Source organism: Melopsittacus undulatus, chromosome 3 (genome assembly GCF_012275295.1).
Source record: "Melopsittacus undulatus isolate bMelUnd1 chromosome 3, bMelUnd1.mat.Z, whole genome shotgun sequence".
NCBI lineage: Eukaryota > Metazoa > Chordata > Aves > Psittaciformes > Psittaculidae > Melopsittacus > Melopsittacus undulatus.
The window spans coordinates 68,394,849-68,453,387 of record NC_047529.1 but is presented as its reverse complement, the minus strand read 5'-3'; the positions used below and the strand labels follow the sequence as shown (position 1 = coordinate 68,453,387).

Below are 58,539 nucleotides of genomic sequence, written 5' to 3'. Positions count from 1 at the left end.
GGCCATTGCTCAGCTCCAAAAAGGGGACAAGGCCTTGGAGCAGGATCTGCTGAGAGCTGTTTCACTCAGATTTCTAACTCAGTACTGAGGTTTTCCAGGAACAAATGCAGGGGTGAATCTTACTGGAAAAAAAATCTCTCCTTTGTGAACCCAAGAAGAAAAATAAGAGGCAAGCCTGCCTATAGCAATATTTCTGTTTATACTGGGGGTGGTGTTATAAGGGAATAAATCCTTCTGTTGCATAAAGATAATGCCACGTGGGACTAGAATATGTAATACTATTACAGGATTAACAATACAAAACTGAAAATATTTATTCAGAGTGCAAAGATTTTGTTTTTCTAAATGTATGATTAGTTGAACTCTTCTACATGTTCAATCATAATATTTAGTCAATGAAACCAACTTCAGGACATTTGTATTGACAGCTCGGTTGAAAAACAGCTTTAATAAAGGTGGGGAAGATATATTTCCAGATACATCTTTCAGCCATGCTAGAAATACCTAAAACTGAGTCATCTTATGTATATGTATTAAGAAGGACATAGTAATAAAGACAGGCTTGTATTTGCATATTTCTTTGAATATGCAAGTGATCTGCATTGAAACAAGCATTTTATTTCCCTCTATCTGGCACCTGGTGTGGCAGCATATGTTCTTCCAAGGAGGGAAACCAATAGCCAGGAGAAGGGTAGAGACGGCAGGGTTCTGTGTGACAGTGATGTTTTAAGCCAGCCATAAATTCACATAAAATTGCAGCTAAGGATTACTCCCTTGTGATGCTGGGGCAGTTTGCAGCTGACTCAAGTGCTTCAGTCCAGAGTGTGTGCAAGAGATTGGCACATACTGGAGAGGCAGCATGTAGAAGCACGTCTGCTGGTAAGGACTTACACTTGGGCTGATAGGTAAAACTGATGTAAGTGAACCCGGGGAGCCTGAGTCTCTCGATATGGAAGCATAGATAGGGCATTAATGCTTCTCCTCCTGACAGCATCATCAGGGAAAGCAAATGGGGCTGGAGGTTAGCAAGCTGCTACTTCACTCTAGGCTGTATTGCCCTGGCAGCAGTGCATATCCCAGTTTGAGCTACCTGTGGACATTCTTCTGGGATGGTGGACAAATAACTGTCTTTAATTACAGTGGCTTGAATAGAAATACTGTGCTTGTTTTTTAGCAATGCAGGCTACAGGTTCAGGAAACCAAAGATAATATTAACCTGCTCGTGTGGTATTTAACAACCAGGGAAGCTGGCATGCATCTGCATCTTCTGCTGCAAAACTGCTTTAAATTTAGACTGCATTTTCAGTGCCAGAAGTCACAACTAGATGTTGCATTGAGCAGAAGGCACCACGGCTCAGGCCGCTCAGCTGCGGGCCCCGAGTCTGCCCGAAGCTCGCACGGGCTGTTTACTCTTTAATCGCCTTTGCTTCTCCTCGGGCCTTCCTCGGTACCCGGTGCTCCCCAGGGCAGGGGAGCTGCAGGCCTGCCTCAGAGGCCTCGCCCCGCCCTGCCCCGGGGCTGAGCCGGACCCCGGCATCCCGGCCCGGCCTGGCGCGGCCGCAGTTCCCGGAGGGGCTGCTTTCCCCGCTGCACAGCCGGCGACGGGAAGGGGAATAGTGGGGCCAGGTCAGTGCCCAGCTGTGGGCCTCCGCTTGCCTCCGGCCAGCTGGGGGCCTGCGGCGCTCGGGGGCTGCCCCTGGCGGCCCGCCGGGTGAAGGGATGAGGGTCTGTGTCGAGCGGCCGTGGTTGCTGCAGTGGCTCGGGACCTCTGCAGGGCCTCGAGCTGGCAGTGGCGAAAGGGGAGGAGCAGGATCTGGCCGAGAAGTGGGCGGGCGGGAGGGAGGAGTGGTGGGGCGAGAATCCTTCAGTGCCGCTGGGTGCCTGGGTCGAAGGCGGGGCGGTCTCGCCGGTGCTGCTTCTGCCTGAAAATGTTAGGCCCTGCGACCTCCCGTCACTTGCTCGGCTTCAGCCCTGAGACCTCGGGTCTTATGTTGGGAGCAGCCACTTATCCCTGCCTTGGGCCCTTCTCAGTGTGGAGCCCATCCATGCCGGTTGATATGTATATGTGTGTGTGTGTATATATGTATCTCCACACACACACACACATATATATATATATATATTTTTTTTAACAGACCATGCCAGAAATGCTTGCCTAGGTAAGACCAGGTGCTACAGTGTACTTCTCATGATTTTGGCATTGCACAAGGTCAGCAGGAAGAAGCCTCTGCTGGGGACTCATAGAATCATGGAACACCAGGTTGGAAGGGACCTCAGGGGTCGTCTGGTCCAACCTTTATACACAGAGCATGACCTGCACTACATGTCCTAGCACCTTGTCCATTTGAGTCTTAGTGCTGGGGGATCCATCACTTCCCTAGGGAGATTATTCCAATGGCTGACTGTTCTCATTGTGAAAAATTTTCCTCTGGTGTTCAGTCAGAATCTCCTCAGGAGTAACTTGTGCCTGTTTCCCCATATCTTTTCCATATGACTCCTTGTAAAAAGGGAGTCCTCATATTCTTTGTAGCCATCCTTTAAATACTGAAAGGATTTTCACCCCCTCTCCCCCCCAAGGTTTTGCATTATTCCCAAAGTGACACTATTCAGGATGCCTTTGTTTCCTGAAATTTAGTGTGTAGAACTGAGAATCAAGTGACATGCTGACATGGTGTGCTTCTGTTAGTTGCCAGTGCTGTACAGGGGAGCAGGAGGTGTGCTCCTGAGAATCATGTGGCCAGTTCTGTTACCAGAATGCAATTTTGTTGATGCTTTCATCAGGAGCATTTACTGGTGCTGGTAAGGAGAACAATAGTAAAAGGGTACTAAAATTCAGAGCACTGCTCAGCTACAGAACTTTTACAGTCTTCAAGGCAAATCAATTCTTGGGAAAGCATCAGTATTTGCAATTACATCTAGAATGAATTCATCCTTATGGTTTTTGGGATTTGGAGACTAAAAAGCAAATGGGGAGTTGATTGTGGTAGTTTCCATTCCTGTTATGTAGCACATCAGTTCATTTTAAAGGTGTCTGAAATACACCTACTGGGCAGTGAACTTCATGTGAAAGTGTTTTCTGTCACTGTTGCAGAGGATCCTTTCCTGACAGAGGCAGAGAAACTCTTTAGATCAAAGCATTGAAAAATAAAGGTCTTGTGTGCTTCCTGCAAAAGATTCTTATTCTCACCCTCTGCTGTGAAACTCAAGGAACTCGAGATCTTGTTTTCACCACGTAACCACAATCAGAAGTGGTGTTGTGTATTTATGGAAAGACTTCCTTTGTCAGCTGTTTTACATACTTGAATGCTGTTATTTTTCACTGGACTTGGGTGTGGTTTTGTGTGATGTTTTCACTAGGTCTTCAACATAATTAAAATGTGTTTAAAAGAGAACATAATTGGCTGGAACAGAGAGACAACTCACATCTTAACCTTAGCGTGTAGGGACCATTAAAAGATACAAAACTTAACAAAGAACAAATAATTTGGAAAACACATAGCTTGCTACACACAGAATTGACATGCTCAGAAATAAGGAGAAAAACAAAGGAGAAGAAGAGAGAGAGAAAAGCACAAAAGAGATGTAAAGTGTAAGCCAGCTTAAAACTGGAACTCCAGATGAGAGATTTTTTGACTTATAATGTTAAAAGGATTTTTTTACACTATTTTAATTTCACATGTGCATGATTTGAAGCCATTTCAATTAGTCAGTTTGGATATCTTCTCACTTCTTGTTCTCTCAGCATCTGGACAGGTAATCATTGTTTCTAATGATGACATAGAGAAAATAGGAGGCACAAACAGTAACAGAGGCTAAAAACCTGTCCTTTATAATACCAGCTACTTCTAAAACTGTTTTTAGATGAGTTACAAAGTCCTTTAAGTATCTTAATGCTGAATTAGAAGGACTATTGTTCCTACTTAATTTTTCCCCAGTGCAGGTACCAGAAACAATGTACTAAAAATTTGAACAGGATTCAGAAGTTTGAAAGCCACAGCATCTTGAGAAAGGCATAAGCCTGAGGCAGTTCCTCTTGAACTTGGTACAAGTTCCTGCTTTGTGTAGTTATGCCGTAGAGGATGTGCATTTTCTGTCTGGACTAGGCAGGATTTTCCAAGCTTTGATTAGTTTCTGTATTTGTAAGTTACCGTTTGTCAGCAGGTTTTATGCTTATGATCCCTTATCATGCTTAAGATCTGCTCACTGCTTTCTTCCAACTGAAGGAAAGCCAGTTGGAGAGGTGATTGCTTTTATATTGCTTCAGCTGGTAATTATTAGAGTAGGAAGAACCTGTCAGATAAGACGTTTAAGTCAACCTAAGCCACAAGTAACTGAAGGGAAGAAAAGTAGATGAGCTAGATGAAGGGTTCTGTAATCTTCAGGTGAGGGGTGGTGACAAGCAGCCTGTTCAGCCAGTGCTGGAGAGGAACCCTGCAGCTGAGGCCTCCCTCCTACACCTTTCTTATGTCTGAAGACAGGGTCCAGTGACTCCTCATCGCTATGAGTTCTGTGGTTTTGATTTACATCCAGGCCAGTCCTCTTTGATCTTCCTGTTTCTGAATTCTTTCTATGTTGAGCACTGCCATTTATTCCTCCTCTCCCCATCATCCACAAGCCCACTGTCCCAGGTTTCAGCCAGTTGGTGTTAATGGTTTTCACTAATTTTGAAATTTTTATTTTTTTTGGGATGTGTGTGTGCATAGATGGACTATTTTCATGTTTCAGTTATATTTCTCCTTCACTGCTCTTTCACTTGTTTTCGTGTTACGGGGTCAGTAGTGCCAGTTCTCTACACTGGATCACCACTTGCTTTCCATTTATTAGTAAGTCACTGCAGGAACCTGATGAAGTCACAGTGACTGTCACTGCTTTCTAGTACAGATGAATGCCTCCTACAGTGACTGCTAGGATACCCACACAGATCTGAACTGTGAATCATCATTGTCAGTTCATGTCTTCTATCCCTTTCTCCATACCCCATCTTCACAATTCTGTGCTTGTGACTGGAATTGCAGCTGCTGGAGGTCTTTCTCAGATCAAGTTCTCTTGCGCTTCTTGACTTGTCAGCTGCCCTTGATGCCTTTGCCAGTGTCACAGAAATGGCTTTCTAATTGCTTTTTTTTGTTGTGGTTATGTCATTTCATTATTTTTCTGCTTCCTGAGATTTCTTTTGTGGATTTAGTATGTTGGATCCCTTTATTTCTGCTATGCTTTATGTCAGCATACCTTAATCCAAACATCAGTAATTCAGTCGATTTATTATTTTGTGTGTGCTGGTGACTCACAATCTGCACATCACACCTTTCACTTCCTGTCATGTGTGAAAGGGTACTCTTATTTTCCTGATGTATTGGAAACACATACCTGCATTTTTTCTCCCCATTTTCTTTTTCCCCTCACTGGTGTCAATAATTCAGGTACTGTCTTTGATTTGGAATTTTCACTGCTCATATATTTTAACTTGCTGATTATTTCTGTGTAGCTGTTCAGTAGTGCAGCATTTCTTGTTTGTGCGTGCAGCTCAAATGCTCATTTGGGCGCCCAGTGTCCAGTTCTCTGGTTTGACTTTGTTTTTCTACCCATCCGGGAAGTGGCAACCTACATTCCTTACATTTTGCTCTGGCCAGCTATCTTAATGTTTTTCTCCTAGTTGCAACTGGCAACACTGCTGGGGTTGCTGTTTGATACAGTGTGTTTTAAGAGTAAAAGCTGGGGTTGCAACAAAGTAGTGGTGAATGACAAGAGCAAATACCCATGTTCAAGAGTTGGGGCTTAATAGTTTCTCAGAGAATCTGCTCAGGGAATATTGCTGCTGGTGTTATCCCTACTAGTAATTAATTATGTTATCCTCAATAAGAACAAATATTAATTATTAGTAATTAATATTATTAATAAGAAATATAATAATTATTATTTTATTAACATTGTGAGAGGTGAAGTTTAACGGCAGTCACCAGAGGCCTTCGGAAGGACTGATACATACACAAAAATACATATATTGTGTGTGAGTGTTTGCATGTAGATACATATAGTACTCTTGCATAATGTGTGTCATTCTTTTGATACTGAAGTGTTGACATGTGATATGTGTTCATATTAACTGAAGCGTTGACATGTGATATGTGCTCATATTAACTCACAGTCTGCTAGCCCACAGGCATGGGTGTTATAAAATCACTTGAGTGCCAAATGGGATTTAAAACTTTGTTTTATGTAAGAGATACAATAATTGTGGAGTGGAAGGCTACTGGTGTCCATACTATCAGCCTATCTCTTGGTTGTCACCAGTGACATGTAAAGCTTTAGCACTGAAAGATGTTAATTGCCCACAGTGTTTGTTATTCCAAAGCTATTCCTATGCTGATTTTTTTTCACTATAAAAAATGTGCATAAACTGTGATACAGATGTTAACAGGTATGGCATGTCTGACTTTTTAAAATTAGACTAAAACTTAATTTCTGTAAGTGTATCTAAATAGATATCATTATGTTAAAAGTGAAAATCTGAAAGCTTTAGTGTAGTAAGTAATCTCTTAGCTTATTCTACAAGATTATGTGTGTTACTGTAACAGCCCTCTCTTGCACTACTTTCACTTAAAGTACAAAACATCAGTCTCAGTCATGCTGTGGATTGTGAGTGCTCCATACTGATTAGAATTTAGGATGTTGTTTGCCAGAGATCAGCAGAAATCCCTTTAGTTTGTAATAGCTGTAGCTAAAATATCATGCTTTTCCTGAGTGGTTAATTTTCTCTGACTGAGCTGTTTAAATTCTTGGTTTTATTTTAAAATGTACTGGGTACTGACTGGTACTGTAAGAGATGGGTTTAAGAAAATAATTCGATGATAATACTTTGAATGAGTCATTAATCATGAGTCATGATCAGCAAGCAGTGGTATCCAATTTGTTTTCTAATCCTGCAGTTGCTGCTGCTCTTTATTACCATAGTGATAATATTAAAGAGCTGTTAATGCGTATAACCATGCAGCTGAAAATGACAGACACTTTTTTTCAGTGGAATAAAATTTCCATATCTTAAGTTTGGTTTGCTCTGTACTTTTTTTTTTTTTTTTTTTTGACATGGGAAATCTGGTAGTATAAAAGTGATTAAACAAGTATAATTTGGTAAGGAGGTTAACAGAACAGACTTTCCGCCCCCTCCCTTGGTTTTCAAGCCAATTGCTGTGCCTTCCTAGAGAATTAAATCCAGTCTGTCTTTCTATAAGGACTGGGGAGGCTTTGTATTCATTAAAACTTGGGAGCTAATTCTTCAAGCTATGCTTTGCACAGTTTTATTGCATGAATGTATGTTAGGGAATGACTGCTGAGGTTTAGAGAAGATGGAAAGCAGTTTCTCTTCTGAGAGCCTGAATATAAAAAGAATCATTTAACTGAGAAATGAGCTTTGGAAACCTGTTTTCACTCTTAAAAAAAAAAAACCCAACAAGATAAGTGATTTTAAAGCTCTGAAAGGTGATGGTTGAAGTGTTGCAGACAATATTAGAATGTGCATAGGTTGTGAGTGTTAGGCTGATATTCTCTACAAAGCAATGAATCTTGTATTAAATTAGATTTTAATGTGATTAAATTTTAATTAGTTGTATTAATTTGCACTTTAGAGTAGAAAAGTTGATTCAGACAGATTAAAGCCTTGAATTTAGTAAGGAACTCCAAAGTCCCTTCAAAGTATCTGAGCAGATAGGTAAAGAGATCAATTTTTACCATTCCAGTGTATATGACCTTATAATGTATAGATTCATACAGGCCTTACTAGTTCCTTTTTGTTGAACTTGTGCCATCATGCTGGTGGATGCAAAGTGGTGGGACAGGTATGAATCTACTGGCATAGGTGGTTCTTTGAAATTGGCTGGTGCAATGTGTACTCCTCTACATCCCGTAATGTGGTTGCTGTGGAAATTCCTGCTATATTTCAATGAGGATTATACCTGCCCCGACAGAGGCATTTTCCATTTCAGTGTAGGATGGTACAGCCAACGACGAGATAAATGTTCACCTAACAGGTTTGTTCACTTCTTTCATTATGAACTAATTATATGTGGAGTTTTTTTCATGTATGTGTGCTCTTTTTCATGTATATGTAATAATTGGTTTAAGATTTCTAAGTCAAGATGCCCTGAACACAGCACAAAATATAGCTGTCACTAAATTCTGGCTCACTGAATATGTTTGTGTTCTGGGTTCACCTTAGGAAAACTTTCCACAAGCTTCTTGCCAATTTCTAGAGTCTTGTTTCTGCCAAATACAGTTGTGAAGTAAAAGTGGTCCTTTCCCAGTTCTCAAAAAAAAAATTAACATCTACCATATCTTTTGGTCTGCTGTATCCATTAAAAAGGTGGTAGCGGCAAAGCTAGGACTGCTCTAGCAAATCGCAAGATTTATATATAAAAAACCTCTTTCCATGTCCTTTGGGGGTTCTTTTGATTCCCACTCCAAGAGGCTTCTACGATTACTTCTTTTTCAGACCAGCTGTCTCTGGTGCAGGCTTTACCCCATTTCTTTCAAATCACTTGTAAGCTACTTTCTTTAATACACCTCTTTCCAAAGTAAATAAAATAAGGCTGAGCCACAGATCAAGAATAATATTTGATGACTTTTGTGATTTTTTGCTGATACACATTTATACAATGTAGAGTGGAAATAGCCATGGTTGTACTGGTACATAGAAATAGTTTTCCAGTATTATGTACTTATATAAAAGACCTGTGATGCTAGATACATAATACTGTTGTATGCTTTTCCTCCTTTGCAGTAGTATACAGGTTCTGGTTCTCTGTGTCCAAGAAAGGCCACTTCAAAGTGCTACTGAAATGACTCAGAAAAGCATACAGCTATCTGGGGCTATTCAGACTAACTAGATTTAAGATGAAGTGTGATAAATGTGTTAATGGAATTAGGTGACAGGGAATGAACCTCAGTGTAAGAATGGTCTTCAGTTCTTAATTTGTGTGTTCCTCAAGTATTTTTCTCGGGAAGGTTTTGCTGTAATAGTGGCTAACCAACAAACAGGAGATCCTGATCCTGAAAACTAGGAGTTTTGATATAATTATTCCTCCAGTATAGGTGTGAGTTTGGAAGTTTGGGTGGTTTGGGTTTTTTTTTTTGGGGGGGGGGAGGGGTGAGAGAGTTTTTAGAAGATTAGTACAAAGTTGGTCTAATGGAATACATAAGAGTCTTACTACAGTTCTTGAGCCTTTTGAGTTCTGCACACAAATACTTTTGGGTAATTTTTACAGTAAAATATTCTAAATAGTATAATTAAATAATTTTTATGAGAAAATATTTTAAAATATACTAATTTCTGGCTAAACTACTAAAATCACTTCATAAATCTCCTCCTTTGTGGAGTAATTCAAACTAAGAATTTTGCAAATACAGTCTGCACTGATTTCTGTAGGCTTCTATGATTGCATCACCTTTACGTTAACTTCTGCTGTCCTCCTTCCCTCTCTGTCAGAGGACTGAGGTGGATTTCAAATATTTAACCCCTCCTTGTTTCCAGAAATGGTCATTTTTATATGGAAGAACTTACTTCAAACAACAAAGGAAAGGATACTCCAGCAGAGAAGGATGTCAGTGTATAGTCAGGCTCATGGTTATGAGGAAGAACTGATAAAGAAGAAACTTCAGCAGTTTGCTGGTGGATCCATCAACCTTACCAAAGAAGACAATGGCATTGGAATACTTACTTTGAACAACCCAAAGTCAATGAATGCATTTACAGGTAATAATTAGTTAATGGGGTTGCTGGTTTGGTTTGTGGTTTTTTTTTTTTTGGCTTTCAGTTACCCATTGTAGCATTTTGCCTAAACAAAATGAAAAGCTGTGCATTACCATTCCTTAACTGAAAGAAGAAATGTTTAAGTTTTATTTGGATGTGCAGCAAATGCCCACTGCTCTGCATTGTAGCTTTGCCATAAGAATATAAGAAATTCTCAACAATACAGGGACAGTCTGGTCCTGTTTTACATTTTTTTCAGTCAGTACAGTTCTGCTACTGTGCTCTTTCTTGTATCTCATTCTGTTGCTACTGCTTTGGAAATGTACAAGGGTATTTTTAAGGGGGTGAGAAAATGCCATCTTTGTTTTGTAGGTGGTGTAGAAAGGCTGACTTTACTTCTTTGCTCTTTACCTAAAGCCTTTCCTATAAACTTCAGCTTCTGTAATTTGGTCTTTTCCAATTGCTCAGACTGGTTTCCATTTTTTTCTTCATTTGTTTTATGTCTGAAATACCAATGACTAGTTAATTAAGATCAGATGAGCTGGCTATTCTCAGCTGCTGAGATCATATTTAGTATGATTTTATACTGGACAATGCTTAACTATCAAAAACAAGTGTCCTGTTTTATTAATCTGGTATTATGAGAGGACTTGGACCTCCAAGATATTTGCCATCTCTCCTTAACTGTTTAGAATATTTGAACTTATGCCGTTCTCTTCAGATGTAAGTGCACAGGTCTGCATCTACCTGAGCTGGAGCTGTGCATAAGCCTTTACTGGAAGAATTCCCTTATCTCTTAATATTTTGAAATGGATAATTTGTGTCATCTTGTTTATTTCATTTTATCCTCTTTTATTTTCCTGCCCAGTTCTCACAGTTCCTTTGCTGTCAGCAAGTATGTTTGCAACCCTCTAACAAAGCATAGAGATGTTTACATGAAGAATGTCAATCTACTTCCAATAATGATTGTTAGCTTAAAGGAAGAAAACCTAACAGAACAACAGAATGAGTGTCAATGCATCTAGATGTGTCTACATTTTCTCTTTTGTTTCCCTGTAAAAGCTTGTGTATAAAATAATTTTCTAACTTGAGAAGTTATAGCTAAAAGGTGTTAGCATGGGGATTCTCCTTCTGCAAGCCTCCTGGTCAGCATGCATGATGTTATATAATCATAGTTACATTGTTATTACCTCTAACACCTTGGGTTTTATCTTTCAGTTGAAACGGAGCTGCGCAATGTACAGCTTTTAGACTGTGTGCTCTTAGCTTATTTTGTTGTGGAAGCCCAGTGTGTTATTCAGATCAAATGTAACACAAGTCAAATTGCTTAAACTAAACTTCTACAGAAAATTACAGCTATGTACTCTGTTTTCTCAGTGCTTGGCAGAAGGAGCTCAACTGATTTGTAGAAGTGCTGAGCAGTTACCACTGCTATTTAGGCTGCTGGTACCTGTGCTTTGACTATGTTAAGAGCTATATAATGTTAATGTACTGAAATCATATCACACATCTCATGTTGGGTACCCAAGCTAGCAAATATTTTTTCTATATCTTAGAGGTCTGTAAAATAATTCCATTTCTCCTTATAGGACTGCTGTGAAACTAACATACTGGTGTATGTGAATTAGATGCTCTGGTAGCAAAGAAGAGCTATATAAAACTGTGAGGAAATTAATAATTCTTTCTCTGGTGCAGACCCTGATTAGCATGTAGCAAATGAACCATGGCATCAGGCAGTTATGTTTTACAGTAGTATGTAGAGCCCTGTAGAGAGCAGTACTCCATTTTGCTAGGTAATAGACACAAAAATTAGCTGTGAAAAATCTTGCTATAGCAGTTCAAGAGATTACTGCTTCTTTCTAAAATGCACCTCTGCAACCTCTTTTGTTGCTACAGGAGAGTAGATGCAAAATCATGTTGGCCACTTGGCCACTGGGGTGGAAGTATGAAAAAGGATGGGATGTGCAACCCCTGAATTGCCCCAGCAGAACTTCATCAGCCAGAGCCTGTAGATTACCCCCTCAAATAAATTCTGTTCTGTTAATTCTGTGTTTCAAAGCTTCTGGATAGTGGCAGATGTGAATGTATATATAAATGTACGCTTCCTTTAGAAAGCTGCAAAACATCATTAAGCTGTTGAGAGAAATCCTATTTGCAAGGTATTTACTTTACACAGCAGCTTTTTATATTGAAGGAATTATGTTTATTCTAAGCTTGAGCAACTCACAGAACCAAAAGCAGAACAAAATTGTTGGCAAATTGCTAATGGGCAATGTGGAGGTTGTTATGCCTTGTTGTTATGCCTTTTTTCTCTTCTTAATTAGAATCTGATAGCCACCTGTTTGAAATGGTCTCTTTGGAAACAAATGCTAATCAGGTCAGTTTAAGCCTGGTGGAACCAATTTCAGCAGCCCAGCCTTTTGCTTAGCTAAAGTTGAACTTAATTTAAAAAAGAAGGAAGCTAGCCTGCAGGAATTAGGTAATAATGGTGATAATTTTATTTTCCAGACTTGACTTTAACACATTTATTCTCAGATTATATAAGATGCAAACAAATTCCAAGTAGGTTTAGTGCTGTGAAGAGCACAAACTTACTGGTATTAAATACTGAAGGACCAAGACTGTCAGAATGAGGATTTGCTGTAGTATTGTGTCCTCCTCATTACATCAAACATGATGGACTGTTGGATCTATTGGCAAAATAATAGTTCAGCATTGTCTGTAAATGGAAGGGATCCTTTCCCAGGAGGGTGGGACAGGTCCTCTTATCTCTTGTCTCCTGCTGTTGCATGTAACTGCCTCATATGGTACCTTTTTATGAACTCAATTTTTCAGTTGACTAGATTTTTGGTTCATAATACTCTGTGGAAAGACTCTTCAGTACCTCACTGCTTTGACTGTTAAAAGCGTCACCAACAGTGGTTGTGCTGTATCTTGATTTTGGCAAATCTTGGGTGCCAGCTCAAATACCTTTCTTGTAAGAAAGAAAACCTGGGAAATATGCAATCCACAGGGTTCTTGCACACCTTTTTAAACAGCAGCATTTGCAGAAAAGTTATTGTTGAGTATACTGTCAGGCTGGGAAAGTGCATCAATTGAAGACCCACAAAAACCTTTTCTAGGTCTAGTTCTGCTCAGTATTTTCATTCATAGCTTGGATGTGAAATAGAAGGAGAACTGCAAAAATTGTCAGATGACTACAAATTAGAAGAGCTTGCTTGCAAGAAGATTATTATTTGGAACAGAGGAATGGAATTTAAAGTGATCACACAAAAATCATGTCCAAATTATAAATACAGGAGGAAAAGGAACTGGTTAAAGTGCTGGAATTTGTTAGAGGATCATAGTATGGACCTGACAGTGGGAAAAAAACACAAACCAATGTCATTCTGGTATGTAATATGTGATATCCACTTAATTATTGCCCTCCTCAGGAACTTTGTCAGAATGTGCTATTTCAGTGGCTGAGACCAAGCTTAAGGTGGAAGTACTTGACTGAACATTTACTCTTGACCTGGTGCTGGGAAGCTTTCTTCATAAAGAACTGTAAGGAAAACAAACACAAAGGAAAAAAAAATCTCCCATGTGAGGATGGCTGCTAACAGGCAATTTCAGAACAGGTTGAATTCTGTGCATGCAGGCATAGGGTCAAAAAACACTCTTGGCAGAAAAGGAAAGAGTCCTTCAGGATACTGATCTGAAGTATGTTTCTGTCTGAAGAAGGTAGGCCTGTCCATCTAAATTCTTGTCAAAGGAGTGTAAAGCTGACAGTGTCATCTGTATGTAGCCTGTTTCTGAAATTAGTTTCTGTAAATGTTTCCTCTTAGCATAACTGAATAGAGTCATAGGCATTCAGAGAGGAAGAGCTTTAAGTGAATGCTGGGCAAGCTCAGTTGGTGTGGAATATGCTACAGTCTAGGATGAGCTAGAAACAGGAATCTGTAAAGATCCATGTCAGAAAGGGTACTTAAGTGAACATACAAAAATGTTATGTTTAAGCTAGAAATAAAAAGCTAGTACTGTACAATCCATGTATTTGGAGCCTATGGTATACTTTGTAAAGAGAGGCTTTCTGGAAAGGTACGAGAGAGGGAATCAAAAGATGTTTTAGACAGATCTCTTTTTTTCTTTTTAAAAGATAAAAGATGCTTTGCACCTGTTTTCAAATATGTCTTTATTTTCTTATGGATGGATACTTCTAAATGTCTTTGGCCTCTAACATAATTTGTTCCTTAGCCTTTTATTAGGACTGGTTGTACCTTGAGCCCACCTTACACATGATTCTTTTCTGTACTCTGCCAGTTCTTTGGGCAGAGTGAAATGGCAGTAACAACAAAATGAACATGGACAATTACCGATGGATACATATAAGTTCATATGTATTTCAGAATTTTGGGAAGTACATCCTTGAAAAAAAATGTATGTCAGTGCTTGCGTGCTTTCCCTTTTGTTTATAAGCCCATCACTTATTAATAATAACTTGGTTTTGATGGTGGAAAAAATGTAACATAAGCCAAAATGGTGATAAAAATTTCCTGTTAAACATTTTGCTTCTCCTCTCTTGTGACAGGTACTATGATGCTGGAACTTCAGGAGAAGGTAACAGAACTGGAAAACTGGAAAGATGGCAAAGGCCTTATCATCTACGGTGCAGGAAACACCTTTTGCTCAGGATCTGATTTGAATGTTGTCAAAGCCATGTCCAAGTTCCAGGCAAGTAGTGATACAAAGTAAAATTTTTGAGAAAAATAAGCTTTCTGATATTCTGAGATCCTTTTCAGAAAGAGGTGTTGTGCTATGCTGCTGCTGCAATTTTACATGCAAATCACAGAACAGAGCTTTTAATGGTTGGAAAAATGCTGGCAGCCCTTCTAAGCCATGGCATAAGTGTTATGGTAATTGATTCATAACTCTGAGTTCCTACATTATATATTCTTTTTAGCCTTTTCTTTCAAAGATGTCATTTCAGTTTCTCAGAGCAGCGTATGGTGAATTTACACATCAGATAAGCTGTGCTTCAGTAGTTTGACCTTTAGCTGCAGATACAAATAATCATTTCTCATATATTCTTAAGTCAAAACCAAATTTAAGTAGCATGACTGCTGTTACAGAAAGGTTTCAATTTTGTCAAAACTGTGCTTGGACCTGCATAAAATGGAAGGAGAGATGCAATTCTTGTGCTGTAGTTTAGTCAGGTGTGTTATATGTGTTACTGTGGGGTTGAAGAGGTCAGGATTTGATGGCAATTTTTCACTCATGCCACCCATCTTGACAACTTTGACATGTGCTGCAGTTCTTTTTATGGCAACATCTGAAATAAGACTTTATCAACAGCAGGGGAAGATGTCCTCTTGTGCTGCTCTTACGTCCTGGTTTGCGATTGTGGAAATTGGCATCCTGGTGCATTTCTGTGACCAGTGTCAGGATTTAAACACAAAACTCAAACATTTAATTGAACATTCCAGTAAGAACGCCAACTCAAAAACTGATTAATCTGGTATTTTGCCTTTGGTGATGATTTGATTCTGTTGATGAAACTAAATATCGTAAAAGCCACAATGTCTTAAGTATTTATGATCTAATAAAATAAATGAAATGGTCCAGTTTTCAGAAGGTATAGGAGGCTTTGTTTCTTTTGTGGAACATCATAAGAGGGATGCTTTTCTTAATGTGGAGATAATATGCTTTATAGACATAAATGGTTTTGGGGAGTTTTCATTTGGATTCTATATAAGTACTGGTCATTTAAGAATTATAAATGCATCTGTGATTTTGGTTTTGTATTGTTTTGGGTTTTTTGGTTGTTTTTGTTTAGGGTTTTTTTTTGTGTGTTTATGGTTTTGTTGCTTTGTTTGTTCTTTTTTTTTTAATCTGAAGTTTTCAGCTTATTTTAGAATTATAGTAACAGAAAGGAGCTGCAGTCAAGCACGGGGCCAATTCTTATCTGCAATCTAGGCTTCCTTTCAGACTTCTGCATTCAGTAACTCTCAGTGATTCTGCTTCCATACTCTTTTTGACATTTGGTGTTCTGTCTGTATGTTTACTCAAATTACTTGGAGCCACTGCAGTAGCAGAGAGGGGTCTTGTAAGGATTAGGGTCCTTAACAGATGTACTGGGCAGAATGAAGTGTATAGGTATTAATAATAACTTTGTTGAAAATTCTTTTCAAAGAATTCAAATCTCATGCTAGTACTGAGAGTGTAAGAGCCAACAAAAATGTTCCAAGAATAGTTAAACATTGTTGCTTTCTATTTTCTTAGGAGAGTTTAAACTATTTATCCTGAGCTGAAAGTTTACTTATACTAGCCAACTCGAAACATCTGTTTGGTGGAATTTAGTGATCTTTATTAAATAAAATTTTCATAGAATAAAGAATAGCATTTGCTGTCCGTTAGTCCTACAGAACACTGTTCTTTAACTTGCTTCAGTTGAGAGAGTTTTGTTTGGTTTCAGGTTAAAAGAGCATTAGGTTAAGTTTTCTGTTCACAGACATCCCTAAGGCAAAAAACCCACCTAAAACCAAAACCACAAGTTAATAGCGTTGTGCTTGAACTGTTACTCTTTTCTGTTATTTTTATGCAAGGCTACTTTAGCCCATGGCTTTTAGTAATTACAGAAAGCACCTTTATTTTATTCAAGCAGTTGTTTGAGGGAAGATTGTATTTTTCATAATCTGCAATAGTTTGCCCTTCCCTGTAAAGGCAGGGAATAATGGCCAAGGCAGAGAATAAAGGAAAGGCCGAATAATGGCCAAGGATGCTGAAGGATTTTCATGCCCCCTAGTGGTTCTTCGTCCTCCTCTTCCTCTTCATCCTCTTCCTCTTCATCCTCCTTCTCCCATATTCAGTTGTTCCTAACCCTAAAACAAACCCAGGTGCTCTGCCTGATTTTCTTTGGTGAGTGCTAACATTATGTGACCAAATCACAGAAGGCAAATTAATAGTGGACTTTTTATTTTTTAAATATATATATATTTCTTTCTATCTTCTAAGCCTGGCTCGCAAGAGCAATAACCTCTTTCTGGAGTGAGACTTGAAAAGCTATCTAGCTGAAAAGCAGGAGAGGCTCCTGAAAGGACAGCTGAGAAACAAGAGTCATACAGGCAAATTTCACTTTCCTGGGTCTAGAAGGCCTAGGATTTCCTGAGCAGGAAGCCACAGAGGGTGGCCTTCTGAGCAGTTGGAGATGGTCTGGAAATGCTGTTCTGTCTGCAGTAAAAATGGACTCTAAGCTCTTGCAGCAAAAAGAACCAGAAATACAGTTTTCTACTTTATATGAAGGTGACTTTCTTGTTCCCTGCTTCCCCTAGCCCCAGTGCAAACTATTAATCCTTTTCTTCCAAATGTAGTGCATACTGTATTTTACCTCACTTTCTGCTTATTAAATTTCTTCTTACTCCAAGGATGGTATTAGAACTGAAAATGTGATTATTCCACTAGACTCTAGTAAACACCTCTCTTATTCAGATGAAATACTTTTCTTATCAGGAAGGTTTGAAGGGTATGTTGGCAAGAGCTCAAGTAATTGTGATTTATTTTTTTCAGAGTGCTTTCTGTACCGGCATTTTTCCCATGCAATACACAGTAATCTCTCTGCCACATGAGCATATGAAGATCTTTCTTTTTGTTTGTTCAGTTATAAATGCATTTATCAAGCTGGTCTGTTCTGGCATTAATCTTTAATTACCATTTTGGATTTTGGTATGAATTGAGATGGCCAATTTGAATGCAAGGACTCTGATGTGATGAAATGAAAAATTATTTTCTCTGAAGAGCTTTTTTGCAGCTTCATCCTCATGGTTATAGTATGGGAATTGCACATGTCCATGTCGAAGAGCTGATACCTTGTATGTTTGTGTGGGTTTTAAACTCAGTTGTTAAGACAGCTGTCATGGAGTATTTGATTGTTCTTTGGAATGAAAATATTGCTACTAGTCCTCATGGTTGTAGGAGATAGCTACAGTGATAACTAAAAGCCTCTCTGTAAATCAGTGTGTGCTAGGATTTTCAAGCAGGCCTTTAATGTAATGAAACTGAATTCACTGGTTCCTGGGTAGTGACAGTTATGGCAGCTTCAGTCTGCCGGAAATCTGTCCCTGGACATCATATTGCTGGTTGGCATTAGGCAGAGTAGGTCTTGGGAACACATGACTGATGACAATAAATCAGTTGAAGTTGACTTACTATTATTTCAAGGTCCTATTCCATGATGTACTGAAGACTTACTGCATATTTTTTCTTTCACTGAAGTATGAGTCAGGGGCTTTTACCTAAAACATATTCTTTACCTTAACAACCCCTGTAAAAGTGTTTTAGAGGTCAATAAATGTCAATAGAGATGTTTCTCTCTTCCTTTTCTTGCTACCAATAATCAAGGGGAGGGGAGGGGGGGCAGTGTTTTTTTTCAGTTGGGGGTTTTGAAGTTTTCATTTGTTTTTTTTTTGAAAGAAATGCTGAAATTGGTATTTACTGGAAGGTTTTACTTCTACAGTGTCCAAACACACACAGGACTTACACTTGGGCTGACAGGTAAAACTGATGTAAGTGAACCCGGGGAGCTTGAGTCTCTCGATATGGAAGCATAGATAGGGCATTAATGCTTCTCCTCCTGACAGATCATCAGGGAAAGCAAACGGGGATGGAGGTTATATACACATATATATATATATATATATATATATATATACACACTTATATATATATGTATATATATTTAATCTGGATTAAATGGCACATGTGTAGTTCAGTATGTATAAGAACATGGTCATACTGGGTCGTTTAGCCCAGTCATTTGTCAAGTTCCTGGTTTATACTAGAAGTCTGAGAAAGGGTATAAAAACACGGAAGGGAGATAGAGAATTATTTTGCTTGAAAATACTCTCTTAGACCCAGCAATCTGTGACTAAGACTTCTAGAGCCAAAGGTGTTACCTCGTATTTAATAACCTTTTGTCAGTTTTTCTGTCGTGACTATATCTAGTTATTCTTGAATTGATATAGGTTGTAATGCGTTGCTTCAAAGTGTGTCACTGTTTAACTGCATGTTGTAGGAAAAAATACAGCAACTGGTTTTATTTGAAACCAATTAGTTCTTGTACTAGAAGAGAACAATTCTAGCCTATTCAGTATTGTTTGCAAGCTGACGTAAAACATAGAGGAGCGAAATAAGAAGAATCTTCTTTCTGTTTTCTGTTTTGGTTTGGGTTCATGTTTGTTTTTTCTGAAATGCTTTTATTCCAGACTATAAAAAATGAAGTTGGAACTTGATAAATTGTATATTGTCTAAAACTCTTTGGATTTGGAACACTAAAAGGTATACAAAGCTCTGTAGTCCTACACAGACTTTCAAAGCTCAGCTTTATGGGTGTTTAACTGGGAGTAAGAAGAGGAAATTATGTAAATTTTCACATAATAGGAATTCACTATGACAATTGTTTTAACTGTGGCTTAATTATAACTGAAATCCCTATAAATTGAGTTCTGATTTTTTTTTCTAGCCTGATTTAGACTAGGTTTTCTGTTTGTACATGGTGGGGTTGGGCTGGAATTCAGGCAAGATTAACCACATCAGAGTCAATTAACGTTTTTTAATTTCCTATTCTTTGTAGGATGGGATGAATATGTGCATGTTTATGCAAAACACCTTAACCAGACTTATGAGGTAATATATTTTATTTGCCCTTCTTTATGAAGTAATTATAATTATTGGAATCCATGCTGGCGAACTCTTTAATATGATGTTTAAATTTAAATACATAGTTTCAAGTATGTAATTTTTGAATCCCAGACCTTGTATTTACACGTTAGTCAGGTAGGTATGTATGGATTTAAATTAGGCCTTGACATTTTGCAACTTAATAGTTAATAACTTAATTAATAAGTAACTTCATAGACTTTCCAGAGATTGCAACAGAAAAAAAACCCTATAGGTTTATATGTGGAGGGTAACGATATACATAAAGTTAAGCAAATCTAGGCCTTCAGTATTTCTAAAGCTGTATTCTGTAACTCAGTGGAAATCAGTAGCTCTTAAAAAAACAACCAGGGCCAGCTCATGCAGCCTACGCAGGTAACATTTATTTAATATATTTATTTAATCTTCCCACTTCGTAAGAGGAATGTATTCAGTTCTACCATCTGGTACTCCTGAAAAACACTTTTTCCTTTCCTTTAGATTTAGCTTCCCTTAAGAAATCACATTTCTATTAAATCCATGTGTAGCAGAGTTTGTCTTTTTTGCTGCTCAGAGCTCTTTGAAGATAAATATTCTTTGTTTTCAAATAATCTATATGAGAAAGTCTTATGAATTAACATTATTCTGTAAAACTGTGCAGGAGACTGGAAACTTGATGGTAGTAGTTTTTTAAGGAATTCTCAGGATTAGAATCCATTAGTATAAATTGGTCTCTGTATAATCAGAATTCACGGGGCAAACCAAAGAGGACCAAGATGTATGAAGATTAAGCCCTTATCTCAGGAGGCTTGACTTAGAGTACATTAAAGCTACAGTTCAGAGGGAGCACTGAATTACTGTCTGGGGACATTTATTGTTGATGGGATCAGTCTGCCTCAGGGAGAGCCGAGGCTGATATGATCCTGAAGAGGATCAGTATGTGGATGTAGGGGACTTGGACCCATATATTCTGGTTCCCCACAGTCCACATTAAAAATGAGGTTACTCTCTTCCAGTGGGTTTACTTGTGCCATGTATTGTATGAAGTGTACTGCAGCTGGTAAGTGAACAAAACAGCTGTATCAGCATGCAAATTCTGGGACTAACCAATTGTCTTAATTGCTTAAGGAATTTAGCTTATCTGAAGCCAGTCACTGTTCATTACTATTCATTACGCAATGGCAGTAGGGAAAGTAGTTCTTCCTACATATTCTTTCTTCCTTCACAGAATCACAGAATCCCAAGGGTTGGAAGGGACCTTGAAAGATCATCTAGTCCAACCCCCCTGCAAGAGCAGGGTAACCTAGAGTACATCACATAGGAACTTGTCCAGGCGGGCCTTGAATATCTCCAATGCAGGAGACTCCACAACCCCCCCTGGGCAACCTGTTCCAGTGCTCTGTCACTCTTACAGTAAAGAAGTTCTTCCGGATGTTAACGTGGAACTTCCTATGCCCCAGTTTACACCCATTGCCCCTTGTCCTACCACTGGATATCACTGAAAAAAGCCTAGCTCCATCATCCTGACACCAACCCTTTACATATTTGTAAACACTGATGAGGTCACCCCTCAGTCTCCTCTTCTCCAAGCTAAAGAGACCCAGCTCCCTCAGCCTCTCCTCATAAGGGAGGTGTTCCACTCTCTTAATCATCTTTGTGGCTCTGCACTGGACTCTTTCAAGCAATTCCCTGTCCTTCTTGAACTGAGGGGCCCAGAACTGGATGCAATATTCCAGATGCGGCCTCACCAAGGCAGAGTAGAGGGGGAGGAGAACCTCTCTTACCCTACTAACCACACCCTTTCTCATGCACCCTAGGATGCCATTTGCCTTCTTGGCCACAAGGGCACATTGCTGGCTCATGGTCATCCTCCTATCCACCAGGACCCCCAGGTCCCTTTCCCCTTCACTGCTTTCCAGCAGGTCAACCCCCAACCTGTACTGGTACATGGGGTTGTTCTTCCCCAGATGCAAGACTCTACACTTGCTCTTGTTGAATTTCATCAAGTTTCTCCCTGCCCAACTCTCCAGCCTGTCCAGGTCTTGCTGAATGGCAACACAGCCTTCTGGTGTGTCAGCCACTCCTCCCAGTTTAGTGTCATCAGCGAACTTGCTGAGGGTACACTCAGTTCCCTCATCCAGGTCGTTGATGAAAATATTAAACAGCACTGGTCCCAGCACCGACCCCTGAGGGACTCCACTAGTCACAGACCTCCAGCTAGATTCTGCCCCATTGACCACAACTCTCTGCCTTCTTCCTTTCAACCAGTTCTTGATCCAACTCACTACCTGATCGTCAAGCCCACACTTCCTTAGCTTATCTATGAGAATTCTGTGGGAGACAGTATCAAATGCCTTACTGAAATCAAGAAAAACCACATCTACCGCTCTACCATCATCCCTCCACCTAGTCACTTCCTCATAGAAGGCTATAAGGTTGGTCAAACATGACTTCCCCCTGGTAAAACCATGTTGGCTGTTCTTAATGACCCCCTCATTGCTGATATGCCTAGAGATGGAGTCAAGAATAAGTTGTTCCATCACCTTTCCAGGGACGGAGGTAAGGCTGACTGGTCTATAATTACCCGGGTCCTCCTTGCCCTTCTTATAGACTGCCCTGACATTTGCCATCCTCCAATCCTCAGGCACCTCTCCTGTTTCCCACGATTTACCAAAGATGATGGAGAGTGGCCTAGCAATGACCTCCACCAGCTCCCTCAGCACCCATGGGTGCATTCCATCCAGACCCATCAATTTATAGATGTCCAGATTGCATAGCTGATCCCTAACGCAATCCTCATCTACCAAAGCAAACTCCTCCTTTGTCCTGACTCCTTCTGGGGCTATAGGAATCTGGGGCGCCCGTGGAGAGGCTGCAGGAGTAAAGACAGAGGCAAAGGAGGCATTCAGCACCTCTGCCTTCTTTATATCCTCTGTCTCCAGGGCACCCACCTCATTCAACAGTGGGCCTATATTGCCTCTTGTGTTAGTTTTATTTGCTATGTATTTGAAGAAGCCCTTTGTATTGTCCTTAGCCTGACTAGCAAGATTAAGTTCCAAGGAGGCCTTAGTTGTCCTAATTGCCTCCCTACATCCTCTAACAACTGCCCTATATTCCTCCCAAGTGGCCAGCCCCTCCTTCCATAATCCATAGATTCTCCTTTTCCACTTGAGTTTGCCCAGCAGTTCCTTGTTTAACTACGCTGGTCTCCTTCTGTCCTTTGAATTACCTTGCACATGATTAAATACAACACCATCAAAGGTAACATATTGCTGCTATCCTCAAAGGATGGTTTTGTCCTCCAAAAGAAAAGTTTTGTTGATGACTGAAATGGTAGTGCGGTTTAAAGAAATTTCTGAAGATGTCATGCTAAATCTCATTATTTTTAGATAACCCAGCCCTACAGTTCTTTGTGTCCCTTTCTACTATTTTCTATAGTGTACTGGCTTAGCGTCTTGTGTTGCTGTCCTGTCACTCCTTCTTGCAGATAGTATTTTTTGGTATAAACTATAGTAAGTATTTTTCATAACACCGTACTTGATCTTCTTTACTTTGATTCTATTTAATACATCTGTCTCACTGTTTCATTTTGGGATTCCATATCAATTACAGAAGAATTATTTTGGCATAACTAGAATTGGTATTGTGCTGCTTAGCCACAAAGATGTTGTTCTTTAAGTAAATTTGAACAGTATATTTTTCTGAACTTTTACAATAGAGATGGTTTGCTTGAATTCTTTTGTCATTTGTAAAAGACTAAAAGCATGAATTTTGCTTGCAAAACTCTCTTGTGTAGATTGCCTTTGATCAGTGTTGCACTAGTCCAAGGAAAAGCTATTGGAGGAGGAGCAGAACTTACCACGGCATGTGATTTCAGGTAATATCACCAATTTGAGTAGTTGCCATGTTGGACCATAGGTTTAATGACTGTATCTATGAAATGTGGGGAGCTTGAGGTACCACTTTTACCAGGATTTATGTTCCTGAATGCCAAGGCATTTGGAACTGGGTTTTGTCAGCAGACTTCACAGGGAAAAAGGAAGCTTGAGTTTGCTGATAGTGCAGAGGAAAGAGTATCTATTGCCAAGTTATACAGTTTGAACCACTGTGTAAAACAAAAGCAGTAAGGAGCTTTAGCAGCTAGCTGTGTTATATGCCAAGTAGGTCCAACCTCTCACCCCTGAGTGAGAGGTAAGAGGAGTACAAAATTGTATACCCCCTTATGTCTTTATGTGGCTGACATAAGTAAAAATAAATGCATAAGCCTCTCCATTACTCTGGTATTTTGTGTTCTAGGTTTATTATTTGTAACATAACTTTGTGCTGTGCAGTTTTTCAAGCGAGTTCAAGGTGCAGAGGAAATAAAATGAGGTTTTGTTCCTACTCTTTTTCCATGCAGGTGCAGGGATTTGCCAGCAACTAGCAAAAACCAGAGCGCTTTAATTAAAGAGTCTGAATGCAGAATAGAAACTGGAAGAAACTGAAACAATAAAATGTCACTTTACTTAAACAGTTGCTAATGTGCAAACAGCCTGCAGGTGTAACAGGATAAGCACTGTGTGCAGCCTTTCTGAAAATGAGGTTTTAGTGAAGTTTTTATGCAAGAGAAGGAAATGTGCTCTTTAAGATAGCCTTGGTGCCTGAAGTGAGAAATAAGTTGTCCAGGACAAGCTGAAAGTACTTACACAAAAGTAATGTGAAGCAAAGTAAACTAGGATATTACAGGGCTGTTCCAGGAGTCAGGAACAGGCTTCAGATAGAGGAGATGGTATCTGTGTTGTCTGAGCCACTTAGAAGCAATCTTCCTTTACTTTGAAACTAGACGTGGCCAGATCTTTCTTCATATCTACACATCTGAAACCCCAGCTCTGACTTTGCCTCTGAGTACAATCTGTATTATAAATGCCTGGTAAACACGCAGAGAGGTACTGTGTTTGACAGCTGTGGCACTGACAGGAGAATGCACCTGGGAGACTTAGTAGACCTTTCTGTACCTGTGAGTCCGTTGACAAAAAGAGAATCTTGTTATCCCTTAATAGGATTTTAGGGGATGTGAACATAATGAAGTGGGAATCTTTTGGTTTTCTAAAATACATAGTCTCTACTTTTACTTCAGTTATGCTGTTTGACATAGTGTATAATTATAGTCGCTGTCAAGTAGCTCTTATTTGCATGAATTGAGCAGCTGCAGTTCCTCTGATGTACTGCCATAATTTTCATTATAGCTACAGCTGTTGATGCATCTTTGATTACTAACACACCCATCCAGTGCAACTAAATAATAGCAATTCAGGAGGAGCAAATGGGACTTAGTTAATAACAGCAACAAGATAGAGAAACATAATCTGTGCTGCTGTTGCTGTTGTTGCTCCAATTATTTGAGAATTTTAATACTGGCGGACAAAATGTGTTTTTTGGGGGGACTGTGAGTGGATATTAATGGAAGAGGGATTCTTCCCTGATTCTCTTGATGCCAAAAGAGGAACTTCAGAACAGAAATCAGAGAGGTTTGTTTTCTTCCTTGAATCAATTGTTTGGATATTTTATTTTATTAAGAACAAAGTGAGTTGTGGCTGGTTTTAATTCTAAATTTTCGAGTCCATTTCTGTTTTTCATAGTTACAGTGTAAAATACCAAACTTCTTGGTATTGGCCTAAAATATTTTCTTATTTTTATCTTTGACAGTTTATACTACATTAACTATACAGATATTGTTGAAGTGACTCATTGGAACCAAATGGCTTATTTATCTTCTCTGAAATGTGCCCTGGCAGCATGTTGCACATCTCTGCTAAAGCAGAGGTGTAGACAAACCTGATTTTAAAATAGCTGAGTTGGTTTAAGATATTACTGATCTGTTCTACCAGAGGCAGTTCTTGTGGTTAATTGTCTGTTACTCTGGTTTAAGACAGCTCATTTAAAATTGGATTAGGGAGGGCTTGCATGAACTCTGGCAGATTTATTGCTGACATAAGAGCAATGATGAAAAGTGAAAGCCTCTTAGGTTGCTTCACCTTTGATCTGGGGGAAGAGGTCTTCTCAGAACATCTTATTGAATCTTAGCTGCTTTATGGATTGTTGCAGCATGACTTTCTGTAAGAACATCCTCATAAAGATTATAAACATGTGACTGGGGTGGTGGTGGGTGAAATTATTGTCCAGAGAAGGGCAAGGTAATTAAAATCCTTTCAGACTTTTTCTGATATGAATACTGGGAAGATATGACTTCTGACACTGTAATAACTTATCTCAAGTATTTCTGTAAAGCTGAATAATGTAAAACCATGCAGGTGTGAAACTTGTTTGGACATTGAGCTTTTTTAGTACAGTTTCATTAAGCTTAGGCTTTTTTCAGTATGCCACAGCTGAATATTCTCCCTTAGACTGTGAAGATGGCTTGTGGGTTCTTCTACCAAATACGTGTATGTTGTGGTTCTTCATGACACTGCAGCCATTTCAGTGACATGCACAAATGAATCAGTGATGCAATTTTACAAATAATTGAAATGAAATACCTATTCTGAGTTCCCTGTATGCAGAAACTTGAAGTGTATCTTGTACTTACACAATGCATGAAATTAAGGAGAACTGACTTGGCAGGATTTGTTAAGGAATTTGGACAACTGTAGTGGGTTATTGGGCAATAAACTAACAGATATGGGGGAGAGATGGTTTGGTAATGAATCCAGTTGTGCAATTAGTAGATCACAGTAATCTCTGAGGACAGTAGCTGCAGTGAACTACCAGCCAATAGCCAGGAAGACTAACTTTGATTCTGAGCCGTTTTGTCTTCTATTTCACATTGATGGCTTTGAGAAAACTCCCTGAGGCAGTGTCTGTGTAAGTCTTTTAGATACATCTGCAACTTGAAAATTTGGTCCTATGACACTTGGCAAATGGACTTCCATTGTATCTGAGTGCTGCTGAAAAATACAGTCTCTTCCCCACTACCCTTTTTTTGCTTCCTAATGCTACTGGAGTTAAAATAGAGGTGTGTCACTACCATGGGAATCTAGTTTAAAAGGTGACATCTCCAGGCAGAGGATGAGAGTGAAAAGATGGAAAGCTACCCATTTCTATGACTACTGACCTCAAAAAGAGCTCACAGGTAGAGGCAGCAGTATTATCCTTTTCCTTTTTTTTTTTCTTCAAAATAAATAAATCTCCTATTTCTTCAGCTGTAGTTAATATTGCACAGTTAAATAACAAAAAGCCCATTTCATTACTCTTGTTAGTGCTGAGCAGTATCCTACTTCATAAAAAGCGCCATTGATTTAAAGAGGTATTTGCTTTCTGATCAGTCTTCTGCCCTGTGTCTGTAGGAATGGCAGAATCAAGCTTTTAACAAGGGAAGAAGCTTATGCTAATAACACTGCATTTATCAGATTGGCCTTGGTGTATTTTAATTGGATGTTTTCTGTATTTTTTTTTGTGAAATATGTATGCATGCTTAGTATTTCATTTTAAGGTCTTAGGCTTGTTCCATAAAATGCATAAGAGATACAATGAAATTCACTGCTGTCGAATAGCTTTTGGGGGGGTGTGTTCTTGTTGTGACTTGTGTTTATTTACAAGAGTATGTTTAGTGCGTTAAGTGTAATTTATATGAAATGAGAGGAGTAGAAGATACTATAACCACTACATAGAATGGATCTAGGCTCACTATGACTGACTGCTCATTTGTTGATCCTTTCAGCAACAACAAAAAAAGAGTGGGGGAGAACCTGGAAACACCTTACTATTTTACAGTAAGCTTTTCCTTATGGGATTAGGTTTCAGAGTGTCAGAGCACAAAACACTAGCTTCTTTGGAAATATGCAAGGCATACAGGGCTTTTAGTTTATCAGGAAGAGTTTTTAGGCACACAAGATGCTGCTGTTTGAAATAAGGGTGCCTCAGTACATAGTAGCTCTTTTCACTGGACAGAGCATGATATGAATGTAACAGGATGGGGTTCACATATTCATGAGTTCTTGCAAATTCCAGGCTGACAAAGCACTTTTCATTAGATGTGACTCTGTAACATTGCTGAATGTCTTCAGAAAAGAATCAGCAGCTGAATCTGAGAGTGGGTTCTCTCAGCTTCAGGTGTTTGCTATATGCCGTAGATCACTTTAGCTATAAGAAATTTTCCTCTCTGTATATATGTGTGTGTATGCATGTAAAACTTCCTTCAAATCAGTTGGCAGTTTTAGAATTCCATTGCAGTCATGCACCACTTCACATTTTTAGAGCCCTGGGAGTTTTGTTAGTACAATTTTCTAACGAATTTTCAGAGGTGGGTTATAGTTTTAAAAGTTTCACATTGCCTGCCTTTAAGAAGGCTGTTCTTATTTTCGACCTAGCACACTCAACATCTGCTTAAGTAATCACAGCAGTGCTAGAAATGGACTTGAGAGCTTGTATTTTTTGGTTTCTTTTTATGGCCTGGTTTGGTTTTTTTTCTTTATTACCAGTTTTCATTTGGGTTTGAATTTAATGGGTTCACAGTCTTCCAGGCAGAGGAATTTGTATGTAGTCCACAATTCAAATATACCACTGTTCGATTTACTGGAAATGTAAATAAGAGCAACATAGCCTGAATTGGAGTTGATGTTTTTTTTTCTGGGGTTGTCTTTTTGTAGGGATTTTCATTCTAAGTTAGGTTTTTTTCCTTTGGGAGGCCAAACCATCTTATCCTAGGTGAATGAGATTTTTGTTATCAGCATGTGTCTACATTTTAGACCACTTCTACCATGCAATCTTATGTCCTTTCTGTTGAACAATCTGTCTGCAGCTGATTCTGTGCTGCACAGGAATGATAAACAAAGATAATGGAAAACTTAGATAAGACAGATTTTAGGGAATGCAGAGCTGGACCCATGCTGATTCTTGCTGAGACTCTGAGCTGTCAGTACACTGTAGGAAAGCATTCAAGTTTAAAGGAGAGTTAGTTTAGGGACAGTACAAATGCACTGAAATTGTCCATTATGCTTGCACCTGTGAAGGGACTAATCCCCAGTTGAGATAAACTGCCATCACATGGATGCTCTATCGCTGATCTTCACCACCAAAATAGTCTTTTAAATATATATATATATATATATAATCAAACAGCTCCACAAATTGGTTAAAGTGAAGTCTGAGAAGCACTTACCTATTCCAGTGTGCCAATTCTGAGGTGGGATTGTATTGAGCTGTGGCTCCATAAGAGGGATGGACTGCCTGAACAACTCACTTTCGTGCTTGAGAAGAGTATCCCTGCTGCCCATTCCCAGCTCACTGCTGACCTCTGGTTTGCCAAGCACTAGTAAAGTATGCCTGTATGAGTTGAACATCTCACTAGGAAGTAACAGAAAGCCTGCATGTTTCCTGTCCTTACAGTGAGTTAAAGTGGTTTGTAAAGAGATAGATATAGTACGGCTAGAGCAAAGGAGGAACTCAGCCTCTAAAAGGTGACAGCTCTAGGTAGCCTCAGTTTCCGCCGAAGCCACAGCTTTTAAGTGCCTAACTTTGCATTTGATCAGCTTCTAGAGTATGTCTTCCAGAGTCCTTGTTGTCTATCTCATTTTCTCATTCCTCTTCTGTGCTACTATGAAAAGGAGAACTAGTCCTTTCTTCATTGTTCCAGGTAACAATACAGTTAATGTTGTAGATAACTAGAGGGTAATCATCCACATCAGAGTTACTGTTTATTGAAATTACAAAATGTTCCCCAAGTTACTCAGTCTCCCTGGGTTTTTGCAAGGTGTGGATCTCAACCTACTTTCATGGTAAATATTGCCTTCACAACTGCAACTTCCAGTCTTCCCTTTCACACACGCCCCCAGCCTTTTAGTGGTTTTTTTTCCCCTCTAACCCTAAGCAACTCAATGTCTTAGTGAAGAGCCCTGGAGGTTGGACCTTTGTGTTCCTCTTCCCTGTGAAATAAGACTGTCAGAATCTATAAGCCTTGGTAGCCTTAGCTTCCTGCTTCTTCCTGGATTCTGTAGTTAGTAAGCAATGAATTGCTACTGCTGTAACTCAGCAGTCACCATAAGAATAAATCAAATTATAAATTCTTACATTAAATAAATTCCTATTTTGCTTAAACTGTTGTATGTGTAAGAACTTCTACTCTATCTATGGTCTGTTGCTAGGTATTATCCTCCAGTTGTTTTTTTGTGCTGATGTGTTCATAAACAAAAAGCAAATATATCGACCGAGGAAAAGTCAATAATTTCAATTAGTGTGGTTTTGTGTGTGCGAAAGAGAAAGGCTGTAAACAGAATGATACCAGGGAAATGATACTTTTAGTGATAATAGGTCACACTTTTAGGCATATTTGTGGAGAATCTGTTACAGTTTGCTGAAAATGAGCCTGTTTATTGTCCAGCTAGTCTGAACATACCATCAGTTAGTGCTGTGAGGCTGGCTGTAGTTCCCTGTCAGTGTAACTAATGAGCTATATTAAAAAGTAGAGAGGTGAAGAAGCTAAGTTACTGTTTTAATGTAGACTTTTAATGTTAAATTCTCCATCCCATTTATGCCTTTTATGAGATAAGTCACTGTGCCCTCATCTCCCCTCCCCCCCCCCCCAAAAAAAAAAAAAAGCTCTGAATTCATGCATCATATCTGGAAAAATGAAAACTTGGGTCACAGCCCCATGATGATTTAAAAAACCAAACCCACAACTTTCAGCATGTTTTGTTTGAGGTTATCAACCTGATACAATGACAACATTTCATTATAATTTAATCACCAGTGATTTCAAAAAAGTGTATGATCTCTTCTTGCTTTAGTCAGAAATTGTGTAGGATGTGCAAGTAGCACTGCATGCAGATGCTAAAGTATGTCTTGCTGCCTAGGTCTTGCGAAGGGTTGTTATTTAGTGTGATGTTACAACAGATTTTAAATCCTTTAATGCTGTGAGTTGCAGAAACATGATATATCAAATCCATCATAAAGTATTACAGCAACTCAAGCCTTACATCTCTTAGGGCTGATGTCAAGAAATGCTGTTCCTTTCCAGGCAGCTGAGTTCAGGCGAGTGGGGTGATCTTTGCCTCTTTGACATTTTAGATGCCAGGCTCTGAGCCAGAGTGTTGGGGAGCTACCCCTCGCCTTTACATATTGGCAGCAGAGATGAGCAGAGAATATGACTGAAATGTTCCTGCTTTAAGAGACTTGAATTTGGTCCAGGAGAATTTTGTTCTGTTTTCTTTGGTCTTTATCAAGACCAAATATATGTGATAGAAACGAAGATGTGGGAAACCAAAGTTAAAAACATGGATGTATGTGCTGCATCAAAATGTGTATGTAATTTTAAAAAATATAGTATTTTCAATTTGAAAACAAGCTCCAATATCCTTTTTTTGATTTCTAGATGAACACCGACATTCAGATTTGACTAAAAATTTCTATTATCAAACCCCTTTACCTCCAAATCCTCATTTTTCATCGATGAATCTGGTAAAATATCACTGGATCTTTTATAATGAGAATTTTTGCTTTTGTCTAAAAGGCATATCTGTTCTTGAAGATGTTTGCTTAAATTAAATCCAAATATCTGTAGTTCCTTTTTTGGAAGGAAAGACTCCTGTAACATTTTAGATGCATGAGTAATTTTTATGTGAGCATTATTTTGGCGTTCACTCACTTGTGTATTGAGGTTTTGGCAGCCTGTGAAGAATAGCTAAAACCTGCTTTGTGGGTAAGACCCAACTGCTCTGTTAGATGAGAATTACTCTGAAAATGACTGTATGGTAGAGGAGCGTGTCTGGGACTGAGACCCACAGACACCAGGCTAATACAAAAAAGGTCAGAGCTGGGAATTAAAAGAGGAGGAGAGTTACTAAGACATTGGTCATTCGCAGGGAAGGAGAAATGGAGTGGTACCCTATGGATTGCTTTTGTACAGCTGTGGGGAGAAAGGAGGAATCTAGTCATTTTTAACAATTGGGTTTTACTCCCGCTTTATGCTCTGGTGATTCATGCTGTATGCAGAGTTTATACTACACACTTCAGGGGAATTAACAGCTCCCCTGTGTAATTATCTGTTTTATTCTCTTGGTTCTGTGTGCTCTTAAACTGTGGTATGAGTCTTGTGTGCCTTTGTAAAGCCATGCTGCTCCTTCCCCCTGTGTGCACAGAGGGTGTTGTCAAACAGATCTGAGGCAGCAACCAGGGACTGGGGACTATTGCTAATTGTGAATTGTAAAAATCTGTGTCTTTTGCAGTTGGGAAAAGACTTTTAATTTATATTTCTGTTGTTTTCTGGATCTCCTCAGCTCACTCGAATGCTGCAGCATGAGAGGGGGGATTAGGGAACACTGTGTGGCTCAAACAGCTTTTGTACTACATCACAGCTTGCAAAGGGGCTGCTCTGTGTGTGCAAGCAGCATGTGATGCCTTGCATGGTGGTGATGGGGGGCTGCATGAGCCTTTGGCCAGCCCTCTCCCCATCCCCACAGCTCCCTTACATAGGGCTGACCACCACCACCACTGGTGGGGGATAGTGCCCTGAGCTGCAAGATTTACCTGTGAACATTGCACATGGACTCCAGGAAGTGCCATCCTGGGAAATGGGGCAGATTTGCTTTGCAGTTTGGCCAAATAATTTTCTTTTCTGTCAGTTTATTGCAAAGTGATGGGGGGAGGAAAGTTCATCTTACTTCCTTTAATACTGCTGTGGAGTTTTAATCAGCCATGCTTTTTTTGATCCCTATTTCTTGCCCTGTGATCTGTCACCTAATTCGATTTTTCATTCCTGCTACAGAAAAAGGTCTTTCTGTAATTTCCAATATTCAGCCTCATTTATCCCTTTAAGGAGAAATGTAGCTTTTCATGGCGTGTTTTTCTCTCTCTGGTTTCTGTGGGGCCACAGGTGAGAAAGTGTCAAGCCTGAGGTAAGAAAATAGATTTAAAACCCCTAATGCAGGTCTGCTGGGTAAAACTGTCTGTAGCTGACTTCTGAGAAATTCTAGTCTAGAATGAGGTTGGAAGAGCCATCTGTGTGTATGGCAGCCAGTCTGATGGCAAGTATCACCTGCAGGAAACTTATGGGAGGTCCTATCTACCTTGTCTCAAGGCTGCCCTTCTCCCCGTGCAGTGTGTTAGCAGTAGTTTGATTTCCCTGTGTTTCTTTCCTTCCATAATCCCTCTCTCAGATTAACAGTCTGTCTGGCCCTCTTTTAGCTTCTTCCTTTGATCAGGAAAGTGCTTAAGAAATAAACCTTTTTTCACTTCTCTGGTTATTCTTACACAGTCTTGTCTGCACCCTTTTTAGTCTGGGGCTTGCCAGATCACAGACCATGTGCTCTGCTGCTTTTTGCTGCAGATTGGCCTTTTATTAATTTTTCTCAGTGCAGACTTTGCTCTTCATTAGATGCTGGGTTTTGGGGAATGCAAATTTCTGTATTTGCCTGTTACAATTTAACTCCTGTTATCCAAAGGATCTCTTTCTAAGCAACAATATTATTTTTGTGGTTCTTCCCTGAAGTGGCTTCCTTTGAAATCTGTAAACATGCAGCCTCTTTGACTTGGCTCTGTTGCTTTTGGAGGCTCATCTTCCATTGAATATCCCAGTGTTTGGGGAGTAGATGGTGGAGTTATCCATACCTTCAGCTCCTATTTACTCTCGGAGACCATATTCCTCCTAAAATGGCTCACGTCTGTTTAGCAGTTTCTGTTCTGACGTCTCTGTGTTCCATCTCTGCCTTCAACTCTTTTCTTGTTGCTACATCTTACTGTTTTTTTGATCCAGGACCCTACTTTTCAGAATTTTGTCATTAACCACGTTTTTTGTCTTTATTGAAAATACGACTTTGTTCTTTCTTCTGCATTCCATTTGACTCCAGGTCATGTGCGAAAACATGATTGAGCCATGCTATAAATGGTTGTTTAAAGGTTGCCTTTGAAAAGTGTATCTCTTGTTGTTTAGGTCCATCTGCTCCTCTCTGGGAAGTGCCAACCCAGAAGAACATTAACTCTTGCTCAAGAAAATAATCTGTAATTAGGAGTGCATTTTTTTTATGTGATTTTGACCCTGATCCTTAGGGTTTCATAAAATGTATTGGAAAATCTGACTGGAGGGCAGCAAAGTCAGGTAGGTAGGTGGTGGTAAAGGCAGCATGTGATGTGGAGACTTGAGACTTTCCCTAGTGCTTGATTCTTGGCTTTTGTTGCAAGTGGCAGGGAAATGGATGTGCTAAGAGTGTTACAAAATAATTCAGTAACTATAAATAAAATTGCATATAATCTGTAAGGCAATTTGAAATGAGCTGTGAGAAAAGTGAGCTCTCGTCTTGGTGAGATTTCTTAGGCTGGCATCAAGCCTGTTCCTTTGACATGGAGTTTCAGAGCGTGCCTAGAATGCTCTGAACTTGGGAGGCTGGAAGGATTTTTTGCCTTTTGGTTCTTGGGTATCATTTTATTTTATTTAAGCCTCATGTAAAGAAGGTATATCAAGTTTGGTATCTGAGGATGCTTTAATCACTGAGGATTTGAGATGGGTGACTTTCTGATGGGCTTATTAAAATATAGCTGGACCTAATTCTTTTAATTTTCCTGTAGTAAAGGTTGCATTCCTGTAGTAAAGGTTACAGACTGAAACTGATAGACAGGAAAGATCATTAATATGTATGGTCTTCTCTTACCCTGTTGACCTTTGGGATTGCAGAGCAGATTCGTGTAATTGTATCAAAGATATGTACAAGGAGCATAGTTTCCCCAAACTCTTTTAAACCATTTTGTCTTCATTTTTACATTCTTTAGTGGCTACCATTTAGGCATCTGTCAAGTGACTCTGACTAAAGGATTTCCAGGGGGAGCAAAGACTTGGGGGTTTATTTTTATGATGCCAGTGTGGATGGACTGTCACCAAAAGCTTTAGCTTTAACAGTTTTACACTTTGGAAGTCTCACTTTGTGTTGCCACAGCTTTGAAGCAGCAATTCCTGTAATGCATAATGGTCTTATTCTTTCCCTGCACAGGGCAGAAACAGGAGAAGCTCTCCATGAGAGAGAAGATATGGGAGAGGAGCAAGGGGAATTAATACCAGCAAGCCATACTGGAAGAGCATGGAACAGTCATGGCTGGCCAATATTGACTGCATTGCTGCAGTTCAAAAACCTGCTAAATTTAATTAGGAAGGAGTTATTGATTAAATGTTTAATCAGGGCTTTTTGGTCCTTTAAAATCTATCCAGCTAATCAAGTGATATTGAAAGATAAGTGAAATTATGACTAGCTCTTCACAGGATGAATCCACTTGCTAATATATTCAGTGAATTGGGATGGGGAGTGAAGGGCTGGTGAGAGTGTGTATAGGGATAACTGAATTTCAGAAAAATCTTTAGCTCTTTTGTCTAGCAAATCCCTTTACAGAGTACCTAGGTAATTTGATGGCACAGTGATAAAGATAGTGACGAGACACTGCACTGGATAGGCAGAGGCAGAATAATTAGTCCCAACTTGCTTTTTGAAGGAGACTACCTTGCTCTTGAGGGTCTAATTCTAACAGCATCTGTCACAAAAAATTGAAGTCAGGGCTGGAAACTGCATCAGCAGCTTTGCTGACTAGCTAAATTATTTTAGTGTAGTACTGCATATTTCTTCTGCAGAATATTCTTCCCACAGTACCTTGCTGCTTCAGACTTAATTTTTATTGCAAAAATGACTGGTTAATGCAGTTGGTTTAAGGTGAGTTTCTGTAAGAACCACGGAAAGCTTGTTTATTGGAATATTGAACAAGGCTAAATCTAGGTGTTTGGGGTTTCTTTTAATTAAAAATAAACCCCTGTACGCTCTGCAGTTAAATACTGATGAAAGTATTCCTAGTTTTCCAAGTAAGATTTATGATCCTAAAAATATTTTGAGAGACTAAATACTTATACAAGAAACGATGTAACGATTAGAATACAATGTTGTCTCATAATTAACTATCAGTATCTAGGTTTCCAGGTTAGGTCTCTGCAGGCATGTACTGAAGCCTTAATTTCAGTCAGCACTCTTATTTCAGGCTTTCTGTGGCTTTGTGAAGATGTCAATGTGGTGGTTCTTGTTTTCAGAGCTATAGCAAGGGATTACTTTTGCTGTTAAAAGATTCTGGAGAAAGCAGGAATGAGATTTGGAAAAAAATTGCCAAGGAGGGCTCATATATGGGACCTCAACAGTTTGTATTTTAATGGTAAGGAAGTTCTGTAGTTTATTTTATGTGCATTAACATCTGTCTGTGCATAGTGGGGAGGATAGGTTTTAAACACATTAAATGGGAAGCTACATGATATCTGGTGTATCTATCTGACTCTAAGATTTGGAACACAGGTATCAGAGGTGGATTGAGCAATAGGTACATGTTTAATCTTTGCAGGGCCACCTGCCATGCTAAAAAAATGGGGAGAAGGCAGTGAGCCTGGAAGTTTCCAAACTGCAGTGCGTACTACATGAACTATTCAGGACAGCATACAGTAGAAGCAGTGCTTTACTACTTGTTCAATGGTCCTTTCCCAAGCTGAGAACCAGGTGCTGCAGCCCTGTGTGATGCCAGCAGCCTCCCTCCATGGTGTGCCAGTCTCATGCCAGCTAAGAGGAAAAGATTGCAAGTCAAGAGCTGTGTCCTTACATGACACTGAATCAAGCAGGGATGGGAACAGAATCCATGTTGCTGGCAACATGTTTAGTGTTTTAGGCATCCATTTTTTACATCATGGGTTTCAGAAGCATAATGGTAGGAGCTTTTAAAATGCATAAAATAGAGGATGGTATTTGTCCCTCTCTAGTAAACTTCATTTGTGCCTTTGGCTTGTCAGAATACTGAATATAATTCAAACCCTGAGGTTCAGGAAGTGATGAGGTAAGAGCTAGCACAGATCTTAACATAATCTAAATACTGCCCAGGGAACTGATTTTACCTGTTGGGACATCCAGTTCAGTAACATCAGTAACTATAAAAAGGAGGTATGAAAAGCTGAGAAAATTTGTATTTGCACCTTTTATTGTATAGCTCCAGCTTCAAGTAGCTGGGAAATACTTTAGCAAAGGGAAGCATAGCTGTTAGCTCACAGCAAGAGCCACCTTTGAGGAAGCAATTGTACCTATTTAAGGACAGGATTTGTTTGGTTGCATTGTGAGTAGCAAACAAGGCTTTCTCCTCACGTGTGTTACCAGTGATGTGATGTGACATGACAGCTGGTAGTTTGTGGGTGAAATGAGATGTCACAGAGTGAAGTAATTTTCCGATCAAAGGTGGAGGGTTTCTAACATTTAGTGCATCTGAGAACATTTTAATATGTACAGCACAAACATTTGCTGTAGCTCTTGTTTGCTTTAGATGACTAACCCAAAATTGGATGTGGCCCATGGTGGCTGTGCTTTCCTCCTAGGGGGGTTGTAGAGCTTGTAACATGGAATTATAATGTTCTTAAAGAAGGTTTCAGCTGCACTTTGATGCTTCTATTCCCTTAACCTCTTATTTCCAGTTTAAGTTGTGAGGATTTTGCTGCCCTTTATGTTTCTGAAGGAGATTTCTGTGCTTGTAAGGTCTTCAGTTGCTTTGTACATTAATTACATTTAATAAATTTTTTTTTTCAGTATTGTCATCAACAGATTTTCTGCTTTTTTTTAGGCAACAAAGGCATGTGTCTAGAAGCCCAGTGGTGTAACCTTCCCCTGAGATACAGGAAATGCAGATTTTAATTCCTTTGACCTGGAAGACAAGAACAGGCATACTCAGTCAAATCAGGGTTTATTTTGTGTTCATCTACCATTCTGTCTCAGGCAGGGCAGGATTAGGTGAATAAGGTATAACAGTTCAGAAATGGAATAGTGCTTCGGTCTTCTCAGCTTTTTGATGTCTGCCTCATTATGTTTAGTAACGCTTGATGTACTTTTCTTACATAAATTCATCTAATGGGAGATCAGCTCTGTCATGTCCTAGAAGGTAGACTCAATTCCTTTCATAAAAGGGAAATATTTATGCGAGGTTGTAGCTGGTGATGTTCAGAGCCTGATTCCAGGCTAGCTTGGCAGTGGCATGTGCCTCTTCAGATCTGAGCTCAGGTCTCCACTGCTTCCTTGAGCATAGGTAGAGGTACACCTAACTGAGATGACTGGTTTCTGTAAGAAACGATGTGACTTGGAATCATAGAATGGTTTGGGTTGGAAGGCATCTTAAAGATCGTCCAGCTCCATGCCTTTCTTAAACCTGAAGGCAGTCCAAGACACCTTTACACCTTCCACTGACCACCACTTATCTCAGTATTTTCTGTGGAGCTTGCTCAAAGGATCATTGTAGGGAGAGGTGAATCCCAATGAGATTCTGGAAGCTGCAGCCTCACAGCCTCTCTGTGGATTTAGCTGTCAGTCATTTATTTTCCTTTCATCATGCTTGGTTCCATTTTGTGAGAGGGAGGTGAGAACTCCACAGGACAGCAGAGCCTTTCCCACATACTAAACGTTTGCAACTTTTTCCTTGTTGTGCTGATGGGTCAGCTGTGCTTGGAATGTAAAATTTGACTTCCCATGAGAACTTCAGAGTGTGCTGACCCAGCTTCCCAGATGAATCCATATGCTGCCCTCAGGACTTCCACTGAAATGCCCATCCTTAAGGCCTGGCCCCAGGTGCCTGGGACAGTCTGAGATTCAGCCTTACTGACCTGCAGTGTCAGTCTTATGACACTGCCTACAGGTTGTCTGCATCAAGAAGCCTAGCTACATATGACTGCTTTTAAAATGCTTCACATCACTCAGCACAGCTAGAATTAAACCCTTAATAATGTTTTTGTTATTGCTTTCCCAATGGGACACTGGGTGCCAGCAAATGGCAAAGTAAGCTGACAGTGAAGGAGTTTTGTAATACTTGCAGAGTCTTCTTCTTGGAGATGAGACACCTGAGCTCCCTGGGATTTGTTGGGTTTGGGAAGCACTTGCTCATGTTAGCTAAAAGCCTGCAATACATTGCTTTTTTCCTTTTGTCACACAACCTTCCTCCACTATCTCTACAAAAAGGCTTTCATGCAATCTGGCATGTCAGCTGTCGCCTTTGTGCATTGTGTTGGGTCTGGGATAAAGTGTAAGCTCTTCAGCCCTGGAGCTTTATAGTATGTCATGGATGCTGATGGTGCTCTGGTTGGGAAAAAAGCAACCAAGCAAACTTACAATTAACAATAACTAAGTGGATTTGGGAACTGTGAGTTCTTACAAGTAGTTGCATTTTTTTAAAGGTTTTCCTATTATTTCCCCTTTTAAAGCTGTTCATCTTGGTATTTTTACAATGGAAAACTGCATTGTTAGGAAACAGACTTGTGTGTAGGTCTCAGTATTACAAGATTTATCTTCAGAAAGCCAATTAGTGCTTGAAGTAGAAGATAATCTGCTTCACAAGTGTAACTTGTCTTACAAACAGCAGCAAGCAACCACGCTGCATCTTAAGAAAAAGCAAGTTTAGTTTGTTTCCATACATCTATTCTGTATGTTTCTATTTCTAGAGGCTTTTTCCACTAACCTAATGTGTGTGTCAGTGTGAACACTGTGTGGAGACAGTACAGTGCTGCAGCATTGCTCCTCCAGGGAGAGGGCTTAACCAGCCCTCGGGTGAATTGTTCAATTAGGGAGGTGACAGACTGTGGAAAACAAGCAAAGATGTGAAATCTTTGAAAAGAGGAATGTGACTCTACCTTCTGTAGGGGAGTGGTTCTGTTACACACTGTAACCAATAGATAAATATAAAACAATTCTGTTATGTTATGAGCTATGAGTTGTTGGGGTGGGCAGTTAGAAACCAAACTCACATGGACTCTCCAAAGTATGGAACAAAAACCAAATCAACTGTACTATAAATAAAGCATCAGCGTGCTGACAGAACTTCCCCAGTGCAGATCAGTAGTAAGATCATGATCCATCCTCTTGAGAAATACAGTTTGTGCATTAGTATGCTTGAGTTTTACCAAAAACCCTGTTGTTTTAGGCATGAACTAGCAAGGCAGTGTTGGCACTGTAACGTGTAACGTGCCCTCTGACTGTAATTCTATTTTCAAACACAACTTAGAACTGACTACAGGTGTCAGTGTGGGCACTGAGCATCTTTACTTATGGCAGCTTGTATCTCATTTTGAGGAGGGCCAAAAGCTGCAGCTGAGGCATGGGATGTTGTAAAACCTAAGATACTCCAGCTCTGGCTGTAATCAGCATGCTGTCAAGCTGTACCATCAGCCTTTGGGGGCAGAGGGGAGGAAAAAATAGAAAATTGAGTGCCGTTGAGCTGAAAATGGAAGTCGATGCATAGATTGACTCTGTGTGTTTGTTCTTCATTGACAGATTGATGACGCCTGGCAGTGAAATTCGATTTGTCCATAAGCTCATGGGTCTGGTGCCAGGCTGGGGAGGAGGTGCCCGGCTGGTGAGGATCGTCGGCAGCAGGGCTGCCCTCCAGCTCCTCAGTGGGGCTACCAGGGTGGACACTGAGAGGGCTTTGCACCTTGGGCTCTCAGAGGAGACACTCTCATCCTCGGATGAAGCTGGAGCGTTAGAAGAAGCCCGAGCCTGGCTAAGTCAGTACACAGAAGGTCCAGTCAGCGTGATTCGGGCTGCAAAAGAGGTGGTGGCAGGGGGAAGAGAGCTACCGCTGGAAGCAGCCCTACGGACAGAGAAGGACATTTTTGGAACTCTGTGGGGTGGGCCTGCCAACTTGCAGGCACTGGCTAGAAGTCTAAAACATAAATGACCGCCAGTGCATAAGAAATATTCCTGACCTTTTTGCAAACAAAGCTTTCGCTAAAGCAGGTGTTTAACTGAATCATTTAAGGGCTTCATCATTTAAACTGACATTAACATTCCAATCATTCACATCAGGCAGACATATTTGGTGTGCAACCACATAGAAATCCCTTGCAGATTCTTTGCTGTGCTAATCATTCACTGAATGGAGATTAGTGAAATTAGTATGTAAAGGTAAATACAGTGCTGAGGATAGAGCTATAATTCTTCTGGAATGAGGCTGAAGATTATTTTCTTCAGAGTTAATTTTGTTTTTCTAACTGGTATGGAAATAAATTGCTTGAAAGATACCAGGTGTATTTATTTGCAGAACAGGTGCATCTAAAGTTGCAGAATATGAGTTTCTGCACATGAAACTAGTGTCTTTAAGCAGCTTGGAAGTGATGGTAACTGCTGAGAGGATAGCTTTTGTTTTTTTCATTGTCAGTCAGTTCTTTTTATAAGTGATGAGAAAGTATCCAAGGATACTTAAATTTTAATTATTTTTACAGGAGAAGCTCTAAGTTACTGAGAAGTTTATCGCCCTCATTCACTGACAGTGATTCAGGTCTTTAAATGCATTTAGGTGCCATCTCACTGTTTGAGGAGCCAGCTACCTACGTCTGCATCTGCACATTTGCATAGCCTCCACCTGTGCTGTTGAGCAGGTACAAAGCTGCCGACCTCATTCTTTACAGAGAACCCAGCTGGAATCTTGGAAGCCCATGATGTACCATGCATCCAAATGGGATATCCTTGACTGACTGGGTGGTCTGAGTACTCTAGCATTCTGGAAGGATGTATAGATCTGAATACCTTTTTCTTCAGGGTATTTTTACTGGTAGAGCATATTTGGGCTGACCAGATTTGGCACTCCACCTCCGATTCATGCTGGTGACTGTACAAGTAACTAGATAACTCAGTGATTTTAGAAATCAGAAACTGACACCAAGTCCCTACTTTGGTAGATGAATCTCAAAACGAAACAGGAAAGTCCCTCTCTGGATTTCTTGTAGGCCCCCTTTAGGTACTGGAAGGCTGCTCTAAGGTCTCCCTGGAGTCGTCTCTTCTCCAGCCTGAACAAGCCCAACTCAGCCTGTCTTTATAGGAGAGGAACTTCAGTCCTCTGATCATCTTCACAGCCCTTGTCTGGACTCACTTGAGCAGGTCCACATCCTTCTCTTCTTGGGGTACACAGAGCTGAATGTGGTATTGCAGGTGAGGTCTCATGAGAGCGGAGTAGGACTTCTACAGTGTGGCAAGGTTCTGCAGTTGCAGACAGCAAGGTCTTGGGGCAGATCAATGATGGAAATTAGGCCTGAATTGCCTGTTAAGATTCTGCAGCTTTTGAGCAGATGCTCTGCTCTGCTGGGTATGTTTCATTATATGGCTTTCACAGTGTGGAGTGTGTATAGCCTGAAGCAACCGAAGAAATGCTTGGGAAAGGGATATATTTTGAGTTGGCACCTCAGGGATGGTAAAGCACTTACTCTACACTGTTGATCCTGTCTGTTTGCCTTCACACCTGAAGCTGTTGCTGGGGGAAAATTTCAAACCTCTCTTTTCCAGAAATAAGTTCAGTTTTCACTTCCACGTTAAAGTGACACAAATGGGAACGTGGGGAGAGAGCAGTGGTACGGTTTGTGCCTCTTCCCCCTACAAGCCCCTTTTTATCCAGCAGCTCAGTTGTTAGTCCCCTGTGCAGCTAGATTCTTTCCTGTGTACTCTGAAGGACTTCAAACTCATTGCTTCTGAAGTACGGATGTTTGAATATAGTCAGGCAGTACCTGACTGTTTAGTAATGAACTTTTCTGCTTTTCATGAAATTCTTCAACACTCATGAGGGATTCCAGACTGCCAGCATCACTGAACCTTCAGAGCATGTTCCAGTCTGTGCTCATCTGACTTCTTCAAGCAACAGCCCATTGCCGTGGGTCAAAAAAATTACTCTTTAAAGGGCAACTGCTTATGTCTTTGGTAGTAACAAATTTGCCTTTACTGTGATTATGTTTATAAAATGGATGTAAAAATTGCTTAGAACCTGAGCAAAACCCTTGAATTTTTCATTATTCTTCAGGTGCCAGACTGTAAGGCTCATTAGTGTATTCTGTGCATTGGGTGATACACATTTGAAAGGGAAACTGTAGCAGAAAAGAAGAATCTGTTTTACTTGCATGTCGTGAATTAGCCCTATGTGCCAGTAAGTGAAACTCAATATGTACATCTATTGGGGACCTCTTTCTGTTTCAATTTGTAGACAATGAGCTTACTTCTCATTTCAGTAAATCCATTTCCCCAGCCATCCTCTCCAATTTGTATCAGAGGCCAATATTTGCTTCTGAGAACAGGACAAATAATTACCAAGTACTGGGTAAGACACTTTCAGAAAAGTTTCAGAAAAGGCTACAGAAACTCATTTTGTTGGGATCACAAATACACCAAACTTAGCTACAGGAGAGTCTGAAGATAATGACAGGTGTTTGTTTTGATCAAGGATTCTGACAGCAGCTTAATCCCGTATTCTCTGGTTTCTTTTCTGTTTCAAAAGCAAGTACATCCCTTCATACAAAAATCCCACCTAAATTACCATGAGTGCTAACTTGAGAGCTACAGACTGAGATGAAATAGAATTCCATTTTACCAATTTCAATCCAAAATGCTTTATTTCATTGAATACTTATCATCTTAAAGCAACAAATACTGTGACCAGCAGGTGATAAGCACTTACTGTCTTCACAATTGTTAGGCTCCAAGCTTCATCTCTTTGCTGCCCTACAGAAATGGCCTAAACCAAACAAGCAGTAAATGCACAAAATAAATTAGAAACTTCAAAACTGATACAGTCTCTAATTAAATGGTGTCCTAGCTTTTGTATTTCCTAAGGGCTAGTCTGTTAGCTCCCTCCTCAGCAAACTAGGTTTCCTACTACATTGTGAAATGCCTGTCGTGTTCCCTTGCCTCTGCTTACTGTGGCAGCCTGTTTAATGGTGGTGTGGATTCAGCATTGTCTTTAAAGGCTGGATACTCTTTTTAAAGGAGATCACTTTTAGCAATATATTTTATCATATTTGCTGCTGACAGAAATATACTTGCCAAAGAGGCAGTCTAGGTAAGCTAGGTGTTCCTGCTGAATTCTCAGTTCACTATGTTGTTTTTTTTTACTGTGACACAGGATTCTTGTATTATCTCTTCTGGAAATTAAGAGATGGCATAGATTTTAATTTTCCTTCTCCATTTTATTCTGCTCTACTGTGCATTTCTCTAGCTATACAATTTGAAATCCACATAATGCATGGAGTTACAGACCACCATGTAAGGCAGTGTGGCTGTGGCTTAGCTAATACTGATAGAGAATGTGTTTCCTGCTGAAGGGAATGATTTAAACATAAGATATGAATTACCTGTTACTACTTTTTCCTGGCTTGATCTGGGGAGTGCATTTGCCACTCCAATAATTGGCTATTGAGCTCTCTCACCAGCCTTACTTTAACTAATTTTAGTACTTCGCAGCCAGCAGAAGCCAAAAGCAGCATCACGGGTGTTTGGCCAAATAGAGGTCTGCCTCCCTACTTTGGTCAAGAATCCTCAAGAATGATCACTGCTAAAATTATTTGTAGGCTGTCTGGGCTGAGAATCTTGAATAAGTATATAGCAAGTCAAGTTCTTGTATTTTGTTTCTTGCTTTCTTCAACAGCAGATACCCTCAGATTAAGTAAAATGTGTGCATACAACAGAGGTGGCATTACTGAAGGATTTTGCAGCACAAAGTCAGACTTTGATTAGAGCCACTAATGTGCACTAACTCAAAACAAAGAAATGACACCTGGCAACCAATAAATAGATGAAAAAATATGATATCCTGTTTCCTTATGAAGTCCATTTTACTGGCTTATTTTCTTACAGAACTGTGAGATGGCAGTAAAAGTCTGTGATCGAGAGCATCCATTCCTTGACAAGCAAGAAGAAAACCTTCCTTATTTCCACCCTCATCTCTGCACTCTCCTTTGCTGTTTGACCCACTGATCTTACCTGCAGGCCAAAGGGCACAAACTGGAGGGCTGGCACAGCTTTGCCCAAGATCAGATGCAGCAGCCATCATTACAGTAAGGAGAACATTTCAGAAGTTTAATTCCACCATTTCTAAAAAACAGCCCTTTTAATTACCTTCAAATGGTTATTTGCCAACAGCAACTTCTGTCTGAAGACATTTAGTACCTATGTATCAGCTACTGTCCCTCTCTATGCAGGGATACATGTACTCGGAATTGCAGATTAATTAGCTTTATTTTAAAGACTGAGTCCAGAATCAGCTAATGCTGTTTCTTTTGAAAAAAAAATGTAAACCAACTGCTATCAACAGAAAAGACAAGCTGTGCTTTTCAATCCTCTCCAATACACAGAAGACAGTTTCTTGAAACACATCTCCTAGATTGCTAATACAAGTACAAAACTACCTTTCCTGCACTGCCCTAGTTTTGCTATGAAGATGCACAGCAATACAGTCCTTAACATCTGTGTTCTTTGTTATAGGGTCAAGTCTGATAACTTACACTCTTTTACTTCAATGTTTCTGTTGCTGAAGTAAGGCTGTGTGTGGTACTTCTACCTGCTGTAGGACTGAAGCGAGCTGATCAGCTTTTCAGATGAGAGATGAGTGTTAAGCCTGTGTCAGCATTAAGCCTGCAACTCATGATTTTTCAGCAGAATGACACAGAGTGTTGTGTTTGACAGGCACCCAGTTGGGGATGCAAGAACATGAAGATAACAGAGCAAGTCCTCCCTTGTGGCAAAACACTGGAAGCTGGTTTATGATAATTTCTTTTAAAGTTCTTCCAGGGAAGCTCAATTAAACTGGAGACGTATCTGAGATTGTTACTGATAAAATGTAGTTTTATTAAATTATAAATTCCGTAACAAAAACAAGACAGATCAAGAAAGACCTCAAAAACAAACCTACAAGGACTAGATGGCAAAGCCAAAGAAAATGCCATGAAGAGTGTATAGGTAAGAATTTGCAACAAAGGTTAACAGCATTTTTACATTTCCATTGAAGAAAGGTAAATGATTGCTTGTCTAGTAAAAACACATTTTTAACTCCAAGCTCACATCTATTTTCTCACATTAAATTAAGCTTCCTGCTCACACCCAACATCTTGCCTGCTCCCACATTGCTTTAATGTTCTTTTCATACATCAATCCATGCAGAAAGTAGTAAGACACTTAATGCAACAGTCAGATAATGAAGACAATTCAAGTTGTACAGTAGATATACATTGGCCAAAAAGGGATCGAGTATCTCCAAGGGGAAAATGTTACAAAATAAACACAAGACGTTTTCAAGAAAACTGGGCACTGCTAAGCAGCTTTCAAACCATTAAACAGGACAACCCAGTTTCCTACAGTTAATAGTCTTCCAGCTGAGACATGTTAAGAGACTTAAGTTAAACAGGCCAAATCTGTTTCTCCCCTTCACCCCACCTCCCCACCAAACACACTGCTAGGTTTGAGTGCAATGCCAATGTGGACAGAAAATTTACAGATACAGGACTGAGTTTTTAATTGCATGGCTCTAAACTTCAGTGACTGTGCACTGTCCATCCGGCCTTCTAGATCTTACACTTGTGTTTGCCACCCCGCCCCCTGCCACTGGTCTATCCGCTCCCAACTGGCTTGCACTTGCATTCAAGTGTCTCTGATGGACAGAGGACAGGTGCTGCTGAAGGTGGGCCGACACATCCTCACTATCGCTGCTAGCATCCGATTCGGTCTCCTCAACAGAGGTGTCAGGGGCTGGGACCCTACCAGAAGATGACGATTCATGGTCTTCTTCTCCCTCTACCCTGTGACTCCTTTCAGCCATACTGTCTTCATTTATTTGCAAGTGGGCAAAAGAGTTCTCTAGGGAATTGCTCGCATCAGGTGATGGCGTTGAAGGACTCATCAGTTGACCATCTAGTGATGGTAAGGGCCTAGCAGAAATGGATGCTAGAGGCTGCCCAGCTGCAGCCCCCAGAGTCAGTGTGCTGTCTGCACCATCAGCGGAGCTCTCTCTTGCCAGGTTGACAGTGTTAGCATCACAGTCCAACCTCAGCCCGGCCACTCCCTTCTTTGGTATATCTATTATGTCCCGTTTTATTTTTCTGCGGCGTCCGTGCTCATTTCTCCTATACTGAACCATATTTTCAAGGTCTGCTACATATAAAAACCCAGCAATTAGCATTTCAGTGCTCTTTTTACCCTTGGAAAAAGCATCTTCCAGCTCTCTGCTGGTACGTTCATCATACTGCCACCAGCCATTTCTACCTTCATAGTACCAAGCATATTCTCCATTGCCTCTGCTTGCTGCTTTGAGTTCTTCTGGTGACAACAGTGTTGGCTTGTCAAGAAAATCCTCTGGGATCTCCTGGCGGCAAAGTGCACATCGTTTCCCAAGCCAAGAAGCTCCCTTCACACACAGATAGCAGAAAACATGTTTACAAGGCAGACTTACTGGATGCACACAGGTTTGCAGACAGATAGCACATTCGGGGACTGTCAGGGAAGGTGCTGCATTAGCACACGACTCATTCGTCTTCCTATTTGTGGGAAGCATGTTGATTGAATGATCTATTTCGCCACAGCCAGCCATCCTGCAAAGGACCAAAGATAGATTTCAATCAGTTTACTGTGTCAACCTAAAGTGGTACCTTACATCACCTTTGACCTCAACATACACAGAATGAGATGCTCACCTTAAATTATCATTTATGAAGCTCAACTAAGAGAAACTGACAGGTTAATAATCTGCTTCCTGAGCTGACAGACTAGAGTACTGGGAAAATTTATTTTGCTAATCACCAATCTATCTGTTTAATTTTCAGCATGTTATCATGTCAAATTAGAAAATGAATTTTGGAATTTCCTCTGTTCTTTCTCTTAACTATAATTAATGAACCTTCAGTCAGACAGTTACTTTGGAGCCTCCTCAGGAAATTTAAAGAAGCTCAGTTCTTCCCTCAAGAGGTGATCTCGCTGCAAACACTGAACTTAAAACAATCTCTCTTCACAGTACTGGTGATCATCTGTTTGATTAAGGGATTGCCTGAATGGTACCTCATACTAGGTTTTCACACTAGCAAATATACCTGGCAGCAGCATGCAGTTGAAGTATCCCTGCACTCTGTTTCTTAGTCCCTATGCAACACAGTATACCATTACTCAAAATGAGCCCAGAACAACCACAGGGATGAAGAAAGAACCAGATTTTAAAAATTAGTTGTATTTTTTGTTTTTTTTTTTTTTTTGTTTGGCTTGGTTTCTCTCCCCAAAAAATACCCTGCATTCTTTTCTCCTAAACACCAAATGAACTCCCTGATATAGCTGACACGCTTGTGAGGTGGGCTGATGCCAACCTCATGAAGATTAACCATGACAAGTGTAAGGTCCTACACGTGGGTCGGAGCAATCCCAGGCACAGCTACAGGTTGGGGAAAGAAGAGATTCAGAGCAGCTCTGTGGAGAAGGACTTGGGGGTGTTGGCCGATGAGAAAATGAACATGAGTCAGCTTCAGGGTGCGCTCGCAGCCCAGAAAGCCAACTGTATCCTGGGCTGCATCAAAAGAAACGTGACTAGCAGGTCAAAGGAGGTGATCCTGCCCTTCTGCTCTGCTCTTGTGAGACCTCACTTGAAGTATTGTGTGCAGTTCTGGTGTCCTCAACATAAAAAGGACATGGAACTGTTGGAACAAGTCCAGAGGAGGGCCACGAGGATGATCAGGGGACTGGAGCACCTCCTGTATGAAGACAGGCTGAGAAAGTTGGTGCTGTTCAGCCTGGAGAACAGAAGGCTGTGTGGAGGCCTCATAGCAGCCTTCCAATATCTGAAGGGGGCCTACAGGGATGCTGGGGAGGGACTATTCATTAGGGACTGTAGTGACAGGACAAGGGGTAACAGGTTGAAACTTAAACAGGGGAAGTTTAGATTGGATATAAGGAAGAAGTTCTTTACTGTTAGGGTGGTGAGGCACTGGGATGGGTTGCCCAGGGAAGCTGTGAATGCTCCATCCCTGGCAGTGTTGAAGGCCAGGTTGGATGGAGTCTTGGATGACATGGTTTAGTGTGTGGTGTCCCTATCCATGGCAGGGGGGTTGGAACTAGATGATCTTAAGGTCCTTTCCAATCCTAACTATTCTATGATTCTATGAGTGTATCTCTAAAGGAACTACAGCCCAGCAGAAGGAGCAGTATATAACAGAAGATATGCAACCATGATTTGACTGATGTGTGAAGTTGCTGCCCCTACCTTCTCTGCCCATACCATATTTCTGTATTAGAGATGATTTTGTAATCAACTGTAAGACAGAAGGGAATGCAAAACTTGTCACTTTGGCATTGTGTAGGATTTCAGTAGTTGAAAAATTCTATTCTAAATATGCAAATGCCTTCTCAACTACATTTTTGCCATGGCAATCTTTCACAGTCTGTTTCATGGTAATTTGCCTTTTATGTTCTTATTATTTATTAGCAAACCAAACACTGGATATGAAATGAGGGAGAAGAATGGGCTTTGGGAGATGGAGCCCAAAAAGCTGCCTTTGCTCACTTAAATCCCCAAGGAATTTTGATGATGATATTCAGCAAACCAGCCTTTCAAAAAAACTTGTCTTTGTTGTACACGCAGATAGGAATAGTTAATGCAAAACTATCACAGGCATGAGGGCCAAAAGGGACCTTTTGAGGTCATGCAGACCAGTCTCCAGCTCCACACAGCACTACCACCAAGCTAGATAAGATCAGCCACAGCTTTGTCTAGCTGACTTTTTTGAAGCCTGCAAGGATGGAGATACCAAAACCTCCCTGGATGGCCTGTTCTAATGTTACACACATTTCTAGCAGAAAGTGTTACCTCAATAGAAAATGCCTCATTTGCTCCAAAAGCCTCTGCTGCTTTAAATATCTTATGAATACATTAAAAAAAAAAAAAAGGGCTTCAGTTTCTGTATTTATCTTTGCAATAATGTATTAAGTGATATTTACTTTAAAAATGTATTTCTGTATGCTGCCTGTTCCCTTCTATCACTGTAATTTCCTCTCCTAAGACTCTTTAATCCATTTTTTATCAAATCATTCTTCTAAAAGCTCTGCAGCTTAAATTTTTTTTTCCTGAAGTAGCACATAATTGTATCTACCTCTGTTTCAGTTTCATATCTCAATTTCTTTCTCTGAGATTAAAGACAAATATGGATACTAGATCTTAAATCAGCATGCCAGATACAGACACGGCACTACCTACCACCCAGTAACTGTCTTTTTACTGTACAGTACACATCTATCTGTGAGATCCATGCTAGCAAGGTGGTGAATAAGTTGCTTTCTGGGAGCCTCACACTTTTAAGGTTATATTTTGCAACAAATTTTTTCACTAAAACAAGGATTTTATAATGAGAAACTTATTAGGAAAAAGGGGGGAAGAAAAGCTATTGAGATTTCAGAATATACCCACAAATACAACCTAACCATATCTCACAAAAGAGCTGAAAGAGAAATCCATGTATTGATCAATTTGTGCTAACCATGGCTGAGGTAAAGGATCTGAATTTTCAAGTGCTCTCATAATGAGATACTACTGTGCAAAAAGGCACAGCAGCAGATTTTTACTGCCATGCCACAGTTTTACAAAAGGCTGCTTTTCCCTGAATACACTTCATAAGGTTATCCTTTTCAGATTCGGACTATTAAAACAACCTGTAGATACATAACTTCTGTATAAGTCACGTACCATAATTACGATTTTGGAGGGGATTAAAATGCACTGCTTGGATTATAAATGCAATACATTTTGACAAACCAAATTCTGATATCATAGAACTAACTTATTAGTAAACTAAAAGCATAGTGGAAATTCTCACCTGTTTACTGAAAGCACAAAAATGCTAACAGTTGAACTGTGCTCAATAGGTCACCCATTAATTTCAGGGTTCTTAACAGATTTCTTTCTAGAGCAAGACAATAATGCAGGGTATGAAAGGAAAGGAGTAAATACCTTATCCTGAAATTCCTGTGTGATTTTTAGTGACTCAGAAAAAAATGTCAGGTGTAAAATTAATACAGGTGGAGGACTAAACTCTTATCTCTGAACAAGTGTTAGCCAGCAACTAAAACTCCTAAAGCATAAGCGCAACTGCAGTTGAATGTGCTCAGAATGCAGGACAATTATGTATTTGAGGATTCATATCAACTAAACTGATGCTATCTCACTTTTTGTTTTTAAAGGAAGATCCTAATTAATCCTTTTTTGTTTACCTTTTAAAGTATAAAATGTAGGTCACAGGGTATGTTTACAAGCTGTTTTGAGGATGTACATGTAGATTTTTACTGAAGAGGTAATCCTTCAGAAGGAAGGAAAACCATCTAGGACCACTACTCTGCTATGTTACAGCTCTGGAAGCACTTTCATTGCAACTGATCACAGGATATTTTTCCTGAAATTAACAGTAATCTGTAACAAGGCTTAAACAAAAAAAAGGCTTCATATCAGAACTGTTATCAAACAGTTAAGGTCTGGTTTTTGGAGGGCTGGGGTTTCCTTAAGTCACTCTTGGCAAGAGGGAAAATTACATTACTGAATAGTGAGGCTAAAAATTAATCAAACTCAAGGACAAGTTCTAAAAATAATTTTGTGTGAAGTATTTAAATCCTCAATTTAGGTGTAAATAAGGGAACAATAAGCATCTGAACACTGCATTTTATCATACATACAGCCAACTGTGAATGAGCTAGGCCACAATCTTACCAGATCCCACTTCTCTATTATCCTTTTGTGGGTTTTTTAAAATTATTATTATTATTATTTAATATTAGGTATAATATTTAATATTAATACTAAATATTTAGTATTTAACTTGTAGCTTAGGGTGCACAGCCTAGAGCGCCTTCATCAACACACAAAGCATGGAAGAGGTGATGTATTCAATTACATGAAAAGACCCCTGGCCTTTGAGGATTCTACTGTAAGAAAAAGTAAATTCACACAAAACCATCCCAGAACTGAGTAATTTTTCAAACTCAAGTCAAATTCCAGCTGCAATTAAGCACTCTGCCAACGACCTGACACGTGTAAGTACATCAACAAGACAACAGCTTACGTTTTTTGAATAATTTTTACTGAAGCATGCTACAAGACTAAAACGTCCTCTCTTCAGATATCTCCAGCTAGGATGGCAGGTACTCTTTCCTAACCTGGCTCATTCCTTACTTGTCCAGCCCAACGGTCCGTGGGGCTTCTCTGAAAACAGTGTTTCAGCTTCTCTGCAAACTAATGAAAGCAAATAATATCACCATTTCAGTGTTATACAGAGGTATGAACAAGCAGAATACAATGCCATGGTCCTGTTTCAGGGGAGAAACTACTATACTTTCATTTAACCGAGGCAGGCTATTTTCAATATATATATCATCAGACTTCTGTTTTATTTTTTGCAATAATCAGTTTTGGCCCACAGTTTTGATATCAATTAATTTGATGTCTGACTTGAGCAAATTATCTTTTTCCAAAGTATTACAAAAGGCAGCTATATTTAACTATAACAAGTTAACAGCTCATTTCCATTAAGTGACCATGGACAGAAAATGAAAAACAAGACCAAAGTTAGGAACCTATTGTTTATGCAAATTCAACCTCCAATTAAAATGACTTGTTACACTCAGCTGTTTTAAACACAATGGCTTCCTAAAGCTTTTTATAAAACAATCCATATCATACTGTTCTAAGGACTATCTAAGTTTATATCTTGCCTCCTAACAGGGTCTAGTTTCAGATGCTATATTTCAAACAGGTTGTAGCTCACAGCCCTGCGTCCCTGTCCTCTTTTTCAGAGATCACATGCATTCATTTAATGAATGAACCTCAGAACTGTTCAGCATGCATTTCTTTATATATCTACATGTGTATGTCATCATACTAGCTTATACACAAGCTCTATGACCTAGATTTGATGATTAACAAGGTAAATAAAAAAACATTAACTGGGAACTTCCTTTATTTCTTTATAAAGTACTGGCTGAAGGCCTCCGAGGTTCATTCACGGAATGAATGCATGTGATGATCTCTAAAAAACCACAAAGGACAAGGATGCAACTCAGCCTCCACACCCCTGAGGTAACACACCCCTCTTCAGCCCAGCAGGTAATGTCAGACACGAGACATTTTGTGCACATCACCAACTAGAATCCAAGCTAAGTCATTTCACAGATGAGTAATAATCACTGGAAACCATTAAGTGTCTAACACATCCACATTAGGGATGCAGGAATCTGCAAATTCAGGGACAGATTTCACTGCTGTATTCTCACACCTTACACAAGAAGGTCTTGACATGTAAAAGCCACGCTTAGTTACAGAAAGTGTTTGGGAATCTTCTGTAAAAAAACTGTTGAGCCAAAAAGTTGTATCTTCCTTCTGAGCTGTAGCTTTCAAGATGATTCACAAGCATTCTGAACTATAATTTCCATTTGCTGTAAATTGTTAAATATAGGAATGGCGTAAAGCACACCTGAGAACGTCACATCTTAAGATTTCCATTTGTCCCAGGAAAGAATTATTTCAGTATGAATACAATGCAGATCACATATGTAAGAGTCAAGCAAAGTCAAAGAATGATAAGGGCCTGAAAGAACAGGGACCATTTAATATTACAGTAATCTGTGTTTCATCAAATGATCGAAAATTTATCATTAATAACATCAGAGGGAAATGTTCAGATGAATTCCATATAAGATACATTACTCAAATGTTATTTTCTTTAGAGCTCAGCTCTATGTAACATTCCATGCAGCTATTTATAGCAAAAGCTCCTAAGGAGAAATGCAAAAATTAACAAGCCTATCCACACCTTTTCTCCCCTCATCGTTCTAGCAGCTTTCCCTTTCTTCACACATCAAACTGAAACCAAGAGCTGCAATAGCATTAGAATTTCGGCTCTATTAATCCACTCAGACAAGATACTATGTTTGCTATGATCAAAGAGGCAGTTGCAACAAGCTTGATGCTAAGGGTGTGGTGTTCAGTCCTTCATCTTGGGAGCTGGCTTTCTGTTATTTCTGTAGGGATCACTTAAAACCTTTTACCTACTACCTCTTCCAATCCACTACCTCTTCCAACCCACCATTAGACGTAGCATGTCATAAAAACAAATGTTATGTGGGGATGGGAGAAAAAGGCTGGTTCTGTTCTGGCAGATTTCTTAGGAAATAAAAATGCATGCACATATTCAAGGTATGTAATTATACCTAGAAGAATCCAATTAGGATATAATTACAGGAGTATGGTAAGGCAACTTTCTAATTGCTGCATAGCTCTTTTCAAGAGCTAGTTCACAAGCTGACTTCATGAAATGTCACGAATGTAGGTAACCTCTACCTTTCATGACATTGTTATTTATTTAACATGCTAGTCTCGACAATTTTACTAAATGAGCTAAAAAACACTTACAGTTATAAACACACACTCCTTCCCGGACTTTTTCCCTCCTTTAAAGTTAAGTGGGTAAGAGCTATGTTCTATACTTAGCTATTAATTCTCTATGTAGTATGAGGAGTTACGCTACCTGCGGCAACCTGCAAGGATCCTTTCTTTGTGCATACTCACTAAATCCGTGCATCCTACCACACATCCATTTTGAAACCTTCATTCAAGATGCAACAGATGAAGAATCCCACTGACCAGGAGCATGAATTCAAACTGGGCAATATCCCCTCCCAAACTGAGGCTCAGCAAGCATTTAACTGCTCTCTTTGCCCCATGAAAGCCTCTCAGGATGCTTGCTGGGAGAAGTCACATCTGCTTTTTCCACACAGCTTTTAAGATTTTTGAAGTGCTTAATTAACACATTGAAGTGGTGGACTCCTACCAGACCTATCTCCCAGAATGGTTTCAGGTTCTCCTTCAGAAAAATGTCAAGCCTTTACTAGGCCAAGGTGGAATGAAACAGTTTCTTGCCAGTTCAGTCAACTGTGCCCACTGGATTCTCCCAGTAAACTATCAGACTCAACACAATTTTTTCCAGTTGCTTCTTTGGAAACAACAACAGCAACACCAAAACATTCCAGAAACCTACATGTTTAAGAAGCGAGATCCAAAATGTTGCTGAAGTGTTACCTACAGTCTTAAGAGAACTTCTCTGTAGGCAAAAGCTTCATTTTTTTAAAAAACAAACAAGCACAAGCCACTGGTACACCAGCTTCTAACCAAACCAGAGACTACTATTTGAGTCCTACTTCAAATGACAGATCTTGCAAATTTTGCAACTCTGTAATCTAAAATTGCCATCACAAATTCATTCACACACCCCCTCCCAAGTTGGAAACTCAGCAGCTACAGCATTGCTTCAGAAGAGTAAATGCTCTTCTGTGATTAAATACTTTTAAATGGATTTTGCCATCCATTCACCCAAACTCCTCAACTCATAAATCAAGCACTGGGTGGGGGGAAAATGGCAGAGAGGGAGGAGGAAGGGAGAGGGCACAGAAGGGAAAAAGAAGCCCAGAATTCTGCAGTTCTGCCCTTCCCTACGCATCACCATGAGCCCAACAGCAGGAAGAAAGAAGGTGGCTGGGGTTCATTTTAAAAAGGAAGAATCACTCTCCTGTCTGAAGGTCTGCTACTCTCAGTATAATATCAGCTCATGGTACTGAGTCTACCAGGTATTTTTTAAACTTTCTGTGGGCACTGAATAACACAACAGATATTGTAAACCACGACAATAACCTCACTGTTTCCTGCTCTTACCTGCTTTTCTGTATCTGTTTCTTAAAGTGAGAGCAATTCCTCAGGAACTGCTGATTGTGATGAGGCTTCAGGTTGCCTGTCACTACTCATTCTTTGCTATTACATGTTAATAAAATAACAACACTTTCATGTACATTTGGAACTGAATCACAGAAGATCAAGTAAGTGCAGAACAGTGAATCATTTTGGTATTGAACTGCTACATATTTATTAAAAATGAGGTTCTTCTATGCTAGATTTGGAGCACCGAATTTGAATTTTAAGCATATATCCTGTTTCAATTTATTTAACAGAGCAAACTGTTAGATCACTCAAACAAAATGATATTTTGTGGGAAATGAAGCAGAAATTGGTTTATCTGAAGTGACCGAAGCTTTAGAAACAAAAAGTACATGAATGTCTTTTTATATATGCAGACTTGACTAATATGCACAGAAGAGAGGAAAAAAACATTAAAAAGACTTTTCCCCCACCAATTTCAGTAGCCCACTGTTCAACATCCTTTAAATGCAGCTCCAGCTCTACAAATAAATGACAATTCAATTCCATCTAAATTGATGCAGTATATTTTGAAGGACACAAGACCAGAACTTTTGCATTCACTCAGTAAGGATTCAACATTGTAGCAACTGAAACAATCACTACTTTGATTCACTTGGAAAGAAACCCCAGTATTAACTGCGCAAGACTGCACATCAAGTTCTTGCAAACATGCAACATTTGAGAATTTACTCAAAATGACCAAATCAATACTGAGATTTCACCATGTCTTCAGCACTATTATGGGCTGTAATTTGGGGCAGTGCATTTGCAGAGGGGCCTTAGGTGCTATTTTTCGGCAGCCTGCTGTCCAGAGGCAGCACCTAGCAAAGTAGCAGGACTCTTAGAATTACAAACCTGACAAAAGCAAAACGTTTCAAAGCTCTGCTCCCTACTCCTCCTTGAATTATTCAATGTATACCAGTGGTACTACACCGTAAGTAATAAAACCTACAGCATTTCTGTAGTATTTCACAGCACAGAAAAGTTATACAAAGAAAGCACCCACACTTTTATTTGGTTTTAACTATTTCAGCATTCTGATTATACCCTTTGCATGAAAAACTCGTATTAACTGAAGATTCTGTAATATTTTTTCAGCGGTGGCAGCACGTATCGCACCAGAAGCCGGACCCATTTCCATGCCCCATTTTAACATTCCGAAGGAATGCAATGCGAACGCTCGAGCCGCGACCATCGAGCACAAAGAAACAAAAGCACTTCCACTCAAAACACCGGCTCCTTGTTTGCACTGTGCTCCTACGACTGTTTGCAGGGATTCCTTCCATCCCAGCCTCACCCCAGCCATCACCCGAGTCACCGGGGCGAGCCAGCTCCGGCAGTGACATTCTGAAAGGCGTGTGACACATTGCACAGCACAGAACTACTCAAGGCACTGCTCACCGGTGTAGGACCTAAAGCGCTCGGTGAGGGTTTTGCCCCGCATCACGACGCCACAGCCGGGGCTGCTGACCTATTTTACGGCCGACCACAACGGAGTCTGCATAGCAGCCCGGGCCCGGCGCGGCAGGGGCAGAGGGATGCCGTGTCTCCCAGGCAGAACTGCCGCACGGAGCCGCCGCTGTCCGGCGACGGGGGGGGGGAGCTACCGGAAGAACCAACGCGGTCCCGGCCTGACGGAGAGAGGAGACACAAACCGGCCGCACCGGAGGCGGCCGGCACGGCAGAGCCCGTCACGTGACCCCGCGGGCGGGGAGGGGTGGTGATTCCACACTCCCCCCACGCCCCGCCACCAAAACAATACCGGACATTGCTGCCCGCCGGGCCCCTCAATCACGCCGCCCACCGGCCTTTTGTTCTAGGTGACCACCCCAGCTCGCTCTTTCGCCCGCGGGCAGCGCCGGCCCCGGGAGGCAGCGGAAGAGGCGCGCTGTTGACACAGCCGTTAGCGGCGGCCTCCTCCTCGTCCTCCGCCGCCCCCCGGCCCGGCCCGGGACGCGCTCGGTGCGGCACTCACCCGCCGCTCAGCCCGCAGCTGCCGCCGTCACCTGCCGCCTCCCCCGGCCCCGCCGCCCGCCGGGACAGCGGGACGCACCGACGTCACACGCGGGACGGGTTGGCCGAACGCGCCACTGTGACGCCGCGGAGAGGGAGGGGCGGCGCGGGGGGAAGGACCGCGCGCGTGCGTGCATGCGTGACGCTACTGCGTGACACCGTGTTGCCCCGGCCCCCGGGCGGTGTCATGTCGGCAGGGGCCTGACCGGTATTGCTGAGCTAGCGGGGACCGGGGAGGCCATGTGGGGGCTGCGGATCTCCCAGCATCCGGTGGGGAGGCCCCGAGGTGCCCGAGAGCAACGGGAGGGGGGGGTGCCCGGCCCGGCCTTCCCGGGACTTCTGCGCAGGTAGAAGCCTCCGTATGGTGGGTTGATCGTGGCTGGACACCGGATCTGTCACTGCCGTGGTCAGCTGGACAGGGGAGAGAAAATACATCGAAAGGCTCGTGGGTCTGGATAAGAACAAGGAGAGATCACTCACCAGTTACCGACACGGACAGAACACTCGACTTGGGGGAAAAATCAGTTTATTACCAGCCAAATCAGAGCAGGATAATGAGAAATAAAACCAAGTTTTAAGACACCGTTTCCCCACCCCTCCTTTCTTCCAGGGCTCAGTTTCACTCCCAAATTCTCCAGCTGCTCAGAAGCACAGGTGGAAAGGGGGAGTGCAGTCAGTTAATCATACATCCTCTGCTGCTCTTTCCTCAGTGGGAGGACTCCTTACACTCTTGCCCTGCTCCAGCATGAGGGCCCTCCGCAGCAGACAGTCTTCCACCAACTTCTCCAACATGAGTGCTTCGCACGGGCTGCAGTTCCAGTGTGGGAACCTTCCATGGGTGCAGTCTTTCAAGAACAGCCTGCTCCAGTGCGGGTCCACTGTGGAGTCACATCCTGCAGCAAACCTGCTCCAATGTGAGATTCCCACAGGGTCACAGCCTCCTTCAGGCATCACCCTGCTCTGACATGGGGTCCTCCACAGGCTGCAGCTGGAGATCTGCTCCACTGTGGACGTCCATGGGCTGCAGGGGGACAGCCTGCCTTGCCATGGTCTGTACCATGGGCTGTAGGGGAACCTCTGCTCTAGTGCGTGGAGCACCTCCTGCCCTCCTTCCACACTGACCCTGTGGTCTGCAGAGGTGTTTCTCTCACATGTTCTCACTTTTCTCTCCAGCTGCAGTTCTGCAGGGTTTATTTTCCTTTTTGGTTTTTTCTCTTAATTGTGTTATGCCAGACGTGTCGGGTTGGTCTTGCCACCAGCAGATCTGTGTTGGAGCTGGCTGGCATTTGCTCCATCAGACATGTGAAACTTCTAGCAGCTTATCACAAAAGCCACCCTATAGCCTGCCTGCTACCAACACCTGGCCACACAAACCCAATACACCCCTCCAGTAAGAAAAATTGTGGAAGTGGTGGGATCCCCAGTGTGTGTATTTCCTGGAGCTTTCTGCCCGGAAGGTGGAGAGGTAAGCTTCCTTGGGGTTCATTGTACAAGTGTCAAGGCATTGATGATCCAGGTGACAGCACTGCAGGAAAATGAACTAGCACAGCTCCATTACACAAGATTAACTTGAAGGCAGATTGCAGCTGTCCCCACTG

At 40.7% G+C, this 58,539-nt stretch overlaps 2 protein-coding genes across 7 annotated transcripts; one reads left to right on the top strand and one right to left on the bottom strand.

Annotated features, from left to right (window-relative positions):
- Window positions 1-803: 803 nt before the first annotated feature.
- ECHDC1 (ethylmalonyl-CoA decarboxylase 1) lies at window positions 804-42,162 on the top strand. 5 transcript variants are annotated; one of them, XM_031053987.2, is made up of 7 exons: window positions 804-879; window positions 2,136-2,159; window positions 9,521-9,742; window positions 14,310-14,452; window positions 19,347-19,399; window positions 23,208-23,288; window positions 39,685-42,162. In XM_031053987.2, the coding sequence occupies exons 3-7, from the start codon at window positions 9,523-9,525 to the stop codon at window positions 40,088-40,090; spliced, it is 903 nt and encodes a 300-aa protein (XP_030909847.2). In that variant the 5' UTR covers window positions 804-879; window positions 2,136-2,159; window positions 9,521-9,522; the 3' UTR covers window positions 40,091-42,162. The 5 variants fall into 5 exon arrangements, with proteins under 5 accessions (XP_030909847.2, XP_030909849.2, XP_030909846.2 ...); XM_031053986.2 differs by lacking the exon at window positions 804-879 and adding an exon at window positions 1,606-1,626; XM_031053989.2 differs by lacking the exon at window positions 2,136-2,159 and having other exon boundaries at window positions 856-879.
- A 2,824-nt stretch (window positions 42,163-44,986) lies between these two features.
- RNF146 (ring finger protein 146) lies at window positions 44,987-57,041 on the bottom strand. 2 transcript variants are annotated; one of them, XM_005154729.3, is made up of 3 exons: window positions 56,904-57,015; window positions 51,246-51,415; window positions 44,987-46,751 (listed from the first exon to the last, which is right to left on the bottom strand). In XM_005154729.3, the coding sequence occupies exon 3, from the start codon at window positions 46,748-46,750 to the stop codon at window positions 45,692-45,694; it is 1,059 nt and encodes a 352-aa protein (XP_005154786.1). In that variant the 5' UTR covers window position 46,751; window positions 51,246-51,415; window positions 56,904-57,015; the 3' UTR covers window positions 44,987-45,691. The 2 variants fall into 2 exon arrangements, with proteins under 2 accessions (XP_005154786.1, XP_030909844.1); XM_031053984.2 differs by lacking the exon at window positions 51,246-51,415 and having other exon boundaries at window positions 56,904-57,041.
- Between the last annotated feature and the right edge of the window lie 1,498 nt (window positions 57,042-58,539).

What these genes read in the sequence shown, in the direction of transcription:
- RNF146 (XM_031053984.2), bottom strand. Translation starts at nt 46,750, where the DNA reads ATGGCTGGCTGTGGCGAAATAGATCATTCAATCAACATGCTTCCCACA.
- ECHDC1 (XM_031053987.2), top strand. Translation starts at nt 9,523, where the DNA reads ATGGTCATTTTTATATGGAAGAACTTACTTCAAACAACAAAGGAAAGG. An exon ending in ACCTTAACCAGACTTATGAG is followed by an intron (nt 19,400 to 23,207) that starts GTAATATATTTT and finishes TCTCTTGTGTAG; the next exon opens with ATTGCCTTTGATCAGTGTTG. An exon ending in ACCACGGCATGTGATTTCAG is followed by an intron (nt 23,289 to 39,684) that starts GTAATATCACCA and finishes CTTCATTGACAG; the next exon opens with ATTGATGACGCCTGGCAGTG.